Below are 72,089 nucleotides of genomic sequence, written 5' to 3' on the forward strand. Positions count from 1 at the left end.
ATTGTCATGAGCCCGTTGGGAGTTTTGTGTGACTGAGGTCAGGAATGTCTGGTCTGAGGTCGAGGTTTCTGAGGTTGGGGGGAGAGACAAGTATCGCAGGCTGCTCTGTGACCCCTGTGATTAAAGTGGATGAACTGGGAAGCTCCCTGAGGCAAGACTATTGTTGAGTGTACCTCCACAATCGGTACCTTCTGGAGACCGTCAGTCATCTTGCAGCCCAGTAGTTTGAAAAGTCAGACATTTAGTATAAAACACTTTGCAGAGTCCAGCTAACCACTTTATACACAGTTGAGACGTTTGATCCTCTTTGTAAGATTAAATTCCTAAATTCGGTTCTGTCTTTTTGTCTTCTTTTTATAGTTACATCACCATTAATACAAATGGAAAAACAAAAAATGGAAATTGAAACAAAGATATTTATTAGAATCACACATAACACAATCTCGAATGACAGTTTTGGCTCGTAAGCCTCGGTAATCAGGGGCAAATAAACATTGTGGCCAACACAGATCAATACTTAACTTTATCAGTCATTTCATTCAATACCCTCTTTGTTATTTTTTATTGTCTGCCCAAAAGCCAAATAATTGTATTTAGGGTCGGAAAGGATGGCGGGGGGGCTAACATTGGGAAAAGTCTATCATGGGGCTGACATGTAGAGACAGACAGGTAACCAGTCTATCACAGGGCCAACATGTAGAGACAGACAGGTAACCAGTCTATCACAGGGCCAACATGTAGAGACAGAGAGGTAACCAATCTATCACAGGACTGACATGTAGAGACAGACAGGTAACCAGTCTATCACGGGGCTGACATGTAGAGACAGACAGGTAACCAGTCTATCACAGGGCCAACATGTAGAGACAGACAGGTAACCAATCTATCACAGGACTGACATGTAGAGACAGACAGGTAACCAGTCTATCACAGGGCTGACATGTAGAGACAGACAGGTAACCAGTCTATCACAGGGCCAACATGTAGAGACAGACAGGTAACCAGTCTATCACAGGGCTGACATGTAGAGACAGACAGGTAACCAGTCTATCACAGGGCTGACATGTAGAGAGTGATGTAGAGTCTTTGGACTAAGCCGGAGAACCCGGAAAGAACCCACGCTAACAGGGAGAACATGCAAACTCTACACAGAAGGAACTCGAATGCGAACCGGGAATCAATGGAACCCTCTCCCTGTGAAGCAACAGTGCTACCCACTACACCACCGTGCAGGAAATGGCATTACTGCTTCTGATAACTAACAAAAAAGTTAGAGATCACACACCTTACGATACTCTCAAAATGCATGAAGGATAATCTACATATTATGTTTTCCATCAGGATTGTGTTGCCGCCCAAACAGAACAGATTTACATGATATACAAGGATGAGATGAATGACATGTCATTGCGTTGTGTGTGGCCTCTGAGAATGCATCATGGGATCTTTCCTTGCTTGGTAAGCAACAACTCTTTTCATTGGTGGATTTATTTGTTTCATTTAGTCTTTAAAAAACAGTGTACTCGATGTTGGATTACAAAACTTGTGAGAAGGACAAGGGGTCGCAGTGGAGCTACAGCGGTGACGGGGGCCTTTCAAAGTGAGTGATTCAAATAGTTAGAGTACTTTTCTGTCGTTAACAACATCGCCCTCGACCTCAGGAAGTTGTTTTTTTTTACTACTGGTGGGGGCAGAACAAGCTGCGAACGCAAGAGTATATGGGTGGCGATAGATCACAGCCTTGTGTGCATAGAGACCGAGCTGACTTGTGTGGACTTGGACTACAAAAATGGAGTTCAGAGGATGCAATTTAGAAGAGATTTAAAACAATTGCATGCCCTGAAGTCTGAGTGGAAGAGAAACAATGTAAAAGTTCAGCAGCACAATCAGACCTGTTCACCTTAAATATCACTTCTATTCTCTCCTTCTGTGTTTCAGGCGTTGGACGGTGTTCATGTTGAAGCTGCTGCAGACCCAGGTCAGGCTGAGCCGCTCCCTTCCTCCATCTGCTAGATAAGTGCTGCTGCTGGGCTGCAGTTTCCTCTGTCAGGTCTGAAGGTTACGCTCTCCCCCACATGTCCTTACAGAGAAATCCCCTCGTTGCCTCCTACTGACCTCTCAGCAGACATTATTGTGAGGCTTCTCCTTTTAATCAACTGTTGTTTGACTTGAGTGATGACAGAATAGGATGATCTGATTCATGTCTTAAATAACACACTATTTTAACTAATCTTTGATCCTAGTCCAGTTTATTTTCCAAGGGTATGATCACTGTGAGCAAAAGCTACTATATTGTGAAGACAGGCTGATTGTCTTGTTTGGGTTGATTTGTGTTTTGACTCCATTTCTATGCTGAACAGACTATAATTCTATGTTTTGTGAAGTGTAGTTGACGTCCCTTTCTTAGACTGCCATGGTGGTCCCTCACGTTAATTCTAACTTATCCTTTTATCAATGATAATTAAATTCATGTGCATAACAACTCCTCCATTCCCAGGAAAGGCAGACATAAAATGTATAACTTCAAATGATGATATGAATTACATAAATTTGAAGGTTCTCCCTACGATATGCAGAGCATTCATTTAGCAGCAAACAACTATTTGCTATGAAGATATAGTGGACTAATGTCTGCCTGAGAATGAGGTCGCTCTCCCTCTGTATGTTGTAATCCAACCTTCGCTGTGCTTTGTTTACATAGCCGGCCTGCTGCGCGTGTAACTGCATGTGGCTATCTTACAGCCGCGGCTCTGCGCTGCACTCATCCAGCAGTTACAGCTGTTAACGAAGCGTAGCACCAACCCTCGGTTTCCCCCTCAAGTAAACACTGTCAGCTCTGTCAGCACTACTTGTTTGCACTGTTAGCACCGTTAGCTGTAGGGAATGATTAGAATTGACCTTTCTCCTAAAAAAAAACAACACTAGTCAGTTTGTTTGTTAGTTAAAAAGACTAACAAACAGCAATGCTAGCTACTCTGTAAAGATGTACATTACGTTCTGCTAAATGCTAACGACAGTATAACATACTCACAATGCTAACATGGTGATATTTAGCAGGGGAAAAAAAGTTCATCATGTTCATCATCTTAGCTTAGCGTGCTAACATTTGCTAATTAGCACTAAACATAAAGTACAACTGAGGCTGGTGGGAAGTAGTTTTGCAAGTATTAGACGAATGAAAATGTTGACCTGATCATCAACAAAGGGATTCAGGCTGTAGCAAGGGACCATCGCTAGTATGCTCTCCTTAACTAGCTCTAACCATGAACATAATATTATCATGATTATTATTGTCAGTCTCTGACTAATATGGGCATCAGCTATCAGCAACATTAGTTCAAAGGAATCGGTGTCAGTGTCAAAAAACATGTCAGTCAAACCCTAATACACACTGAGCATGTACTAGTTTGGGGGTGAAGTCCACCGTCTGTGCGGAAACCATTAAGTTCCCGTCATCACACACTATCTGCTGCAAGCTAAGCCAAGTTAAACACACCTGAAAAAGGACACATTTTTAAGTCCATCGTCCTTGGCTCCAGTACATTTTTTTTCTTTTCCAGTAGGTCCATCACAGTTCGGTAATCTGCTCATTTAATCCTCCTTTTTTTCCTCGTCTTTTCCTCACGGCGATTGCCATCCTGAGGTCAAAAGCATGTCGCAGTGTGCTGCAACCTAGATAGTGGCATCGGTGAAGTCTCGTCTGGCAAATCCTTTCTGAAAAACATAAAAACACACATTGATGGACTTGACATTTACGCTTGTGCTGCCATCTCCCACTGGCTGCATTAAGTCACCTGTCTAACTTGATTTGTTGTAATGCACTTTTCACTAGCATATTTGAGCTTGTTCACGTTGCTCTGATTTTAATTACACTGGCTTCCAGTTTGTTTTACATTCCATTTAAAACTATTTTAATCACTTATGAGGGCCGATCACACCAAGATGCGTCACCAGAAACGCAAAACCATTGCTTTCTTTTAGCACGGCGCACGTTTCTTAGACACACATAAAAGTTGGAGTTGGTGCAGAGTCACACTGCTCGTCAGTGTCACGTTGGACCCAGGCAGCCAATCCAATCAAGAAAGAGGCAGGCTTTACTACTTTCCTGTTTTGATGCTGCTACATGTGGTAGGACCAGATATTCTTTCAGTCTGTCTTCCCTCCTCCTCATCCACATTTGATCGGCTGTTTGCACACACAACACCATGATGACTACGTCCACTTCTTACTGTATATAGGAGATATATGAGCGATAGCGGATCTTTAAAAGCCAATATAATGACATAGTTTGGAGCCGGAAAAGGCTGATAGCCGATACCTATCAAGAGTAGACAGTGTTATGTTATACTATATTTGAGCAATAACTTTTGTGGGGAGGAATATTCTGAAAATTGGCCAGATATGACATTAATACTATTTTAAAAAGTTTAATAGTTCAAACCCTCCTTTTATCGCCACATTGAAGGTTTCATCATGGAGAATTCATTTCTGAAAAAGATGTATCTCAAAATAATCTAAATATTATATGCCTAAAACAAAATTTAAAGTCTGCCATGCAATCTGTTGTAAAATCGTTTTAGCACTACCATTCAGTGGTGATAAAATGTCTTGTAAAACAGCCCACAACAGCTACCCTCTCTCTGGATAGCTCAGGACATTTTAGATGAGAAAATATTTTGCCAGGAATAGAAAGGATTCGCACTCTGAGGACCATGAATAGCCACACAAAGCAGCTAATTCCACAACCGTCTGTCCAGTACTTTTCCAGATATTTTAGTTTGTTTGCACTGAAACTTTAAAGACAGTCCACAGTGGGACGCAACTTTCATGTGAACTGCATGAGACTGGGTTGAGGACAGACCCACAACGGGTTATCTATCAAATGTAATAACTTCATCATGGCCACCCAGCAGCCAGATAAACAAGAGACTTTTGTTTGCTGTCCGGTTCACTTTGGCAGGGACTGCTGTGTGTGTGTGGAGGGGGGGTGGAGGGAAGGTGGAGGTATACAGGAGGAGCATAGCAGAGCTCAGGGTCTGCCAAGGCAAACTCTTCTTTTATTCATCCCAGAAGGCACACAATAGACAAACCCTAAATATCTCAGCCAGATTCTCTGCATTCCTGCTGAGAGTGGTCACTCAGAGACTCACACAATAAGAACACATAAACCCAGACCAGACACCGGTAGAGTTAGACACAAGTACAACATTTAGAGATAAGGCAGGGATCCGGACAACAATGTAGAGTGAAGTAGAGGCTCACTTTGACAAGAATAAAGGCCTCCAAATGAGTCAACTGTCGTTTTGCTGCTGCTTCTGTTATTGTGTTATTGCTACTTACAATGACAAACTCTTACCAGCAGTAATTAGAGGAATAAAGTGTTATCTAATATAACCAGTGTGGCATTCCACAGCAGATTGGTAAAACTTCCTTCTATAAAAGCTGCTGCTTCTCATGTTCGTGTCAAGGCTGCCCTAATCCTGTTAGCCGCTCACTTCGGATCTTTATCAACTTCTTAAACTGGTGAAAACCGGCTTGTTCTTAGTTGTAACACACTGTCTGATTCTCAAGTTCATTCTCAATTTCATTCATTTGCAAGCACTGACTTTACATCCTCCTGAACTAAACAGCTGATAGAATCATCTCTAAACTTCTCCTTTTCCTGTACATTTTGTTGGAATGATAACAAAAAAGTTTAACCATGTAGCAACTTTACAGCTTCTCTCATCAGTATTTTCGTGAATATGAATAACTTGGGTTAGGTAAACCTGTTCTCACTGCCCGGGTATCGGTGAATGCAGCCACATTTAGCGTGTCAGTGTGTGTTTTTGAAGCACCCGGCTGCATTACCTTCACATTAAGAGACGTAGTCCAAAGACAGAGATGGATATAGATATTTATAAACAATAAAGACTAGTTTGAAGCTCCGACAAGCTGCATTATGTGATGCATTGGAGTGATAATGTGAAGGTTGGGTTCAGGAAAAGATTGTGGTTTCATTTGTTACGTATTAAAGAAGGGGCGCACGCAATGGTGAGTTTATTCATCACATACAGTATACAGCATATTGTTCTGTGGGATTTGAGTTTGAGTGAATTTGATAAAATTTGATAAAATGAGAACACAGAACTGAATTTAAAGAGAAAGCAGAAACTGAATAGAAACTTAAAGGATTTTTTTTCTTGAGCTCAAAGGTAAACTCAACCCCAAGTGAGACAAAAGAGGGAGACGCATTTATTTTTGTCTGATCTTTGGGTTTATTTTGAATGTTTTCAAGGACTTAATCCAATTCTTTCAGTGTGTGTTTGTAATTTGGTGTTAATGTTTGTCTTTGTCTACAAAATGAAAAAAAAAAAAGACTGAAGACTGTCAAATCAATAAGATAACATCTTATCATTCCCAAGTAGCCTCTCTCCATTACTGTTTGCAAAACACATTCCACTACAAATCGTGGTTATCACTGAATACTCGTGTTTTTGCGTTTACAATGTGCAGTTAAATAGAAATAATAACCGGATGTTTGGAGTTTAAAAAGATCCATCACCGCTGATCTCCCAGTGTGTGGGAAGGCAGATCGAGAGACACCCCAACGCAGAGAAGAGCTGAAGCAACTCTACGATCTAATTGCTATCAGTCACAGAGAAAACATTTGCATGTGCAGTGCCAAGTATCCACAGATAAAGCATAACCAGAGGCTAAAAACAGACTTCCAGAACAGAGCAAAGGAGGGAAGAGGAGGACCAATGGGAAGACAGGAGCAGAGGTCAAATGGGATAAAGAACAGATGTGTGCAGACGTAGACTAGAAAACCATCTGGCGGAGACAAAAGTTTAGAGCACAATGTTGGCCAACGCCCACATATTCTACTCTCCATTTTAACTTCACCCTTATGTCTTTGTTCACACATGCAGCAGCGTAGAAGACCATAAAGACCAAATTCACATGTGGATTTGGGTTCTGCAAACAGAACACAGGAAATCTGTGGGGATGAGGGTTGTGGATCAATAACAATAACCATTTTACACAACAGCCATCATCCAGGAGATTTATCCATAGTATAAAATACCTGTAGTGAAATATAATATATTAACTTCAATATGTGACTTAAAGGTAGATCAACCTCACCAAATATAAGTGTTTTAGCAGGAGTTTAGCTGGGTTTAGATAGCAACTCATTTCTTTACAGGAACAAGTCGTCTGTTCAGTAAATTTATATTTTTTAGTGGGTTAATATAGTTTAGCTGTGGTTAACTCACACACAAAGATTTTGCCAGCTTCAATAGTCATGTGGTTATATACAAATTTGTCGTATTTTTATATGGAAATCATCTTTTCATTCTGTAAAACAAAATACGACATGTGCTTACCTACACTAGTACCAACTAATATCAGTGGTCCGATCAAATGTGAAGAATGTGATTTAAATGCCTCTTGAAACTGTTCACCCCACTTGTGTCTCGTTTCACAGGAGAAAACACCAAAGCTTTAGATGACCCAACTTCTGTTTCACTGGGACGTTAACGTTTAACGTTAACGGGAAAGAGGTGTTGTGGATAAACCAGGTAACAAGTCATCAATAGTGTTCCATCAAATTTTGCGATTCCAAAATATAGAAAATGTGTGAATGAAAACACATATATAATATCAACTACCAGCAGCCCAACAACTGTAGTTTCATAGTGTTCATATTTCCCACAATCACAATATGGTACGGCTGCATTTATTCCCTCATAGTAAGTGTCTATACCAATTGTTGAACTACAGATCTATTAAGAATGCATAAATAGCCTGTCTGGTATCAATTCATTGATGATTTAATTAAGGTTTCAGAGAGCAAGGAGAGTATATTTTTTAGGTTTTACACCACTCGTTTTTTGGAGAAAAACCTCTACTATCACACAATATCATGTCCTGTTTATCTTGTGTTGGCTGTGTTGATTGTTAATCAGGGCCTCTGCAGTCTAATGGAATGTGCTCATAAGGATGACATCCTTGTTCTTCCTCTGCATATATGAGACAACTGTGGTGTCATGGGTGAAAGCAAACAGGAGAAAAGACCTCTCTGCCCCTCGTTGTAATCAGCAGTAAGTCTTGCTGCCATAACCTCAGTCACTGAAAAGGCAGCTCAGGTAGCTTTATAGTCGTACGACCCCCCTAAACCCCCCTGTTTGACCTCTGTTTTGACCTCAGTTAGCTCAGAATAATTGGATTCTAATTTGTATTGTTTTAGATTATTTTGTTACATTGCAGGTAAACTTGAGCTTGAAGATACAGATCTCATGTCTGTGTCTGTGTCAGGAGGGCGTGGCTTAAGGAGGAGGGGCGGGAAGACGTGAGAGGAAGGAGAGCGGAGAGCTAGGATAGCACCAAGCAGAAGTAAACAGATAAACAGATTGCAAACTTTTGGAAGTATTCTCGTTAATTGGTAAAAGGACGTTTGAGTTCATGGACATTTTTATGGTCCGTCTGTCGGAGGTGAAGTGAATGTGATTGTATGTGGCTGACTTTTGCGTGCTTTCTGGAAAGTGAGAGAGTCGGCTACTACGGAGTCCCTTAAAGCAAAACAAATCTGCGGAGTCTAGAACTGTTTTTAAATCGTGATTTTGCGGTTCAGCCATTTCACAAACTGTTGGAAAGTAAAAATGCAAATGAATCAATTAAATCGAAAAAATCGGCCAGCCCTACAAAGAAGTAATCCATCTTTTTCATGATGAATGTACTTTAGAATGTGGTCCTACTTTCAAAACAGCGTAAAAAAGAAGACCACAGTGAACTCACTGGTGCGAGGAACCAGAAGCACTGAGAGGAATAACAGCCCTCTCTGCTGCTGCCCGACAGGAACTCTTCAGCTGTTACAGTTCACAAACTCTGGTGCATTTATGTGCTACCAAGTGAACTCTGGTGTGCTTCGTTCCTGTGGCGGCTCCACTGTCAGCAAGAGATAAAACACTTACTTTCAACACACAAAAATGTGCTGCAACGTGAACTTGCATGGATGCGGAGGTGCTCTCTGGCAAGGAGCCTTTTCAAAGCTCAGTGTCCAAGAAGGACACAACAAGCACCAAACATTGCAGCTCCAGGCAGCGTTTCAGCATCTTTTAGTCTATTTCACATATTTTCTGGCCCTCAAACTCTGCTCACAACCTTCCGACGCATCTAGCCTTGTTTTCATAAAAAAATAAATGCACTCTACACTACTTGCCCATTACCAAGTGGCAGACAATCTTATCAACTCACTAGCTGGAGAACATAGCAGGAGCGTTTAGCAGCTAAAGAGCCAGATATTTCTCTCGGGAGCTGGTGGAGACCAAAAGACAACATTATTGGGAATCCCCCCAGTGACCCAAAGGATCAATTGACGCACATTTAAAAAAGAAGACTGTTTTGTTTGAAGCAGCTACATTACCCTACTGTAGTCATTGCTTTCGTTGTTTTACAATTTTCAGTTTCAGTTGTAGTAGGGGGTATCACAGTTCTTTAGAATGGACCAGACTTAATTGGAGTTCTGTTCTGAGGTATAAACAAGCCTGTAAACCACCCATTTTGATCTTATCTATCATCGTGTATGTTGGGGGTGATGGATTGACTGAGAAAACTAGTAATTTGAAGACATGGCACTGGGCTAAATTATGGAGAGTATTTTATTGAAAAACAACATTGTTGCCGCCCTAATAATTTCCTGTGTTTTGCCCTGAATCAAGATGTCAAGATCCTGTTGTTGCTCACTAGCCATGTGCCTCTCCCTGACATGTTAGCAGCAAAGTACAATATTTGGATGATTTAGTACAATGTATCTTGGCATCAGCAGCAGTGGGTCTTACCATTTTGTAGTCTTTGTGCAGTTTGTTGTACTGGAACATGTTGCAGAGGACAGTTGAGGCCGCCCTGGCAGCTTTAAGACTCCCAGAACTAAACCCAGACACAGTGGCAGACGGTCAGAAACGGAAATCCCACCAAGGAAATACCACAGAAAGCCAATGGGATAAACACTCTGAAATGACCTGCAAATTAGCAAGGGGTTATATTTATGGCCAATGGCCAGAGGGGAGAGAAGCTCCAGAATGTGTAAAGTCATTGGCCTTACAAACGGAAACCATGGAAGGACCTAGAAAATATTAACCAATTAAAAGAAGAAGTTTTCATATATTTAACATTTATAGTGAGTTTCTAACTGTTTTTAAATAACTGTTTTCTCACTGGACCAGGCTGCTATTTGAGGATCCCAGTAGAAGTCATTCCTACCTGTTATCATGGGATGTCTTAATACCGACCAGCTTCGGCAGGCCGTTGAAGTACGAGATGTCGCGGGCTGCCAAGGAACTGCAGGTGACCAGGTTATTGAGGGCTCCACAGATGTTCACAACCACCTCGCTGGATGGCGATTTCTCAAGGCCATCATTGGGCAGCTTGGACACCAGAACGTTCACCACATTCTTAGCTGGATGGACAAAGAGCGAGGGTGGTTGATTAAGGCTCTGAAGACCTTTTAAAAAGTCCACCTCTGCTGGTTTGGTTCTGTCATACAGCACTTGTTTATATGAGGATAAAAGCGGGTTCTAAGGGTTGACTCCCCACTGGGTCCAAGTTGACCCTCACCAGGATCTAAGTTGACTCCCAGCAGGGTCTAAGTTGACTCTCACCAGGATCTAAGTGGACTCCCATCAGGGTATAAGTTGACTCCCACCAGGATCTAAGTGGACTCCCACCAGGGTCTAAGTGGACTCCCATCAGGGTCTATGTGGACTCCCACCAGGGTCTAAGTGGACTTCCAGCAGGGTCTACGTTGACTCCCTGTTGGGTCACACCCAAGCCAACTTCCTGTGTCCTGCTTGCCACCTGCTGATTATTGTGAAGGGGTTTAGCCCCGGAGTAGGAGACAACCTCGGCCCAGATCCACTTCAGGCATACTTTGCCCTGTGAAGTGGACCAGCTATTCTCATTTTAGTAACAATCTGCATACAGAACTTAAGTGTAACTATGTGCCCATCACACAAACATACACACACACCATTTCCAGCCCAAAGAGGACTGAAACACCTTCAGTGACCCCTGTTGTCTCTTACCCATGTGGTCTTTATTGGTGGAGTGTCTGGCCAGATTTCTCAGCAGGCCGGTCAGGGGCCTCATCTCCACATCGCTGTTGGTGTCCAACAGATCCAGCAGGATGGGCAGCATCCTCTCCTGCTCCATCACCACCCCACTCATCACGGATGACCACTGACAGATCACAGATCATGAGCCTCTGCAGACTTCTGTTCATTGGGTGATTTTCTTTGTTTTCTTGCAGTAGAAGACTGCTGAATAATGAATATACACTTCACATTTCTCTGGCGTGTGAGATCTTACCCTGGCCTCTCCTGCAGTGATATTTTGCAGGGCTCCTATGGCAGCCTCGCGGCTGGTGGAGCTGTTGTCACTGTTCTGCAGAACAAGCTTGTAGAGCACCACCACCTTAGGGTGCCACAGCCACTCAGCCCCCTTAGGTTGTCGGGACACCTCTGACAATATGGTGAGAATCTGGTTACGCTGTTGTGGAAAGAGAGAGAAACGGCCCGTTATTGTACAGTAACATATAGTACATGTTGTTGTAGCTACACAGCTGTGAGTTTGTTTCATTATATTTTATTCAAATCCATTTTCGGAAGTTTTGCTCTTGCACGATTTTTATCAGCTGTAGTTGACTAATAATCCATTTAAAAAAAGTTGCTGTGATGTCTTCAGAGGATAAGATTAAACATAAGATATCATACATCAATATTATTAAGTCTTTTAACCAACTCCAGTCTTGGTCATCAGTAAAGAGATTCATTCATTTTCGAATTTCAACCGTTTTAATGGCAGTTTGTTTACATAATGTCACTCTTGAAAAATCCAGACAAAAATGTAATTATTTTCTGTATACCAAATGTGAGTTTTTTTTTCACAGCCTGGGACATGTCAAAGATTCAATTACATTATTATTGTGTGTCTGGCATTGGATCAAAGCATATGACATACTTAATGTCCATGAAAAATATCCTTTATTGTTTTTTGTTGTGGCTCTTTTTCAATACTATTGCCTTTCAAAGTTTTTAACATTGTAATTATTATTACTGTCGCAGGGCTGCACGGTGGTGTAGTGGGTAGCACTCTCGCCTCACAGCAAGAGGGTCCTGGGTTCGATTCCCGGGTCGGCCCGGGTTCCTTCTGTGTGGAGTTTGCATGTTCTCCCCGTGTAAGCGTGGGTTCTCTCCGGGTTCTCCGGCTTCCTCCCACAGTCCAAAGACATGCAGGATGGGGATAGGTTAATTGGTGACTCTAAATTGCCCGTAGGTGTGAATGTGAGTGTGAATGGTTGTCTGTCTCTACATGTCTCCCTGTGATAGACTGGCGTCCTGTCCAGGGTGTACCCTGCCTTCGCCCAATGACAGCTGGGATCGGCTCCAGCCCCCCCGTGACCCTAAATACAGGATAAGCGGTAGAAAATGGATGGATGGATTACTGTCGCAGCCGTTTTAATGAGGCTATTGATTTTCTGTTCACATATGTCTGACATGTTTATTGTTTATGGAAATAGGAATGTTTTAAATGAAAGCTACATTTTGAATTAGTTTAGCATATAAATACTGTTTATGCCTAGGCTGATTTGTTTTGTGATTACCTGTAGAGGTCTGTGGGCGGGTCTTAGGCACCGCTCAGGTACTTAGGACAGGTGTGTGTGTTGTCTTGATGAGAAAAACTAAGTGTCATGGGAAAGAGGCGGCGGTGTAAAAAAGTCTTTCGACCGCTTATTTTAGTTCATTCGTAGCTTTCAGTGATTTATTCGTTTGCCAGCATATTTTCCTTTATTTAGATGAAAGTTGTGTTCTTTTTTGAGCTGTAAAAATAAATATAATCATTTTTTGAAATCGCGAGTGCTTTGAATTGTTTGGAAGCGAGTCGAGCTGATCCTCACCTTATACCCACGGCTGAACGAAGAACAGCCGAGACAATTACCCTTCAAAATGCTTGTATTCTAATAGCCTATGGCTTATTTTGCTCTAGAAATAAACCAAAAATACAAGATCACTTTCAGCAAGGACAAAATGTATTACTCGCTTACTTGAACATTAAAAAAGTGTGTCTGAAAGAGAGCAAGTTCAGTTCAGTTCATGTGCAGCCGGAGCTGCATGCAGGTGGGGGCAGTTCTTTCTGTTTTCCGGTACTTTTGTTGGTGCTGTCCTTCCTCTGGTTTGCCCCTGATTGCTGCCACCAGGGCAACGATGGCTGATGTGCAGTGCATGCATTGTCTGTTTTTTTGCGGGCACACCATAATTCTCCTCCGTGAAAAGCCTCCATTCAAAGGTCTCCATCCTTAATTCTTTTATATAAATGCAAGATTCATCCAATATAAACCTTATCCAGGTTCTCTTCAAGTCCTTTGCCTTGCATTCTCCTACTAAGAAGCTGAAGCCCCTCCATTATGTCCAGGACAACCCCCGCTCCCTGGTTCACTCCTCACATTTTTAAACCACGTTTCAATTCGAGCATCAGCAGATAAACAGAACAACACACTCTATTTTTTAAGCTTTTCCATGTGTTTTTGGTTATGGAACAGCCTAAAACGACACCACCATCCAAACACAGAGTATCACTCTTAGTACAGCCCCATGTACACTGCTTTAGCATGTGGGGGAATACAAAAGAGCTTGACAGGCCCGCAGCGTCGGTTACTATCACTAAGCTATGGTTGGATAATCACTGTCCAAGGGAGGGGCTTAGCACACAGTATATTTGGCCATAGGTTTTCAAGATATTCCGTCGGACAAGGAAACATGGAAAAGCAGGTAATATAGTTGAACAGGTCCTCCTCCAACTCGAGGGGTGACTATGAGAACATACATGTAACGGTGGGGCTCCACTGCTTTCCATTGAAACGAGTAACGTGACCTGCTGATTGTGTGTGTGTTGGAAACCGATCCTCCCTTTGGACCCGAGGCCACTTCTAGAGTTTCTTTCTGCTTGGCCACTTATTATGTTTACTGAGAGACCCGAGAGAGCTCCGACATGCTTGATGTCAATGGCTTAACCTAAAGGCTCGAGCACATTACAATGCGATGTTTGGAAATTCTTAATGTTTGATAATGATGGTGCATCTGAAAATGAGCTCTTGAGGCGAGGTATTGCACGAGTAGATCCAAAGTTGATCTGGATGTTTTCAGTATTCACTTTTGACAATTACCGTCCTCGTGAAGATGTATGAGCACTTCAGATGAAAAGTAAGAGACAGTGTACAGGAAACAGCAGGAACACAGTGACATCACCTAGAAGCAGGTGGTGGGTGTGGCTAACATAATAACCAACATGTTTCTTTCTGATTATATAAACTTTGGATCTAAAACGAGGAAATGGAGATGGGACAAACGTGCCTGCATTTAACGACTTTGTGTTAATATGACTGATCATTTCTACGAAAATGTATAGTTACATTAATTTCCATAACTCTGTATTTTAAGACCTAATATTTGAGTAATAAAGATTAAAGTTCTTACGCAAAACACGTGAGCAACAAGTTGTTTGTTCACCACAGCCTGTATAGGAGAAGTGGAGTCACCGTGAGGTCACCAGTTGGTTTGTGGACGACTGTGGACGACTTTTTGCAACCAATGAAGGAAGTGACCATATTTGGTCTGTGGAGGAGCAACATGTGGATCTGATGAACACAAGTGGCAGAGCAGCACCCTTACTGGATCTGGATCCACCTGGATTCTGGTGTGAAGCTGCTGACAGAGCGATGGTAGCAAGGGTAGCAAGGGTAGCGATGGTAGCGACACCGTGACAGGGACCTGTCAGTCACAAGCTAGCCACGCCCTGAAACATCCCCTGCTGTCTGGTCTATTTTACTCTAAATTTACCATAATTTACTAAATGCACATCCTGCTGTATTGAAGAAGACCTTGACACTAGAGATTGAGACCAGAGGGGTTGCCCCCTGATGGTCAGCAGAGAGAATGCAAGTTGAAGGCACTTCAGCGTTCACTTTTCCGGAGGTTGGCACATCTTGCAGACCCACACAGCATCATTAGCATTAGCTTGGAGTCATGTCCCTGGTGTGTCATTGAATGATGTGTGATTAATTTTACCTCTGTGCTCTTTTTGTTATACAGAGTAAAGCAGCCGATGGCCTCGCTGTCCCCAGAGGCAGAGGCTCTCGTTTGGCCCTCCAGACGGAGTCGGACGGAGGGAGGAAGCTCCGTGTACAGCTGGTAGGACAGATTCCTCATCACACACAAAGAATTCTCCAAACCCTAACCACAAAGAAAGACGGAGAGAGGAGACAAATAGGAGCTTGACATATATCCAAAGGAAATTAGATAAACCAATAATAAATGCGAAATGGAAAAATGGAAAAAAATGAATGCAAATATTTACATACTTTTCTTAAATGGGGTTAAAGTAAGAACCTTTTTCTTAGTTTCAGAGTTGAATGATCATATTTGGTCCATTTGTTTCACAATATCAAGACACATTTGTGAGAATAAGCAAACATTGTCAAGTGGATCTGGCTGGATTGAGTCATTTAGAAAACCATCTAAAAATGTGAAGTAAATCATCACCTAGAAGAAGGAAGGACTAAAGCAGATGGCAGTTAGTTGACAATTGTCACATAATGGTGCCGCTGATCAAATTGAATGTTTCCAGAACGCCCACCTTGTATCTTCAATTTTAAAACTGAGGACATCCCCCATGGCATGTTCGTCCAATCAGATGAAGCAAAGGCTTCATGTCCATGTCTAATGGAAGCAGTGTGTTTATTAATCATCTGCCAGTTGGTTAAAGGTTTGCAAAGGAATTGTGGGTCCGTTGCCTCTTGACAGTCAAAGCGTGGTGAAATGTGCCAAATGAAGAAGCATGTGAGAGCAGTCGATGACAAGTCATGCAGGTCCCTGGACCTCATACTGAGCCCCTGAAAGAATGAAGGACTGGACCAGGTAACAAGCTGACTGTCTTCAGTGCAACTCCACCAAACCATGCAACCTGCTTCTAACCGCAGTGCTTTAGAGGATAAGGCTGCTTATATTCTCATTGACAACAAATCTCACGAAGAAACAATACATTTATCTAACTAAGAATCAGCTTTACTGGCCAAGTACATCCTCTGTGTCCTCTGAGCCACAGAGCTCCATTGTCCTCCAAAAATGATTAAACAGATCAGTGAGTCACTCTGTTACACCGGTTGTGATGTTCCTTCATGACACTTTGCTACCACATATTGATTCATTTGTAGAAACTAGTCTGTTTTGAGGTTAAAGTGCTCTCTGAAGCTGGTGTCTGTACTTGGTCAAGGATTGTTTGTGAGATAAGACCCCCCTCTCAGACACACACACACACACACACACACACACACACACACACACACACACACACACACACACTATACAGTGAGAGTGAAGTAAGTGGACTTCTTCTCTCTTCCTGTCAGTTTCAGGAGTTGTACACTCCCAGTAAAAAGCATTTCATACATACAGTATCACATCAATGGATAAAGATGAAAGATGAGCTGTGTAGTTTTAAAACAGACACATATTGAATCAACATTGAAGTCAGAATTGGACACATCTGGTTGGCAACATCAAAGGACTTCAACCTGGAACCTGAGTATCCTACTCCTACCTACCCAATGGATGTTGGGCAGGAGTATTGAGAGCAGGACTAACGAGTCATTGGTCTTTGGTCATGTTGCCAATAAGAAAAATATAGAAAAACACAAGCCTTTTTCTTTGACTTAAATATGTAATTAAATGTCCTAAGATGCATTTTGTGTCATCTTGGCCTTTTGGTCTTTATAAAAATGTCCCAGCCTGTTCCAGTCAGACTTACCTTGTCGTCTGCCCTCTCCTCTTGTTCAATGTAGGACACCAGAGAGTCCACCAGGCCTCGCATGTCTCTCATCCTCTGCCTCGTCCTCTCATTCACCGAACTCAAGTTCCTGTGCACACAAACACAGAGACAGAACCTCAGGCTAGTCCATCACAACATAATGCAGTCATGCCGGTACTAGAATTCATCTTGAAGTGATTTCACTTGAGCAAAATCTACATTGAGACAACACAGTAAGGTTTCATGCATGAAAGCTACATTTTGTAAAGTCAGCATAAAGAGATTGTCTATTCAAAGGCACTTTAATGATTAAAGGACAGGTCCAATGAATAACGCTTGTGTTTTGTTTCTAGTAGAAGCAACAAGGCGCCGCCCCTATTCTCAACTGTGGTTCTTGCCATTGGCATCTCCATAACGATGTCAGCTAAGGTTCATGGGTACCGTAGTGTTTAATGCCATTCAGCAGACCAAATTCAAGGAAACAACATGGAGAGACATTAAAACATTGATTTTGGAGTATGATTGGTCAGTCCATGCTACCAGAAGGTCGCTACACATGGCAGTTGGTCCTTTGGTCCAGAATGAAACATCTCAACAAATATTGGGTGGATTGCCATGAAATACTGTACCAGCATTAGTGTCCTAAGAGGATGAATCCTATTTACTGGTTTACTACATCCTCGTTCATTCATTGTCGTTCGCTCATTCTTCTTCATTGTGAACGTTACAGACTGTGACTAGTCAGCGAGGCCGGTGTTGTTTTGATTCAGTGCAGCGGTGACTGTATTTCCTGTTTCCTGTCTTTGTGGCTTTCCCCTCCTGTTTCTGTGTCACCTGTGTCGTATTAGTCTCGTCAGCCCTACTCTGGTCCCTTTGTTTCCACCAATCAGTTTCCAGCCTGCCCACATCTGTCTGGTTATCTCATTAGGTTCTTGTATATTTATTCCATGTCTTTCCTCATATCTGTGTCAGGTCAGCTGCCTTGTTCCTGTGTTCATGGTCCTTCCTGGTTTCTACCTTTGTCTGTCCTCAGTTTTTTCCTTTGCACTTTGAATTTGCTTCATGCCACAAACATGTTTTTGTACATTGGCACCCGAGCAGTAGGCTGGTTGTTCACACCAAAAGTGGATTTCTCTGCAGCACTGGTCAACATGTGATTCTGCTCCCCTGCTGATTTATATAAAGCTAACCTGTCTGTCTGCGTGCGTGTGTGTGTGTGTCAATCACAAACAGCAGTGACACGAGGATATATCTAATAAAGGTAGTAGATGGATTTTGAAATTCGATCATGTGGAGGTGAAAAGGGTTTATTGAAACAGCAGGAGAACAGCAGGCAGGAAGGGGAGGAAGGGAGGCTTTAATAAACAAATGTGACAAATTCATATCTTTGGCATGAAAACCCTGTGGAACCTTTAGAACATGCTGCATCTAAGCAGCGTCGGGGTAACGGGGAGTCACCTCAGGCAGCCGCTGGTGTTGTAGAAGATGTCTCTCTCAGACGGGCTCAGCGGGACGCTGCTGCACAGAGGAATCAGTACTTTGTCCGTCAGCTCCGGCAAAGCTTCTTTGGACAGCTTCTCCTTCAGGTTGTCTCTGGAGGACAGATTCCACAGGACACCTGCAGCCACACCAAAAAAACAGCTTTTCATGCTATATTTCAAACCAGTAATATGGAAGTAAAGATGACTGGGTGATGACTGAATTACATTTACATGTCAATGAATGAACAGGAGCTCATACGCAGGGTTCAAACCGTTACTACCTGTGATGGTCTTGCGGAGCTCCTCGTCAGGTTTGCTCAGGATGCTGACAAGATGCATCACTCCACCGGCGTCGATGAGCGCCGCCTTGTTGTCGCTGTTCTCGTAGATGAGGTTCCGCGTGGCGCCAGTGGCGTAACGCTGCACTTCTTGGATGTCACTGGAGAAAAGCTGAACCAGAGCCGGAATGCCATGCAGAGCACGGACCTGAGAGAGAGACACAGAGAGAGAGAAAGACAGAGAGAGAGAGAGAGAGAGAGAGAGAGAGAGAGAGAGAGAGAGAGAGAGAGAGAGAGAGAGAGAGAGAGAGAGGATCAGCAACAACACATCAATAATTAGATGATGAACATAATGTATAATGGACAATTGATTAGAGAATTAGCAACACATGAGGGAAATATGATCAAACATGTCAAAGTGCAAGCACGTTACCTGGTTTTTGGCATCGTTGCTATGGTAACATTTGTGTTGTATGTATGCAGCTCCAAGAACTTGCAAGGAAGCATCTGACTCAGACAGATATCTGACAGCTGTAGCCATGTCCAGACCCTGCAAACTACACACACACACACACACACAGTTTATTATTTTTTCCATATATCAATGCATCATTTTGTCCAGTCGCGTGCAGCAAAAACATACAGTCTACAAGTGAGGCGGTCCACATGTTGACCCATGCAAATGAATGAATGATATGTCTCACTCTTCCAGTGGGTCGTTGCTGTGTATCGATGCTCCATCCAAGATATCCACCCCTTTCCCGACACTCCTCACACTGTGGATGGAGGCGGCCCGGTGGAGGGGGGCTTGGTACTGCCCCGATCCCATGACATGGCTGGCCCTGGACACATGCTGCTGCCACTGTGTCCCCCAGCCGTCCCCTGCCATGGGGACCCTGCCAGTCCCCACCCAGCCCTCGTGACCAAACCCAGAGCTCTGCTGCTGCTGCTGCTGCTGGTAGTGTTGCTGGCGATTGGCAATGCGGCTGATGGTACGGTGGGAGGGGCCTTTGTAGGTGTACTGACATGGCACCTCCTCCCCTTGCCAGTAGCCTCTGTCTTGGGCCAGTGTCCCGCTGAGACTACGCCTCATGGTGCCGGGGGGAGGCGCAGTGGTCGGATAGGAGGTGTTCTCTGGAGGAACCGACACAGAGAGAGGAATTGCCTCCTGCTCCGCTTGGCACAGCGACTTAGAGCGTCTGCTTCTGCTGTGGGACTGCTGGAAGGACTGGAAGCTGCTCTGGGCTGTGCTGATCTTTTTGTTGTTCATCCTGGAACTGGTTTCCACGGCGGAGCGAGACGAGAAACCAGAGGAGCGAAGAGGTGCTGTGGGCATCTGCAGGGTTGGCGATGTGGGCAGAAATAAACAGTTAGACAGACAGACCGCAGCAGGGAAAATAAATCCAATGTTTCTGTTAACAGTGCTGACTGAGCTAACACCTGGTGGGGAACCGGGGGCCGGGCACTACGCTTCCGCGGCGACGCCTTGAGTAGGGACGCCGTTATCAGCTGTACCCGCTGTATGAGAGCAGTTTAAAACAACAGCCATTAGCTAATTTGGAAGGACACACTGGGAGACGTACATGCACTAAAGCACGGCTATATAAACAAAGCACAGAGAAGCTCCGATAACAACACACACAGAGGGAGTGTAGACATTACTCCTCTTTATCTTTACATAACAAATGGTTGTTTCATGCTTTATTAAAGCTCTGATTATCAAACCGAAAGAAACCTTGCTTGAGGTTAGTGAAACTGTCCCGCACAGCACAGATGTTGTAAGAGGTTCCAAAGTGAACAATTCTTCCTTCGCTCCTTCAACAAAGCTACTGTACGCTGCAGGAAGCTCCCTGCTGCCGTTGCATTGTTACACTGGCCAGTTTAAAGCAAGAGACAAGCGTCCTGTTTATATTTTTCTTTACATTGTTTTGAATTTGCCCAGCAGTGTTTCCCGATTAGACCAGAGAGGAAACATTATTCATACACAATACTGGCTCATTGCTTTCCAGTGTGTGTGTGTGTGTGATGAACAATGCCACACTGCTTTACAACTTTGGTTTTACTGTTTTGCAAGGACGCCTTCGCCAATGACTATGAAATCTAGGTGAGGGAAAATGTTGGTGCTTTTTGTGCTGCGCTGCTGCCATTTTGGCCTGAAAATGCAAATAAACCTGTGGTCATAAATGTATAAGAGACATCTGTTAATCAGATTTTTCTTTTGAGGCAAATCAACTTCCTAGGATTAGTACAAAATATCCTTTATTTAAATGATTTTGTCTTAAAAGTTGTCAAATATATTGATAGCCGAGTCCAGGGTTGGAATTTGCGGCTGTAATAAAGGAAATACAGTAAATCAGTTGAGTCCCAATTCAGCGACTGCATCCTTCGGAGGACGCAACCGTCACGTTCTACGTCCGCCGCATCCTTTGAAGACCTTTCAGACCAACATGGCGGTGGCATGGCAATGCCATGTTGAACAACCAATTAACTTTCTTATCAATGAAGATTCTTTGCCATCGCTTGCTCCTGCACTCAGCACCACTCAAGACTGTGATTAGTTTAAAGAAATACCCAGAGCGTTTTTTTCCCCCTTAGTGTGGAATCATCATGCGTTGAAACAGAACTTTTTATCATCGCTGGTCTCGCCAAGCATTCAATACTACATTTTTGTATACTTAATGCTACAATCACATAATATTTATGCTGAGGAACTATTTCTAAAATGTTGGCGACAGACCAGATTTCAATTAACTCAGTCATTATAACCTCCAAACCAGATTGCTTGTGGACTGTATCTTTGGACTTTCCGTAAACTGAAGAAAACCATCAGTCAAACTGACAGGGTTCTGGCTGGGAGATTACAGTGAAAAACCAAAACCCAACCAGCCATTCTTGTAGTAATATCAAAGAACCAACCTTACGGGACACTGTAGAAGTTTTCATTTGTTTTATTTCCTGTTTTTGACCTAAGCTACACCAAACATATCCCAAACCTGCCCTTAGTTTGGCACTGATCATACGATATGATTTACTTTATTTTACTTAACTCAAGGACTGCACACATAAATGCCTCGACAGTTGCAGTAAAACAACCAACATACAAACAATACAGCATCAGTGCTCGTTTAAATGTTTTCTTGCATGTATTACAGTGTAATGCAGTACTGGCAGGCGGTACTCACAGCCATGACACGGCTGGGTGTGTGTATCATGGATCTGGAACTGAAACCATGGGTGTGGCTCTTTGTCTCAGGAAAGCTGTAGTCTGGACAAAGAGAAGAAAGATCAAATATTAGTGTTTTTTGATTATTACAACTGTGTCAAAAAAGATTCATATTCAGTATGCCACCTCATGCTATTGTGAGCTCCACTGATGGATAAGAGAGGACAGTCCACATGGAAAATGACTCATCAGAGACGTTTGGACTAAAACTTTAGCATGAAAGCGGGATTTTTCTAAAAATAAAATAGGTGAAGTGCAATATTTTTATGATGTTAATACCTGATTTTGAATGATTATCTCAGTAAACATGAGTTTATGGTCTCAATCTCTACTTTCAAGTCTTTTTCAATCCAGCATGATGTTCATTTAGTACATTATGGTCCATTTAGAGTCAAACAGACCAGAAAACAGGGGATGATTTAGGGCGGGGCTCCCTTGTGATTGACAGGTTGCCCTGTTTGGGAGTTGTCTGTGTGTTCGTTTTACACCTTTAATCCTCTGTGTTTTCAGTTCATGGGAGTTAATCGTCCGGTTGTACTTAGCTAATATACACAGGCATGAAAGGACTTAAAATACTCTCTCAGACTCAAGAGCACATTATGAGGTGAAACATTATGCACAAGTGAGTGAGTGAGTTACACTGAGAGAGGAAGGGGCAGTGTTATCTGGGGTGAATGGCTCAGAGAGGAACAACACACAACATCCAGTCCAGCAGGAAGGAGGGAGGAGGGAGGAGACGCTGCAGGGAGGGGACCTGGCATGCATGCCTGAACGTAAGCATCACCAGGTCAGGGGTGAAGGAAGCTCGTACACGACCACCACAATGAGGAGAACACATGGATCTCTTACGACACTGCAACACAACCACAGAAGTGACAAACGCCTTAACATATACGGCTTCATATCAGATGTAATAATCAGTTACTAGTACTGGTATATTTTGTATAATTCTCTAATCCTCCCTCCTTCCTGCTGGACTGCATGTTGTCTGTTGTTCCTCTCCGAACCATTCACTCCAGACAACGCTGCCCCTTCCTCTCTCTGTTCAAACCCACCTATTTAGATCAGCTTTGAACCTGTGATTAATGTTTTTAATATTCTGTTGTACATTGCTGCTATTGTTTTATATGTATGTTGTTTTTAGCCTGTAAAGTGTCTTTGAGTATCCTGAAAAGTGCTTTATGAATAGAATGTATTATTATTTATTTATTTATTATTATTATTATTATTATTATTATTATTATTATTATTATTATTATTATTATTATTATTATTATTATTATTATTATTATTAATAATTTACCATGACTGGAAGGATTGTAATTCGTTAATTTTGATGTAGTTAGTAGAGACAGCTGGGTCGACCCACAAGCCATCAGGACACTCAACTCACTCGGGACGCCGAACAACAAACCACACAAATGTGTGTTTAAATGCACACAGTTTTCATGTTTTTCTATATATCTGTATCAATATTGAAGCTTGCTAATTAATTTCACACAAAAGTCCAAGCAGGTTTCTCTCAAATATGTTTTTAGATGGATTTCTGACAGGTGTGACCTATTTATGTTCTGAAAGGGGCATTTATTCCCTTCCCCTCTTTCTCAAACACACACACACACACACACACATACACACTGTGGACAGCTCCCTCACAGTAACTGCTCCCAGCAGCAGGATCAGCACCAGCACCGCGGGGCTCAGTCCTCGTCTCAGTCCACCAACACCAGTAACCTGAGGTGGTCATGCTTTTATGGCCTGGTGTACACTGGTTACTGGTTATGAAGCGCACACACACTCCTCATGGCGTCTCTATCAGGATGGCTGGTGTCGTCTCCATTCCACCCTTCATGTCTGTTAGCTCTTAGCTGAAGGTCTGTGTATGTCTCAACTTTAAATTAGTGAGACATACGTAGGCTAATACTGCATACATAGTTCCTGTGTGAGAAATAAAAAACACACTCACATACCATGAAATCCAGAACATGGGAGTGTTGCTGACTGAATGTTTTTAATCAACTCCTCTCTCACAGTTTTATGACTGTAATTAAGCCCAGATGAGATATATCTGTTTCGCTCCAGCAAAACAAGAAGCCTCTCTGAGATTTATGTATTTATTGCGTATGGAATGTGTGCAGCTCCTCTCATTTACCGTTAATGGGCCTTATTGGTACCCAGCCAAGCTTTTCTCAATCCGTCCTTTGTCACTAACTCATCCTCCATCACGTCAGCCCTGGTCCCATCCATAAAAACAACCTGTTCTCCAACACCAGTCTAAACTCCATCCATGATAACTTCCATGACGCAAACATGTGGGATAAAGAAAGAAAACAACATATTGACCATCCTTGGATCTAAAAGGTCTTCAAGGTTTGCACTAAAAGAAGCTCATATGATCAAAATAGACCGACATGCAACTGGGAACTTTTAGTGGCCAAACCAGCTGCAGCATTATAATTAATGTTACAGACATGAGAGTGGTATAATCCTTCTCATCTGAGCCTCGGTAAGAAAGGGAATAAGCATGATTCACAAAAAGGTCGATGACAAAACTGTTGTTAACATTCTGACCTGAGTGTTGGAGAAAGACAAGAATGACAATTGTTCATCCTCTGGGATGCATAAATGTGGCATACATTTTATAGCAATCCAGTCAATAGTTTTGACGATAACATGTCTTGGACTTTTCAGGGGGGTGTTGTGATTTATCACCAGACAAATGGTAAAGGTTGCCGATTTTGTGTCAACCAATACTTGTGGAATATGTTGCTCTGGACAGACAGACCAACTGACAGATTATGAATGAATGAATATCGCCATCTTTATCATCTTCATCTAAAGGGTGTCACATGTTCAGTTTTCAGAATCGATATTCCAACAGTGACTCAGGTTCTCCAGATCTCAATAAAACCTCAGGGTGGTGGTGGTTGACGTTTCGTACATGACCACAGGGAACGTAGTTGGATACATGCATGTACCGTATGAGGCAACTCAGAGATCTTTGGTGATTAAAGCCCTCGCATACTTACATACTGCCGTTTCCAACACTAATGCTGTGTTAACCGACTGTCAGGGTCTACTGGGACTGGATTGTGTGTAGAACTGACTGCTGTCATTGCGTTGATAAAAGGTTGGACCTTGGCCTTGGTGGTTTGGATGGTTACATTCCTAAAGCCCTTTATTTCTTATCTCACTTAATTGCAAGCTGACTTTTTTTTTTTTTTACACACATTTGTGGATACGGATGTTTTCACAACGTTTCAAACATTTTTATTACCTAAGGTAGTGAAATAAAATCTCCTGAGATGTTTTTCTGCTATCACTTGAATGTAGTTAAAAGAAAGGACAAGGTTAAAAGATGAGGCTCTGGCAGTTTATCCAGCATGCTTTATTTTAGGTCTCGGGATACTAAAATATACAAATGTGAAAGGCCAGAAGCGCTATATTTTCGACTGTCAAATCTCATCAAATCTAGGTAATGTTCTATGTTTTCTCTAGCCCTGTAGTTTCATGAGCCAGTGAGAAATATCACACAATGACAACAGGCCTGACCCCGCTGGCCGAAGGACCCACCGGTCTAAAATAGACTCTGATAACTTGCTGTGAAGTGTCAACGAGCTCAGGAGGACAGTTGAACCAGACATCAGCTGGCTGGCATTTCCCTCCGTTTATTCACACTCACACCAGCATCTCTTATGACTGCACTCATTTCCTTCAAAGTGTTGCATTATTTTGCTCCACCCGTCCTCCATCTGTTTCCTTTGCTTTCATTTTTATTGTGGCTGGACTGCATACAGACTATATTGACTTCAGACCATAATGTGAGGACTTCAACTGATTTTTTGATGTCACACAAAACAAATTCCAAACGCGGGTCACAGCGGGTAATACATTGACTTTGATCTCCAGACTTACTTATGAAAAATAATAAGAGCCGTTTCAACCTAAATATTCTAACCTCATTCACCATATCAGTGTTTTTGCATGTAATAGCTTCTTTACTGAGTAGCATGTTCCTGGGACCGCATATCTACAACCTCTAGTGTTATGCAAAGCCTACTACCTTCAGTGGAAATGCTTGTTTAATAGGCTACTCATTGTTTTACCATTTTAATTCAGTTTAAATTATCTTTGTGATTAAACTGTGCGTCCCTGTAAGACCTCTCCCGGTGCTGTGGGGCCTTCGCCAGGCTCATTTCCTCTGGTCGGCTTTGTGGAAGCTTGAGTGCAAAGTGGAACCTTGGCCAGGACCTCGTCTGAGACCCGGTCCTGAGGGCCTTCTGATCCCCACACTACCTCCAATAGAAACACTGACCATGCTTTGTGGGTGTGACGTATCCAAAGTTATACAATGTGTTTATTAGGACATTAGAATAAAGGGCGTTGTCTTATTTTTGGTAAAAACACATACATGTATATTGCTTTCTCTGCAAAAACCTAAGTTAAATGTATTTGTTTCTACATTCCTAACCTTGTATTAATTTTCTTTCACATCTGTCACTCATGTAAATGTATTGGCAGACTTGAGCAGAAAATTGAAGCTTGAATTGTGTCATAAATCACAGTGAATCAATTCTGCTATAATTTACGGTTGTGGAGTAATTCAATTCCAGAAATGATCCACTGGATCTTTAGAGGGGAGTATTAACTACACCCTCGAAACATACTGCATGTCTTCAGTAACTGTCAACAAAAAATGTGTGTTAGAGATGTTTTGGAATAAAGGAGCTGGTACTGTCCTTTAACACCTTGTATGTGTAACATGTCATGTGTAACATACTGTATTGTATGTGTGCAGGCGACGGGCATCGGGGGCAGAGCTCCACCCGGCAGGGAAAAGTACTGTTTTGTGTTTCTATGTATGTTCTAGAATTTGGGATAAATGAAAGGCATCAAACATCCTGGTGGCTGTTATTTATCATTATTCACCAGATGAAGGTCAGTGGCTGGATGGAATAGCTTTAAAATGATGTGTCTACAATCATCGCCTGTGTCAAACTGTTTGGGAAATTTTAATCTTCTCTCAAATCGCTCAAACTGTGTCATTTTCTGGTTTTGCATCTGTGAAAAGTAGTTGTTGCTCCACCATTTCTCCGCGGTGTAATGGATCTTTCCGATGAAAAGGGATCAGATATATGCAGTTAGTCATTTTGCTGATGAAAGAAGATCTCATACGAGTTTACATGCAGCTTTCAAACAACATCCTGACTACCAGTTGTCTTATCAGTGTTTCTTCTTCCTCTCCTGTACTTTCCTTTTAGAAGACTAATGAGAGGTCACGACTCGATGAGACGGATGTGGATCATCTGAGCCTCCCAGGCAAACTGGCCAGAGTTATAAAGCTGCAGGTATCCAGAGACCACGAGGTGGATCTGTGTGCTTGATAATCACTTTTGGGTCGTGTTTCTTAATGAATGGAAAAGCAGTTCTAGTTCAGACCACCACCATCCAGACCAAAAGTTTCCATAGAGGGGGAAAAAACAGGAAATGACCAGGAAGTAACACACTCATGGTGTGTTTCCCAGTGCACAAAGACGAAGCTGTGCAGCAGGCGAACAATACACAAGAATATACAACTCATCGGACCTCATTTACATACAGTTTGGGTAAAATAATATAAATGTGTCGCCTCCTATCAAAAAACTGTGTCAAGGCTTTGTATAGCAAATTGACAAAGTAATTATTCCTGCGACATGAATCCTCTCAACAGCTTTGAGATTAACTGGAGCCCAAAACAAGCTTGTGCATGTTTAGCTTTAACACGGGGAAGCTGACAATGTTCCAGTTATTATCAGAGCAAAAGTTAGCACTCACAGGAAGTCTCTATTTAGTTGATCAGTCAGGTGACCACAAGAGCAGGGTTGTGTAAAAACAAGAAAACTATGAGGAATTTCAAAATCCCACATCATTGTGGGCTTGTGGCTGACTGCAGGAATACGAGTGTTATGACAGTGTTTTCACTGCAGACACTTTGGTACATAACAGATTGTGTCATATTGTGAAACAGTGTACATATTAGAAAATCTTATAATATCTGATAAGACATCTTATTAAATCTTAAAATATAAGAAAGTCAGGCTGAAATTTTTAAAAAGCCTTTTAAACCCTTTTAGGTCCTGTTGTGCACCTGTTAACAATATATGGTGGACGAAATGACGAAAAAATCAATTTCTTCGTATTTTTATGGCAAAATCCAATATATTTTTCTACCTGAAAAACAAAATATGACGCATCAGCTAGTTCCAGCCAATTTCAACCAATGATATCATCACATCCATCCATCCATCAATCTGATAAATTCAGCTCTACACAGAGCTGGCGGAGGTCTTGACTTAATCTTTTCAACCATTGATTCAAATTCCTCCCGCCTCTCTATTCTGTTTCACTCAGAAACACATCAGGGTACGGACGAGACATAAACACTGTTTCAGTGCCGAGCTGAGATACCGCCTGACTGTTGTTTCTTCAACGTTGGGAAACAGAGGGATGTTGGAGTCCTGTCGCAGTGGAGCATAATGAAACATGAGGGACTTTTTCTAACGGTCTTCGTTATTGGCCAGCTGCCAACATTTTAGTGAAATGGTAAGATTGAGCAACTGTTTAATGGTTAAAACCAAAACCAACTGAACCACAACCCCCAAAACCCATAAGCCCCCCCCTTGCGTTGAAACGGTTACAGTTTCATTATGAAAACGCTTAGCAAGATGAGCATAATATCATATATCACACCCTATCTGCCCTTTCAGGTATTAAACTGCATGAGTTTAATGTTTAATGAGCTGCTTGGTAAATGAATGCTTACGAGCCGGACTCTAAGAAAAGATGTTAGGTCGTGTTTCATGACATCATTATTAGCAACGAGGTGTAAATGGTGAGGATGAATAGACATTACACCATGATAAACATATATACACCATTGTATAGTCACACTACAAAGCTATAAAACCATTATTGATCACGTTTTAAACTCCCTGTAGAATGAAAGTAGTGCACAAAACATCATACAAGTATCTACTGTTACCATGCCACAGACACTACTATAATGTCAACTCCTACTGGAACAAATAGGCACAAAAGCAAGTATGGCATTTTAACAATCATCATCTATCATCTAATATGATAAGGTCGGAATAGACTGATGGTTAAGCAAGAAGTCCACTATGGGAATATTCAGGACTAAATAATTCACTGCTTTATGTTCGTTACACATTCCACACAGATAAAAATACTAGTCTGGTTTTCAGGTAAAAGTATTGTTTCTCATTGGAAATATTCTATTAACATATCATGTGACTATTTATTTCACACAGGAGTGTACAAAGATAGGCTCAACATGTGGTTATTACATATAGATTATTGAGCTAGCAGAAAACATGTTCTATTGTGGTATATTTACATTTATCGCGACCTATCGTGATAGAAGGTTTTGTTCATATCGTCCAACCTTCAGCAGCATATCTATTTTTATCTTCCATATGGTGATGTATTTCTGACGTAGCCGGATAGGGAGGCGGGACATAACCTTGGGGGAATTTGATTTGATAATTGAAAAGATTAGCTCACGACCTTCCTGATATTATTGGTTGTAATTGCTTGTTTGCTGGTGTAACTGTCATATTTAGTTTTCCAAGTTAAAAAAAAAATGTATTTTGAAAAATATAAAGAAATATTTACTTTTTTGTACATTTTCTCTGCATATATTGTTAAACAGAAGCACAATATGACTCAGGGATGTGATTTAAAAGGTTGTTTTTTTTTAAGGCATTTTTCATTTCAGATGGACTTTAAGCACAAAGCTCTGAAAACCGCACTAAACCAGCCTCAATGTAGCAGCTAGAGGGCCAGATGTTTCATCAGAGGACTCAAACAAGTTAGTTTGCCAACTTTATCAGGTGATAATAAGTCATGTTGTGTTTACAACCAAAGTGGTCAAACAGTAAATAAATGCAGCTGTAATCCTTCAGCGTTGATTCCCTCTGTGTGCGTGTTTATATTATATAGCCATAAAGAAATGTTGGTCTATAAATGTGAATAGAAACTCATCCCAACTCTGGCTGTAAGTCCTTATCAGTGTTTTCATGTTGTTGCATAATAGATCTATATTGGTTTAACGGTGTTCCAGTCAGTGTGTGCTTGCACCTGTACTTGATTCAACGCACAGCTTGATAACTTGAAGCCTCACCTGTTGATCCGAACAGCGAGTCGTCCAGTCTGGGCAGGGACGAGGACTTCTTCTCAGCCAGGCGCATCCGAACCTGTTCGCGGACCCTCCTGGCTCTCGCCTCCGGGTCCGGAGTCGGGCCGTCCGAGGGAACCACATAAGCGGTGCAGGAGTTGTTGGAGGGCTGCAGGGCGGACAGAAAGCAGCCCTCCACCACCGCTGCACTCATAGTCCCGGTGGGTGGGGGGGAGGACGACCGGCGAAGGAAGAAGAGTAGTCCGGGGGTCGGCTGCGCTGCGCGAGTGAGTCCGCTACGAAATGGAGATCGGTCAGCAGCGGCAGCCCGGCTGTGTGGAGGGGGGCGGGACCTTCGGGGTGGGGGGCAACCAACACCCACCTAGTTGTTGTCAGGACTAATATGTGACGTTTACAACTCATCGGGAATGTAACACAGACTGCTGAAGAATTGTTGTTATTTACCACATAGAGCAGGAATATGCGCTGGTGACGTAGTTGAATTGTTTTCCGACCTGGCAACCCGATATGTGCCCTTAGTGACTGCAGCATTGGCCAGCTGATTGTTTCAGGATCACGTGTTTTAATGAAGGGAAACATTCATGTGTCCAGCTGGAAGATTAGAGTTTAAAGGAAACAACATATTGTTAGTAACTTGTGTCTCCGCAGGGGAGAAAACGCCTCATGTCAACCGTGTGTGAAGTTGTTGGTGGAGTAGCTCACTCTCTGTTAAGTGCCACATAGCTGCTGCAGGAGAGCATGGTGGACTGATGAAACCCAGATGCCTGGAGGGGTACGGCCGCCTTATCTGCTGACCTTTGAGAGTGGTTGTGGTCCTGCTGCCTTCATGTGTACGATGTGTGGCGGCGGTGACTCCCAGTGGTCAACACACACACACACACACACTGGCAGACGATGCATTGATGTCATCATGAACTTGGAGTCCCAAACTATGTTGATGTAGGCAGATAATGAGATGTAGCAGCTGTTTCAGTGTGCAGCCTTTGTCTGCCACTACTGCTCTGATTACTTGTATATTTCCTGTCATGTGTATTGACTATGTAGTACTATGTAGTATTTTGTGTATTCATTCTGTGCACATGGCATCCTTATGGACTAACGTCCAACGTGCTCCCTCCCCTTTAGTTGCTCTTCCTGAGGCTTCTTTTTCTCTTTCTGCTTTGGAGGTTTTTTAGGGACTTTTTCCTTTTCTAATAGAGGGTCCCAGGACAGCGGATGTCACATGTTGTATCCTAGACTTTATAAATAACAGTTTGTGGTGTGGTTGCACACTTTTCACACAGATTTTTTTCAGATCTTTGACTTGAGCCCACTGAAGGAAGATGAAAGTCAGGGATCACCAAAGTCATTGGGAGTCCAAATGTAATGTGAAGTATATAGTAGCTATCCGGACCGTACCAACATGACCATCCACAGGGCCGTGCTGTTAACTCGGCTCTTAAAGTGCTGAGTAAATCCCACAACACTCCTCCATCCAAACCTCCGGGATGACTGGAGGGGAGGGACGGGGTGGAGTGAAGTTTAGCTGACGTAAGGTTGCAGTCATATATTTGACCACTGTTGAGTAACATGCTGTTGAATAAGTTCATTTAAAAAGCTATCTTTTAACAAGCTATTTGCAGTGTGTGTGTGTGTGTGTGTGTGTGTGTGTGTGTGTGTGCTAAAAACGATGCTACCAACTATGTTGGCTATTGCTGCTTACTGTGTATGAATTATATTTACAGTAATGTACGTGTATTTAAGAACACTGCACTGATTTTTATATTGTATTTGTATCTGTTTATTTACAGTACTCACAGCCTGTGTTTGAAGAAGTGTGACAGTAAAGGTACTCTGTCTTCATTGGCTACGGTTTAACCTGCTATTTAGTCAGAGTTACAACACTCCGTACATTACAGTCCAGAATGTGATAACATGATTCATCAGCCGTACATAACATTTCACCCGAAGCCCCAGAAAGATATTTTGCCTCGGAATTTTGTCATTTGACGCACATTGCAAATGAGAATAAATGAGAGCGTAGTATGGTATTGTGAAATACGCTGATGGGAGGGTTGTTTAAGGGCTCAGGAATGTGGAAATAACCTCACCACCTAAAGCTAACATGATAACTCTTGGGGGAGGTCTGGGAAAGTGAGTCTGAGTCCGGGGAGCAGTCAGAAGTCGGAGTCAGAGAGGCTGTGTGAGGGATTCCTGCAGAAACAGTCTTGCTGGTACGGAGACCCTCAGTCTGGGTGTGGATGTTAGGAAGACTTAGTAACAGCACACACTTACACACAGAGGTCATGACCTCTTACTTATACTGACATGAACCCAGGAATGTGTGTTGCTTTTTTTTTTGCTCGTATTATCAAAGATCTGTACAAGAATGTAAAGTCAATTCATTCCAGCTGAATCTTCCCTAATGGGATATTTTTTTTAACTTTTTGGGGTTAATTACAGGCTGTTCAGACTGTATTTTAATCATCAGTATCCCACAAATTACAGCTTTAATATATGAGTGTATGTACTTATGTTGTTTACTTTTTTTGTGACCAAGAAGGTTTGGAGTATTGCTGAGTAAATAGTTTTGAAACATTAGCCAAATGAGTGATTTTTTTTCTACCCAATAATTCATTATTCAAATTGCCCTCATTACCAAGGAAGCAAATGTATTTTCATGCAGAAAAATGGCACAGAGATTACTGTCCAACGTTTAAACAACAACAGCATAATAAGTTGTTAATTAATAAAGAATGAATAAAGTTTTCCAAAAATGTTCCCATATTGTTATGTCATACTTTCATTATTTTTGCGTGGCGTCAAACTCAAAGACACAGTCTATATGGAAAAGATCAATCTCGTATTAAAAGGAATTCAAACTAACAAAATTCAACTTACATCAACATTCTCATTATTATGTATAAAAGGACCCTGAATGTTTTCAAAGAATAACTGTTTTCTTTTAATAACGTAGGTGATCTTTTCCAGAGGAGGAGTTAAGGAGAGTAAACAACAATCCAAGGCAATAACATCTTTCTTATATGATGTTATCAGGATGTAAACATAGAATAAAAAGCTTTGGGTCAAATGTTGAATGTATGACCGATATATTCTCCAGAACAGTTTAATCTCCTCCTCTCCTCATCACACCACATTCCTGGACTTTCCCCTGTCTACACCTAACACGGCTCCTATTATAGACCTACTTGTTTTTCTCATCAGCATGCAGTCCTCACCCTTTTGCACGTTTTTGAGATTCCCTCAACTAAAAGATTATATCATTTGGAGATAATAAAGAAGCCATTTTGCGTTTCTGTTACCCAAATGCATGAGGAGAATTTAGGAGGCATTTCTGGTGCTGTATGTACAATAGTGTCCCCATTGGTCTACAGAAGGAGTCACCCTTATGCCTTGACTTTAATGTCAGTAGGAACTTTCACTCAGGTGACAGGTGTTTCTGGACGGAGGAGCATACGTAGGTGTCCGATAATTTGCATTCCTCACTGGCCTCATTCCAGATTCACCCTCAGGTATTAATGGTTCCATGAGCGTTTTTACACAAAGAAGACCCCTCAATATGTTGTGATTACATGTTGCTGTGCATCATAGACAACGATGGGTACAACAGCGGCCTCGGGCGAGCAAAGGGTCGGGTTCCTTCTGTGTGGAGTTTGCATGTTCTCCCCGTGTAAGCGTGGGTTCTCTCCGGGTTCTCCGGCTTCCTCCCACAGTCCAAAGACATGCAGGATGGGGATAGGTTCATTGATGACTCTAAATTGCCTGTAGGTGTGAGTGTAAATAAATGTATTAAATTATTTAAATAAAAAAATACATTGAAAGACATGATTTTTGAGTAAATAAAAAAAATTGAGGCATTTTTGAAAGGTCATCCTATTTGTTTTTAAACGTTGTTTGTTGTTTTCACTGCTGATGTGAGTTTTCATTTGGACAGAGAGTAGGTGTTGGAATTCAGACCATCCAGGACTATTACTGTCAGCTATTAATCACAAACTGGCAGTGATATAAACTAGCAGCATTCAGAGTGGGGGAGGGAGAGTGGGAAACATGACTTACACAGGCAGAATGGCAGCAGTATACATAACACTAACAAAGAGAGAGAAAAACCCCAGTGAAGTTGCAATCTGTAAAACTAAAACAATGAGCTCATCTCATCGCCAACCGCTTAATCCGGGGTCGGGTTGAGGGGGCAACAGCTCCAGCAGGGGACTCCAAACGTCCCTTTCCCAGGCCACATCAGCCAACTCTGACTGGGGGATCCCAAGGCGTTCCCAGGCCAGTGTGGAGATATAATCTCTCCACCCCTCACTCGCGAACAAGACCCCGAGGTACTTGAACTCCTTCAAGGACCCATTCCCTACCCGGAGCAGGCAGTCCATCGGTTTCCTGCTGAGAATCATGGCCTAAACAATGAGCTGAGGGTAATTGCAAATTCCGGTGATCATATCTGGGAGAATCCTTGAGCAGGTTTTTCATGTCCATGTTAACATGGTCAGCGTTAACCTGGGGGAGAGACGGAGGGTGGGTCCTACACTTTTGTGATGACGCCGTCGGTTGGCGGTAACCGCCGTATGAGCACACTGCAGAGCAGCAGTTGTGAGCTAGAACGCGCACATGCACTAAAACCACTCAACCATATTAACCAAACAAGGAGACGGTCTGATTACAACACACACAGAGGGAAAGAGACTTATTTCCCTGCTTGGATAGAGATTACTCCCCTATATCTTTGCTCACTGCTATATTAATGCTCTGATTATTGAATTTAGCACCTTTTTTGAAATTGTTATTTAATTTTTTTATATAACTTAGTGTAGCTTTAATGTAGCAGGCTAGCTACCAGGTATGCAGAAATAGCTGAAGTTAATTGCAGGACTCTTGTCTCGATAGTGTAAAATCATACAGTTAAGAATGGGAATATAGCATTACAGTAGCCTATATTTTGAATTTGAACAGCTATGTATTCAAAACAAGTATTGTGTGTGTGATGATGCAAACCCAAACTTACTTTGATTTTCACATTATTCATGTGTTTCTCTCAATCTGGTATGTACAACATTAACATTGTGCTGGTTCTGACCTCAGTCCCATCACACACAACATGTCTGTGAATACAACTTGATTTCATTGTCTGCCACATCATTTTTATGTCAATTTAAATGATAGCAGCATTCAGAGTTGTACTTGTGATTGACTGTTGGTGTGAACAGACGAATGGTTTCTAGGCGGTGTAGCCTCAAAGGCATTCCTGGCACCAGATGTGCTGCAGCAGCTCACCTGGATCCTATTGTTCACGGTTACAAATCCATTAGTTCACTTAATCCTCTATGATGGAGAAGAACACATAACTTCTGTTCCGTGATGTTAGGTGTAGTTACAGGAATAATTTGACACTTTGGATAAGAAGGTTGATACCATTGACATGTCATGTCGGCTAATACAGTTTGCTGAGTTTAGCAAAGTAAGATTGAAAGCAAGGGGAAACGGTTTGCATGGATCTGTCCAAAGATCAACAAATGAGATGTAACCAGAGACTGTATAAGAAGTGGACGTAGTCATGGTGACGTCACCCATTAGTTTGTGCCCAAATTCTGCATCTTGGCCGTCGCCATCTTGGAATTTTTACAACCAGTGAACAGAAGTGTGCATATTTGGATTGTGGAGGAGTGATGGGTGGATCTGATGAACATCAGAAGTGCGAAATTCATCTTAGCATAGTAGCTAATTGCATTGGGAGTGACGGTAGTGACCTGTCAATAAGAAGGTAGCCCCGCCCTAAAGCATCATGGTGTATTAAAGAAGACTTGAAACTAGAGATTGAGACCATAAACTCATGTTTACAATGTTTACTGAGATAATAAATCAAGAGAGAAGGGAGCAACAAGAGGAGTCGCCCCCTGATGGCCAGCAGAGAGAATGCAACTTTAGGGACGTTAACATTGGTTTGAAACATTTGTTTATCATAAAGTCATTGTCTGTTATACACAAAATCAGTTATGAATTTGCTATCAGAATAGATAATGAAATTTATGTGAAAAAGGATGAATAGTGTCACTGTTAAAAATGGTGGTAAGCATCCCTTGCACTCACATTGGTCATTAATTAAGGCTTAAATGGAAAAAGTTTTAAAATCCATAACTGATGCAGACAGAGAGAACAGAGAACAGAAACGCTTCTTCCTTGTTTTTTCCCACACATCTCTGTGCTTCCCTCTCCCTCTTCTACACCAGTCGACAAATACCACGCAAGCATGCAGCTCATTCCATAACTGTTTAGACGTATATTGAGGACAAAAGATTTGAGAGTAAATTCGGACCACTAGTCAGTCTCATAAGACTCAGAATTAGATTTGAGCGAGTGATCCCAATCATTCGCGTTTTCCTTTCTGACTCTGCTCGCTCAATTTTCTCAAGCAGTTTTGGAACTTGAGATCACAACAGGTCACTTTTGACCAGAAATCTGCAACAGGACACACCCACATCCAGACATCAGGTTCAAAGTTAAAGTCTGCACAAGGAAAGAAGTCAGCGTTTGTAAGGAATTATTAGTAACCATATGACTGCCTGGGATAACATATGGGATTTACATATTTTACCCCTTATTTCGCCTACAATTTCAATGAGCGTGGTCATGTGGATCTGCACTCTAAATTGAAGTTCCGTCAGATCAGAGACACCAAATACTGCTCTTTGTCTCCATCTGGTGGGTAAAAAGTGAAAGTAGAGGGTCTAAAAGGATGACCTTTCGCTCGCAGGTCAAATTGAACAGGTGACAGCCAGGGACCTTAAATGGTTGCGTTTGAGACCCAGCAAGGGCTTGAAATGGTTTAAAGGACAGCACTTGACATGACATCCTACACTGATGATACACATGATATCTAGAATTGTGGGTTTCTATTTTCTTCCATTCACCTTTCAGGCTCTTGTCATGCCAGATGAGATTTACTTGTTTTAGTTAAAACATCTTCAGTGTGTGATATAGTACATTCTTCTGATTGCATTAGGTTCCATATAAAATCCTTAATGCTAATGATTACATATAAAGTCAACATCGGGATTGGGCCTAAGTTTGTGCTCAGGAGACTTCCCAAAGTGAGCACGGCTGAGCAGCTTTGATCATTGTGAGCGTGAGAATCCCTACTGCCAGCTAAAATGGCGTGACACAGTTCCTCACGATGCTCAAATCATCTTTAATGCTCAAATTTGTGTCCTCGCCAGCACACAAATCCAATCTGGCCTGAGTAGTGCACAGACTTGTTTTGTGCTCTCTGGTGTCAGATGTCTCTTGTTTTTTTTAACTGCATCACAGATTATTTTTTGTAAAGACAAGGCCATATAAAACATATTGAAAAATAACATTTTAAAAATAGAAACTTTGTGTAATTCCTGGAGGCCTGTTTTTTAAATCAGTGAGCTAGAGAGCTTTTAAAATTCACGAGGGGACAACATTAACCATTATCCCATAATGGAAATTCACTACCATCAACTTATTGCGTTTTTCATCGCACTCCGTGATGAAATCCGATATCGATACCAAGGTTGTCCCTTGTCTCCGATCCTGTTCGTGATATTCACGGACAGGGTCTCAAGACACTGCCAAGGTGAGGAGAGTGTCCTGTTTGGGAACCTCAGGATCGCATCCCTGCTATTTGCAGACGATATAGTTCTGTTGGTTTACGAACGGTTTGCAGCGGCTGGGATGAGAGTCAGCACCTCCAAGTCTGAGGTCATGGTTCTCCACCGGAAAACGGGTTGGGGAGTGAGTTGCTTCCCCAAGTGAAGGAGTTCATGTATCTCAGAATCTTGTTCATGAGTGAGGGAAGAAGGGAGCGTGAGATTGACAGGTGGATTGGTGCTCTGAACTGGACCGTCGTAGAAGAGGGAGCTGAGCCAAAAGGCAAAGCTCTCAATTTACCAGTCGATCTATGTTCCAAACCTCACCTATGGTCATGAGCGACTATGGGTACTGACCAAAAGAACGAGATCGCGGCTGAGATGTGTTTCCTCCGTAGGGTGGCTGGGCTCAGCCTTAGAGATAGGGTGAGGAGCCCAGACATCAGGGAGGAGCTCGGGGTCGAGCCGCTACTCCTTCTCATCGAAAACAGCCAGCTGAGGTGGTTCTATAACTGATTTCCTCAGTGTAAGATGAATACATGTCATTCTATGAATAGGTTCACATTTAATCTGAGTTAAGTGTCTGCTTCTCCAGGCGAGGCAAGGCAGCAGCGTGTCTCTCAGGGCCGAACACAAAGTTCTTCCCTTTAACCTAGACATAATACAGACACTGTGGTCGCTTCCTCAAGATAACTTAGGCTTTTATGGTTTCCCAGGAGGGACAGGAGGCAGAATTGGGGTTGGCACTGTACCGCTGAGTTCGTAGCTGTTGTACCGCTCAAACCGTTATCCTCACAATGGTCATCAGGCATCAATAAATATTTCTGAATAACACATCTACCATCAACAGAGGTCTCCTTGCTACGACTCATACATACTTCCATAACAGCCTCTTGGACGCCTTCCTCGGGAGGATTTCTGGGCGCGTCCAACTGGGCGGAGACCTTGGGGGAAACCCAGGACTCGCTGGAGGGATTATATATTCCGGCTGGCTCTGATCCCAAGAGGAGCTGTTGAGTGTTGCTGGGGAGAGGGACGCCCTGCTTACTGCCACCAAGACACGACCCTCGGGGAAGTGGAAGATGATGGATGGAAGTGTAATCTTTAATATATACTATATAAATACCTGCCTTTGCCTCATTCTGTATAAATCTGCCACATCTGTCATTTGTAAAAAAAAATACCATAATTTGCCAAACACAGCAGTCCTGTGATATTAGACTAGATTAGTGTGATCTGCATCTCTGCAGAATTCTCTGTATTTGTACTGCTTCTTTCCTCTGGGATGTCATTAAGGGTTTTCACAACATTTCAGATGCAAATGTTTTTGTAATTATTATATAAACAAATGGGCCTATAGAATATATTATTAGAGTATGATATTTAATGTATATCTCATGTAGTATACTATTGTTTACATGTAAGTGGGTGTTAGGCAGAGTAGGGATAATGTCATTAAGCCCTTCAGCCCTCCTGTAGGTTTCCATTTCATCTGAAATAATCCTCGTCATTTCAGTCATGTCTTGTTATATCAGGATTCTCAAAGCAAAAGACAAGACCACCTGACTCTTTATTTGTAAAATACATTTAATCCCTTTATATTTGGGCAAACCGAAGTCTAGAAGAGTAGAGAGAGGCTGAGATTTCAGTGGCAGTGGGTCCCGAAAGTCAATTCCAGAATTACAAAGGCAGCAACATGGAAAGCACTGTCGCTGGGAATACCCAACTGATGGATGTTGTGTTTTTATTTTCAATGATTCCTGGACAGAAGCTAGCGGATGTGATAACATTTTGACTTCTTTTCAGTCGCCACTGCCACATAACCTTCCACCCTTTCTGTCTAGACTCCTTTGACGACGTACCGAACACTGATATCACAATACAAGAAATAAAAACAAAAAAAGGCATACATTGTATTTCTACAGCCTTCATGATTTTTGTTAGTACGTCAGAGCTGTAAATATTACAAGACACTTTATTTTGATTTTTTTTACTGTTTCTCGGCTTAAGTCGAGATGTTAACAAGACAAGGTTTTAGTCGGTTGAGTAAAGCTGTGACTATATGGAAGGTTACACAGGATGGAGGGTTTAACGCGTGTTTTAGGGTGCGTGAAAAGGCAGTGCAGTGTTGTAGCTGTGCGTTAGTGTCGGCGGCAGCAGGATGTAGTAGGAACTGACCTCAGGACAAAATGTTTCCAGGCCTATGTGGTAAAGTCAAAACTTAATAAACAGAGTGTTCATTTGCCAGGTTGGAGCTCTCTGATTGGCTGAACTTCAGCAGGGCAGTTGAGATTGATTTGTGGGCGACACCACGCTGCCCTGCACCAGTACAATATTACCACTGCAATCAGCCGGAGACCGTTACAAAAACATACTTGAAGGGAGCAGACACACAATCCTGACTTCTAAAATCCAAAACAACAGCCTTGAAATTAATTTGTGGCACAATATGGCGGTTTAATAGGACTTGATTATAAGACATCATAAGTTGTGGTTTTAAGAGACATGCTGGAACTATTTCTCCTCCGGGTCAACGACTCAACTGCACTGATGTGCATGGTATTGTGTCCACCCCTGCTGTTTGTGCACACACATACATTAGCTTACACTGGTTTTGGAGGGTGCATTCAGGCCCAAACATAAGCAACATAAGCAAGAGGGCAAAAAAAGCTGCGTGCAAACCACAGAGTGGCTCAGGACAGATGAGCTGCTTTTGCACAGTTTCTTGCGCTGCACTGGGAACAGTTATTACATGAATGGTGACAACGAGGAGGGTTAGTATCGGCTGTGGGGCCGGAGGGACAGGACAACGACACAGCCAGGTGGGATGACACAGGACTAGACTCAACCAGACAAGGCACACCAGATTCAGAACACCAAGCCAAGGCTCTTTCTGCTGTTGCCCTGGCTACAGGCGGGACCTCCACCACACCAAGTATTCAATAAAGATCCTACAGAGCTGAGCAACCAGGGACAGTTGGTTAAAAACTACATCACCTTGCTTTAATTTGATTCCTCTGATTTGAGGGATTATAGTGTTAAAGTAGCAAGTTGCCTCCACAAAGAAGAGCACAGTTGTTGAAAACATTTTAAAGTGTTTACTCTTTTAGTTATATTTAACTCACACAAAGATAAAAGTTGAGGGTTTCCAGAAATATTTTCAAAACCAATGTGTCAAAAATCCTTTGCTCTGTATTCAGACTGAGTGGCCTCACATGTAGGTGGAATCAGGCGGGGCCCAACAGGTGACATTCATACAACCGAGGGGAAACACTTGAATGTTTTAAGCAACTGACACAATATGAACAAACAGCCAAAAACAAATAACTCCACCGGGCCTAAACGACAGACAACAGGTCACTTTGGCTTTGGCTTCAACTTTCAAGATGAACTGAGATCCCCCTGACATCACACAGTGGCGCGGGTGTCAACCAAGACAATTATTGTCTTGTGGGACGGGGATGTGTGTTGTCTCTATGTGGCGATGGTGCATATGGCCGACACTAGTGAAGCACTAGTGTCGGCCATATGCACCATCGTCTGGTTCAGTCTAGAGCAAGACAAACGAGCAGAGAGCAGGAAGAATACAGAAGGATCTACTGTAATACAATGTCCATGCTTAGGCAGTCATAAAGCACTGTTAATATATATATTTATATACAGTTTATACATAAAACAGTGAAAAAACATCCATAAAACCAAGAATATAAGAGCACGTTCATAGGCAAGGAAGCAGTAAACAACTAATGCATCACTAAAGGATTAGAGCACCAGCATTGGTGGACGTCATTCATGTGTGACAGTGTGATATAATATCTACATATCAGGTTAGGATAGCACATAGCACGCATAACAGCATCCGTGACTAACAAAAAAAAAAAAAAAAAAAAAAGATTCAACAGTGTACTTAAAATGCTCAATGGAGGATAGTTTACGTCTCAAAAAAATGACTAAATCCAGCAAGCAATATATGCGACGTTTCCTGCTTAGAAAAGAAAAGGGAAGAATGAGACGGAGACAGCGAGGTCGTCCTTCCTTCATCGGCGAGCGGGCAGGCGGCCAGTCGCTTTAGTACACCGGGCTGTTGCGGATCCCGCAGCACAACACCATGCTGAAGATCATCTCAAAGATCTAGGACAATGAAGACCAAGCGTTGATTAGATATTCTTGTCTTCGATCTAACTGGGACGTCACAGAGTTCATATAGAAACAGGATCTGCAGTAGAAACCGTCATAGAAAGCTAGATGGACATATTCGAGGATACAGATATTTTCTCCAGCGGAGAGCAAAGTTCATTGTGACGATGATGTTGGACAATTTAAAAGATCATTTTGCACATCAACAGTTTCTCGGTTTGTCGTATGATTTAGTTTTGTGTGAATCTGCTCAGTGAAGTACATCTCTCATTTCGCACAATGTACGGCACCGACACGGCCGTTAGCTAGGCATGCTAGCTAGCTAGCTAACTCTTTTCATCAGCTGGCACAGACGTGTCAAATGAAGACGTTCTCTACTCAAGTAAAAGTGCAGATACTTGTTCAAAAAGACAAGAACCATCGAAGGCCGCTAATGTTCAGTTTCTTCAAGCCAATCTTGAGTGACACTACGTCTTGAACACAGCACTCGTATTCTATGAAATAAGTTGGACGTCTTCCTGAGAACATGGGAACCTTTTATGAACCTCTGAGTGTATGTGTGTACGTACAAATATATATGTATGAGTATGTATACATATGTGTATATACTTTTACTGTTGTTTTTCTTTCCTATATACTATTATTATTATTTGTTTTTATCTGTTAAAAATGTCTGGATTTGTTGTTTGTTAAATGAAAAGTGAAAAATAATAAAGAAATAATTGAAAAACAAATGACAAAAAAAAGCGAGAAAGTACAGGCTCTGAAATGTACTCGAACTGTTGCAAGGCGAAAATTAATCTTGCGTCATATTAATAAGAAAAATAGTCGATAATTCCCCTCAAATGCAAGGAAACTAAAGTAACCATCTTCTTTTGAAAATGTAAGGCGTAAACAACAAATGTGTATTTTGTATTTTTTTGTATTTCGGCCAAACGAAAGGAATGTGCTCCGTAGCAGGGTGGGAATCACAAAGTACTGAGAGGTGGACTGACGCGTGTCGGTTCTGCCGTTTTTGTAAAGAGGTTTGATGTCTGCTTCTTGTCCTCACCATAATGACTGCAACCACCAGAGCAGCGATACCAATCAGGTAGATCTTATCTGTGAACAATTCCTCGATCCTCTTATGGCAATTCTGAAAAAAAAAGAAAAAGAAAAAATCAATTATATCTGCTTCAAGACAGCAATCTATCTTTTGAGTGTTCAATGTACTGATTTTACTATTACCATGACCACATTCTTTCCCTCTCATAACCAATGAGTTGTTCTTGTTGCCTTAACTAAAACCAAATGTAAGAATGATTCAACGTGAGGACGCTGTCAATGAGAGGGAGACAGAACAAAGGCTGCACAGGTCAAAGAATGGGAGAGTTGATGCATACTTTTAGAACATACTGCATCATAGTCCTTACAAAGAACGCACTGTTGCATGCAGTATGCATTCAATTGGGACATACTACTTCCTCACTACATTGCACCTTGAACTTTCCCTTTTATACATCCGCTGCACAGAGGAGTGTAGGTCCGAATAGCATCATCGTTTGGTTGGGTGATATAATATATATGTATATGTATATATACATACATATACATATATATATATACATATATACATCCATTTATTGCACTGTATAATTATATTTATAAGCACTCCTAAATATTCATTTTGATTTGCAACACATCATAAAGCATTTTCTTATGTCTTTATAGTGTACTACTAAGATGTTTACATTGTAACAGTGTATTATATTTCACAGTTTTAATACATTATCTTTTTTAATAATGCATTATAATGTGATTATAAGTTACTCTAAGAAATGACAAACATACAAAATGTAACATAACAGTTCACTTTACTGAAGTCAACCAAATAATAATCACTTTATAATGCATTACAACATTGATTATAATGCATTTTACAAAAATAATGAAGATAATGTTTTACAACTATGTGAATTATGATATAATCCCTTTGCAATTAGGAAGCACTACAGTATGATACTTGACTTTTAAGTCAAAATGCTTTACAATGCGTTATGATTATTGTTATAAAGCATTATGTATAACTACCAGTATACAGTGCTATAAGAAGACTATAACACATTGTTAGTGTGTTTATAATATATTATGCACATGGGACATGTAGAACCTTATGAATACTGATTCATGTAAACATGGGCGCTAAGACTTGATTTGAAAGGTGACCTGCTCAGAGCGTGTGAACACAAGCTCAGTGTGGCCAAGCTGCTGATGCATGAGCGTGGCAATGTGACTTACAACCGACGTTCCAGCGCTGGGGCAGATTTCAGTCAGGCCAAATTTGTCTGTAATGAGTGTCAGGAAGGTAGTCCCCTGGCCTTTACCACAGCAGTTCAGCTGAAACCCAAAACACATAAACACACTTCCATTACTTTCCTTTTCAAGAGTTCCTCAGCAGGGGAAGCTGGGTTCAAGTAGGCCACATTTCAAATGTTTCCTGTTGGATATAATGAAGTCTCAAAGATAATCATAGATGTGCCCCTATTTAACAACATATTCCTAAATAATCTATTTCTTCATAACAAAAAGGTTTCTTGGAAAACAAAATATGACGGGTTACATCAGCTCGTACCAACCAATCTCAACCAATAATATCATCACATCCATCCCTCAATCACTCAGTCATTTTCAGCAGTAAAGCGCTTTGATCTTTTCAATGATCAAATAAATTCCTCCCTGTTTAGCTGGGAAATAAGTCACAGTACTAAAGATACATACTCTTGAATACCATTTCTGCTCGACTTTAATGAGATCAGCCGTAGCGTTTCATTAGTTGAGCTTTGTTTAGGAGTCATGTGTGGAACTGTCGACTGGAATAACACACCACCAAGTCGTATCAAAACGTCTCCAGTCAAGCATTACATGCATGTGATGCGTTTTGTACCCAGATATATACATATATACAGTTGCACTCAAAATGATTCAACCCCCTTTGCAATTTAGGTTTATTGGCAAAATGTTCAGAAGTTTGTATTAAACAGACAAGAGCAAGTCAAATAGCTCAACACAACTAACATTACAAGTGGTTTCTTCATATTCCAACAAAATGCCACTTTACTTACTTACTGCTGTTTCAAAATGACTCAACCCCTAAACACAATTCCTAATAAAAACAATTAAAAGGGGTTTCAAACACACCTGATGCAACTAATCAACGGCTTCATTAGTTGTACCAGGTGTCCTTAATATAGAACACATTGAATAACTGTTGATGGTGACATTTGTTTTAGAAACATGGCTAAGTCAAGAGAGTTATCCATTAAGCTCAGAGGGGAGATTATTTACTTGCACAGACAAGGAAAAGGATAACAAAAAATAGCAAAGGCTCTGAATGTCCCAAAGGATACAGTAGGTAGCACAGTTCGGAAGTCAAAGGAACTGTGGCTACACTACCTGGACGTGGGAGGAAGGAGAAGACATCAGAGGCTACTATCAGATTCCAGAGGAGACAGGTGGTCAAAAACCCTTGTGAAACTGCAAAAGACTTCCTGGCAGCAGTTTCTACAGTGAGGCACATACTAAACCCAGAGGGCTTCCATACCCGAACCCCAAGACGCACACCACTGCTGACCCAAAGGCCCCAAAAAAAGTTGGCTCCAGTTTGCAGAAAAATATGTAGATAAGGGATTCTGTTCTGTTCTGGACTGATGAGACAAACCTAGAACTTTTTGGGCCTATGTATCAGTGGTATGTCTGGAGGAGGAAGAATGAGGCATATGCTGAAAAGAACACCCTGCCTACTGTGAAGCATGGCGGTGGGTCGGTGATGCTTTGGGGCGGCTTTGCCTCCTCTGGAACTGGAAATGTGTACTGTGTGAATGGCAAGATGGATTCAAGAAAGTATCAAGAAATCCTAGACAAAAAATGTTGTGCCATCTGTGAGGAAGCTGAAGCTTGGACGTCATTGGACCTTCCAACAGGACAATGATCCAAAGCATACATCGAAGTCCACCAGAGTGGCAATCACAGTCACCTGACTTGAATCCAATTGATTGATTTGATTTGAAAAAGGCGGTTGCCAAGTGCAAACCAAAGAACACTGTAGAACTTGAGGACTTTGCTCATGAGGAATGGGCTAAGATTCCTCAGGAGCGCTGCCAGAAGCTGGTGTCTGGCTATTAATGCTCTACTAAGTAGTAAACATGTCTCTCATGAAGGGGTTGAATAATTTTGAAAATGCAGTAGGCAGGAAAAGTGACATTATTCGTTTAATTTAGACAAACTGTTTGTAACAGTTGTGTTGAGCAATTTAACTTGTTTGCTTTTTTTTATTTCAAACTCCTGAAAATCTGTTAATTTTGCTAATAAACCTAATTTAAAATAGGGTTGAATCTTTTGAGCTTTTTGGTTACTTTGAAAAGTTGAATGCTGAACACTAAATAATATCAAAGCTTAGAAAAACATCTTAGACACACTCCAATTACATCTTCTTTTTTTTAGTATTCTAAACAAATAAAGACATTTTTAACGCAAATGAGATTAATACAAATGAAACATTTGATAGTGAACGTTCATACCGTCTCATGGAAGACCTTGAGCACAGAGGCGGTAGCCTTTTTTTTGTCCACGTCAGTGAGGGATTGTGTCATGGCCTTTTCATACACAGAGTCGTAGAAGTTGATCATCTCCTTTGACACCTAAAACAGGAACAAAGAGCTGTTAATGGGCTCAGCCTCAGACTTCCAACTAAGTGCTGTTACCTGAATTCAACCTCAACCCATTTGTAGTAAACATTGTAAACAGGGTTTATGGTCTCAATCTCTAGTTTAAAGTCCAGTTCAATCCAGCATGATGTTCATTAAGTACATTATGGTCCATTTAGAGTCAAACAGACCAGAAAGCAGGGGATGATTTAAGGGCGGGGCTACCTGCTGATTGACAGGTGGCTACCACGGCGTTGTCCAGTCTGAAGGTTGTCTATGTTTTCATCTTACAACAAGTTTTCAGCTCATGAAAGTTAATTGCAACATTTTGGTTATTCGGAATCGGGTTGTGCTAAGCTCCGCCCTCTTGTGTCACTTCTGGTTGCAAAAAGCCAAAATGGCCACAGCCAAAATGCCGATCCACAAACCAATGGGTGACGTCACCGTGACTATGTCCACTTATACACACATTCTATAATCTATAAATATATATATTAAAAAAATGGATGAAGTTGTATTGTGTGGCATATTGTTTCAGCAAAGCCAGTTTGAGTAATTAATAAGGTGCATCACTTCCTTTGTGTGGCATCCTGAACCAATATGAGATCTGCCCAGCTTCTTCCATTTGCTTGTCTAGTCTGTCTGTTAAAAGCCAGACGATTTCTGCACAGTTTGAAATAAAGATGCTACACTAATATAATGAGCATAACACTATTTGTAAAATTAGATTCCAGTGGTGGCAGCAGAGGATTATTTAGGACTCGTTTGATCCAAACATTTCCAAGTACTCAGAGTGTTGCAAAAAAACTGCTTGCTCTCCTGCTCGCCGCACACAAAGGGACGAGTTCCCCCCCACTTTACTCAGATGAGCTCTTACTTTATCGGCAATAATACGTTGTGGTTTCTTTGTTTCCTTCTTTTGACAAATGTACTTATTGTAAGTCGCTTTGGACAAAAGTGTCTGCTAAATGACCTAAATGTAAATGTAAATAAAAAAGGTAATTTAATCCAATTAATGGCTTGATTCAAAATGAGGATTTGTTTTTTTTCCCACTTCATTAGAAAAAAAAACAATAGAAGCTTCAGATGTGGTAAAAAGACATCCGGTCGAACATATTTGTGAAGTCTTACAGTGTCTTTGTGCATGAAGCCCCAGATTCCAGCTGCAACTTCACAGGCGAACAGGATAACCAGGCAGGCGAAGAACTGCAACAGAAGAGAAACATCAGTTGCTGCTCCATTTCAGGATTTACTTTTCAATAAGAAAATCCGGTTTTAAAAAGTTAAAAGGGGCCCCATGGAGTTTGTCTCACAACACAAACAAAAGCTTACAAGCAGTGTTACTCACCAAAACACAGTGTGAATCCTTCAGTTCTAACAAAACAAGTTGAGAGCATTTCCTTCCTCATTGAACATTCAGACAGAGGATTTTTTAAATGATTTTAAATCCAGCAATGATAACATTCATGTTTACTAGCTCGCAGTCTTCTTCTTCCCTGCTTTTGCCGACACACTGCAGCATATGTCGGCGAGTTACCGCCACCTGTTGATCAGTGAATAGTGGGAAACAATCGGTAGGACTGAGTATTGTGCCAACCACATGCGTACATGCATGTCCTCGTGCATGTGCACGAGAAACAAAACGGGGATACACTCAGGAAAAAAAAGTCTGTTTTTATTTAGATTTAGACACTTTTCATATAGAGCAGGCCAAGACTGTGAAGAAAACAGCACCATGGCGTTACTAGAGGTCTAAACTCCACAGGGAACCTTTTAAACATCACTCACAGTTCCCAATAGACACTGGGACTCCTGGATGGCGCCGTAGCACCCAAGGAAGCCGACCACCATCATCACGGCGCCGACGGCGATCAGGATGTGGACACCTGGACACACAGAGAGATGGTAGAGTTTGAGCGGTTGGCAACACCCCTACAGTAACAGGTAGAAATTCGAGGGCTAGCAGGAACGCTGCAGGGATACTTGACAGCAGACTTGACATGCTTTTCAAAGTCATTCTGCTTCTTAGAGACAAACAAGTGAATCCTAACAGCTCTTACAAGGATGAAAACCACTAAAAGCCTTTAAACCCACTGTGGCTTTGAAGCTGTGGATGTATCTGCCACCCCATTTTAATGTGTGCATGCAACAGCATTTGATGGACAGCAGAGGGCGCAATCTTGTTCATGCGAGTAGAATCAAATTATGTTCACAGGAAGTTGTTTATCCCTTCTCCATAATTCAACACATGACAGACATAAAACAGGTGTTGCGCTTGATTTCTGTCTCCTCAGAGAGCTCCATGTGTTTCCTGTCACTGAGAAAAGGAATAAAGGTTCAGGTGTATGTAGGGGGAGCAAGGCAGGCTAAAAGCTGGGTGGAGAGATGGAACATGGTTATGTTAGAGATGTTTGAATTGTGATTTTCAATATAAATTCAGTTAAACACATTCAATTATGTGAGAAAAACATCACTTCAATGTGACGAAAATCACTTCCTTCTTGTTTTTCCCCTGAAAGACCAATCTGTTGTTTTTCCAGGTTTCACTTCTATAAAAAGAAATTATGTGTGGTGGATTGTTAAATGTGCTTTTTCCGTTCAGTCTTTCAGTTTCCATTCACTGCAGTAAACATTGAAAAATCCACGAGGTTGCAGAAATTAGTTTTGGGTGAGGTCATTTATCACAGTCATTACATGGCTTTTAACTGACGCCGTTAGCGCCGACACCTTTCAGATGTTCACTAAGCATTAATACATTCTGTTAAATATATCAACAAACTAATAATGTGTCAAAATGTATTTTTATGGAATATTTCACTGCTCTCATTTTCATCAAACCAATCTATTTCCTGAATTTTTATTTAACATCTCAACTACACTTTAATTTCATGTCACTTTTCGTGACAGTGGTGACACGAGTCCAAATGTATCCCGTTAACTCCTAATTAACTCAGAGCCAATCGGCTAGAGGCTGCTGCTGGCAACAGCGTACACACGTAATAACTCGCCTCTCATTTTAGTTCACGTAACGCGGCGGCACATGCCAGGTTGGCTTGTGAACTTGGATAATTACTCGACCTCAAACTGGAGAGCTGATGCTAAATAGCAGCGACTTGCAGGTTGATCCTAGAGTTCACTCTCTGATCTTCAAAGAAAGATGCACAACAGCAGCAGCAAAAGCCCCGCCCCTTTTTCAGTCTGTAACAACCTCATGACATCATGACAAAAATAATTAGAAATTAAAAGGCCGTGATAAAAATGACATTAGAACGTTATAATTATAAGTCATAAGTTATTCATATAACATTTCATAATAAACACAAATGTATTTAAATATTTGACACTTTCTCACATTATGACTTTTTAATGTAATTAATATTGAGAACTTTGGGGCTCAATAAATAACACAACCCCCTCCTTGACTTCATCCAACTAAATACATTTTTTTCCACCAACACACACACGTACTGATGTGGGTGAGCATTTTGAGCCTATTGTGCTCGTATCAGGGAGTGCAGCTCTCCGTGTTCAGCCCCAGCATCATTACTCCTGCTTGTCAGCTCAGACATAATTTGATTTTGCACCACTAACTGGTCCCGTACCACATAACCCCCATCCCCCACTTCTTTTCTACCCACAGAGCCACACACACACACACACACACACACACACAGACAAATTTGTAAATCGATACGCTGGAGCCGGACCAAGTGCTCCCTCCATCTCTTGTACAGTTGCTCTCCAGTAGACAGTCCCTCCCCTCCTTCCATGCCGTTCTGCCGTCTCAATCTCTCCCTCTCTTCACCGCCACCCATCTGTCCCGTTTAATGCATCTGCTCATTTGAAATTATGCTCTCAATAATTCCATTTACTTAAAAGTCTTTTTCCTGTCCGTCTTGATTTAATCTCCCGATGGATCCTCTTCCATTATGCTCTCTATCTGCTCACATTCAGCAGGCCCCTCCACATCTGCCTTGTGCAGTCGGAAGACGAGCTGGTGGATTACGTGACTCTCAACATCGTGGCATTACCGTGAGACGTGTTAAGATCATCTCGACTTTCAAGGCTACACATAAAAAGAAGACCACATGATGTGCGAACAAGTCATAAAAAGTGGCAAGGAGAAATGTTTGCAAAAGGTGAATGCTCAAAGAAGTGCACAAATCCTCATCATGCTTTAAAAACGATCTGGTCGGGTTTGAATTAGCCCATCGCTCCCGCCTTTTCTCAAACTAAACTGGCAAGAGTACATCCTAATGTGTGCCTTGTTTGTGAGAGGTGCATGGTGTCTGCCTGTGTCAAGCCTTTGTGCTTTCTGGGAGGGAGTGTTTGGGTCTCTGAGGCCCTGGTGCCCACATGGCATCAGAAAAACAACCGCAGGGCACTGGGGGTCTATGACGATAATAACTTCACCATCACCACCCGAGCCACGGTTGTATGATATATTTGGGCTACTAGATGTTTGTTTGGTATTCTTTTCTTTTCACCATGAGGAGGGTATTGCTTCAGACTGTAGGCTATAGAGACAAGATGTGCTTGTCACCAACCAATCTGACAGCAAGAAGACGATCTGCTCCCGCAAATCAGCCTTTCGGTCTTTGTTATGATAGTATTTGTTTCTCCTCAATTTTGTACAGTGACCAGCACTTTTCTGAAAAGTTCAGAGAGCACTCAGAACACAGTCGTTAGTCAGCTTTTTTTCCATCTTTAGCTTCTCATTGGAGTACATGCATTTCTATTACTCAGTTTAACAGTTTAACTGTAACAAGTCTTAGAAACATGTTTTTATCAACAGGAAACAGAACAGACCAGCAGTGAGTTGTGGAATCGGGATGTTCTGCAGGATGAGCCAGTGGACAGGAGGAGTGACTACTCTCACACTGCAACAGCTCATTCAGGGAAGTACATATTGCCGTTATTGGGTAATTGGGGTCATTTTTAAAATGTGGCTACCTGCTGACGGCTTCGTTTTGGGGGTGGCTGATCCTCATCCCACTTTTATAACTCACTGTCAGTCTCTGAATGGTCAGAAATGTGATACTCAAATTCTGAAATATCGTCCTCTTCACTATCTTCCCAATCTTCTCTCTCTTCTAAAATCAGTTCTGAGGCTCTCTGTGGAGATATTATTTTGGCCATCTTAATGGATTGTGATAAGAAGCCAGACATGGATAAAGCTTTTATTAGGTTGTGTCCCGCCTCCAGTCTTCCACTGTTTTGGCCCCATGGATCCAGTGGATCCGAACACCAGATACTGTAAATGCGTAGTCGGATAAAACCCGACCCAGAAGTGATCAAACTTTTCCGGTCCGCCCGTCCAGCCTAGGACGCAACTCCAGTGTTTTGAAATGAAAACGTTTTGAAACGTCAGTGTTGTAGGCGTTCTAACGCAACTCACAAGTTGTGAAACATTTTGGCAACTTGAGGGTAACTAGTGTGGACGCTGGGCATAAATATAGCAAAAGTTATGAGTTTTGAATTAAAAACGTATGAGTGTGACGTAGCCCAAGTGAAGCATATTACTATTGATGTGCAGCCCATTACTGCCTTGTTTGGTGTCAATCTAAATTGGTCACATTATGTAGCCTCTGACTCCAAATTCCATGTGGTGAGCTTCTTTAAATGATTTTGATAACTCGAAGGATTTAATGGACTGGGAAGACCAATCCTAGAAAATAGGTGTTACCTCTGGTTTAGTAGTTTTAGGATTATTAGCACAGGTGCATCTCTGTCTGAATAAGGTTGACTGTGTAATGTTGTAATGTCTATTTGTTTAATCGTCTCCAAATGTCTTCTATATCACTCCAAGAGGATGTCGGGGAGAATTTCACTCTAATCTCTATTAATTAATCTTATGGCTAATGCAGTCTATGGTGTTAGTCATCCGACTATTGTTTATTATACAATGAAAGCTTTCCTTCCTGCTGCTTCCGGTTCCGTTTTATATTGTGGTACTCTATAAATAATACTGCCATCCAACCATTTAAGGGCAAATTCTCCAGGTTGACATCAAAACAGTGAAAAGGACATTCTCAACCAGCAGACAGGGTGTCAACACTGTAGACTAGGCATGGGACAGTATGTTATGTAATGTTAAGAAGTATCCTCGCCAAAATAATTGTGATTCACAATATTGTTGAGATAATCATCAAAATATGCTTAAAATAAAAAGTTTATTGCATCACAAATAAGTGGCATATTTTTGGGATCTTTAATTGAAAAATCAAATAAGCTCAAATAAGATGGTCATAAATCATAAGCAAAAATACAAACCATGTTTGACCATTTTAAATCATGCTCTATTTTTACGTCTCTACCATGATATTAAGCTAAACAGCTTTTTCAAGTCACTCCATACGATATTTGCGATTATCTCGATAATGGAGACTCACCATGGAAAAAAGTATTTATCCTGTATTTATGCAGGGAGATCTTAAGATGTATGCTAATTTTATTTTATTTTTGATTATTTTAATGTTTTTCACTGAAAAAAAGATGTCTTATCTGTGACGCAATAAAATGTAAAGTGATTTCAGTATGTTTTGCTGCCATTTTTCAGAGTTTTAAGCTTATTGATTATCAGGATGATATCGTGAATCATTTTGACCGGAATAACCGTGACATGAAATGTCATATTGTCTCATGCTGACACGTAAAAAAAAAAAAAAAATAGCTAATTCAGTTAATTAGTTTTAATCAATTTGAACACAACCACATAGCCTAGTCCAATATCTATTGACGTTTCATTTGCGGCATCTTTGCTGCCTGAAGCTGCCTTAACTGTAAACTGTGTGAAGTATTGGCGTGTGTTTTCAGACACATAACTGAGAGTCAACGGTCTGATAAAGACGGAAGTATTTCTCACAAAGATCAGCATTAGTATCCTCTCAGCCCAGCCAGCAACCTCATGACCGTTTCTAACTTCGCCACAAAAGCCACAATGATTACGTAACCTGGAAGGAACTGACCCTCAACTTCATTTTTACTAAGAAACTGTATGTGACTGGAAAACAACACGACTTAATGTGAACCGAGACGCTTTCAGCTGATCATTCGGATGTAGTTGAGTTCATTTCAGATAAACTGCGATAGTTTAGAGAACAGACTAAAAGTAAAAAGTGATCCGTCTGTTAACCGACAACCCCACTGGAGAAAGGCGAGAGGCGGAGTGCCACTGGGGTAATTGTGTCTGTGAGCGGGTCGGGGTGAGAGAAGCAGATGTAGGACTCCATATTGAAATGTTCCTGGCAGCAGGGGATGGAGACGGGAGGGGAGGGGAGGGGAAAAAAGGGCAGACAGAGATAGAGGGAGGGAGGGAAGGACGAAAGGAAAAATAAGGAGAAGTGAGACAGCGTGACTCGAACACTAACCACAACCAGATGGGCTTGTAAGGGAGAGCGACAGTGGAAAGAAACCAGGCGGAGGGAAGGAGAGGAAAACTTTCACAGGAGGAGGGAGGAAGAGGGAGGAAGAGGGTGGAGCTGGTGAGGAGGAGGAAGAAGAGGAGGAGGAGGAGCGAGGAGGAGGAAGGACTAGTGAGGAATTTTTTCCTTAACCGACGAGGCCTTTTCTCCCCTCCTCCGGAATGAGAGGGAGGCTTTATGTAATGCGTAGGATGCAATCAAGAGAAAGTCCCTAAGTAGTTCCTCTCTGAATGATGAGCCTTTTTTTATTGAACGACCACAGCTATGTCGCCACAGACGACGGAGGAAACAACGACCCAAACACACCCTCCATTAGTTGTCCTGTAGCTGCATTTTAGATCTCACATGTATTTGGTGATCATGCCGTTCTCCTGTCATCTTCCCTTTCATGTCTCTTCTTACTCGGGAGGCGGATGACTCACAGGAGGAACTGAGTCGCTAACGTGGATGCAGATTTGTGTGGGAGAGCAGGCTTTTACAGTCATGTGACGAGCTGTGTGCCCTCTGTTAGTCCTGGTCACAAGTGGCTGGCGATCTGGGCGTGGCAGCGCCGCTCCTCTTTGTCCCAACACATTTCACACCAGTTTAATAATGAGAGAGACCTGTGTGTACTGTACTGTATGTGCAAGTGATTAACTGGACTCCGTTCGGCAGACTAGTAGGAAGTTGAATCATCAATGACTTCTCAAATGTCAAAATGTGCTGCTTTTCTCTATTTTACATCACAGAAAATTCCATTTTGAAATGTTGGTCAGAAAAAACAAGCAATTTGAAAGGTTCTGGGAAATTCTGACACGCCCTTTTCACTGTTGATTAATATAAAAAAAAAACGGTTGATGGATAATTTTCTGGATAACATGCTGTTCAGCTCAGACGGATCAATTTTTATTAAATTGGTGATCCTACATGTTGTGGATCAGAACAACTGATTGTAACTTATATGGCAAACAAACCTCAGCAGCGCCGCACATTAAGAACATTACAAGTACAATAAAAACATTGAGCTCATTGTGTTTCAATTATGTATGTTGTCTATGTTGATTCTTCTCCTACACAAAGTCAATGTGATTTTCCCAAACCAATCAGTGGACCCACTTGAATCTAATAAGCCACCAGGTGATGTGTTGCCATGACAAAATACTTTTTTGCCAAGTGTTTCATTACGTTTTGTGCTGCATTAAAAAATGGCATAGTTAAATTAAATGGTCCATTTGATTTTTTGGAGGAAAATCAATCATTCATGTACTAATCAGCAAAATATTAGATGGATTAATTGATAGAAAGTTAGTCGTTAGTGGCAGCCCTATTAATTTTTATTTAAAAGTCCTGCACTTCTTCTTTATGAATAATGAATATGACATTCATCTTAATCATAGGGCCCTAAAGGAGATCTGCTTATTCTGGCCATTAATAGATAATGTGGACATATCACATTATATACTGACTGTTTATGTGTGTGTGTGTGTGTGTGTATATGTATATATATATATATATATATATATATATATATATATATATTACTTCTTCATTATCAAAGAAATGCTATAATGTACTCATTAACAGATACTGGGTTCATAATATGGCTGTATTATAGCTTTTATTGATTACGTTGAGCATTATAGTGAAAGGGAAAACTACTGATCAAATAACCTGCCACGATAAATTCAATGTTAACTTGTATTTCGAAACTCAGCCCAATGTCACTTCCTGTGGTCTGAACCAGCTCAAATGGGTGTGTTTTGTAGTTTGTGCAATTTTGAGCTACAGATGATTTTACCTCATCAGTGACGTAGAATGACGCAGACATAGAATATGTTGTAAAATATGAGTTTTTCACATGACTTACTGTTTCCAGGCAACTTCTTTTCTTTCAACAGATTGGATGATGCAAACTTTAAGGCTTTTTATTTAAACCTGTCTTTCTACAATCTGAACAAAATTAGTCAAATTCATTTAAAGACTAAATAACATTGGAGTATTTCCATTTTAATAAATGCAGTGAGTAACATTTAACTGGGCCCTGTTAGTGGATAAAGGGCAGCGTTGTGTGGAAATAACATAAATGAGCTCAGACACCAAAGCTTGAGTGCATCAATAGAAGATTGAGCAAGAGATTTTTCATCAGACAAAGGGCGGAGACAGACTGTAGTAGAGATGGTAGGGATGAGAAACGTACTGATGTAGAAGGTGCTGGGAGCGTGGGCTCCATCCAATTCAAGCTCCAGCAGGTTGCTGGTCTTCGGGTCATGTCTCAGCCACAGGGCCACGCCCAGAATTACACCTCCCGCAAGCTGCAACACACAACACATGCACTTCCATCAGTTCAGTACATTACAAGTACAAGGTTCTATAAAGAAAAAGAAAAAAGGTAACATAATGGAATTTCACCACGATCAACTTATTGTGAGAGTAATAATGATCTGCAATAAAGTACTATAAAAATACTTTCAGTTCCAATGTTCCTGGAAAGAAAAAGTCACCATGGAGGTACGCCACACTGGTAAAAGCTCATTAAAGAGAGTGAAGATGGGCTGAATGCAGTTGGTGAAAAACTAAACTCCAGGTTCATTACGACATCTAATAAGCGAGTCTTTGTTTCTATAACCAGGAAACTGAAAAAGTATTTTTTTCTCTGATTAGCAATAAAAACAACGCCTGCATCTTATTCACCGCTGTCCACAGACTGACAAACCCTTTACCGTCAGTTCCTCCTGAATTACTGTCCAACAAGTCATGCAGTGACTTTGCAGCTTTATTCACTGATACAATTCTGATGATAAGACACACAGTATACAGCTCCACCTCAGGCAACATGGTTATGTCACTTGTACCTCAAAGTCTTTATTTTATCTCAAAAATGTCCAACTCCTAGATTATGCAGGTGTGACAGAAACTGTTCAACACTTAAAGTCCACGAGCTGCTGCCTATAAGCCTTTTAAAACATGTTTTTTATTGCATTGCAAAAGAAGTTTTGCAAGTAGTACTAATACTTCTCTTTAATCAGAGCATTTTCCTGAGACCTTGAAAACTTCAGAAATCAAACCTCTTTTATAAAAAGTCTAATCTGGATGCCTCAGTAACAAGTAACTACAGGCCAATATCAAACCTAACATTTTTGGGGAAGACCCTTGAAAATGTTTATTTGCAAATTCCCACTTTCTTGAGCCAAAACAATCTCTTCAATGCTTTCCAGTGGGTGTCAACCACACCGCAGCACTAAGACTGCACTTATTTAGGTTTTGAATGACATACATCTTAACAGTGATGCATCAATAACTTCAGTTCCTCAGGGCTCCATTCCCAGACTGATATACATGCTCCTCCTAGCTCATTATGAAGTATTACAACATCTCTTACCACACCTATGCCGGTGACACAACTCTACGTTACAGTTTCCCCACATGACTACAGTCCCTTATGTTCACTGAGTGTATTCAACATATCAATGAGTGGATGAGCCAGAATTTCTTCCAGCTCAATGCAAACTACAGACTAAGTCATACATTTTGGTATAGTTAATGATTATGAATGAATTATTACCATCTTAAAAACATAACAAATTGAGGGATTTCTGTCATGAACAAGAAAAACATGTTCATGCATTTATTTTCAGTAGGTTATATTATTGTAATGGTGTCTTTTAGGGCTGTTGGAATGAACTTGAATATAATTTGAATAGTAAAAAAAAATCAATAGTATTCAAATGCTGAAATTAGTATTACATTTTTTTTCCGCCTGGCCTACTCGCATAAACGGATGCTTTTGACACATGAAGTCTGATGAACAATAAAGTTTTCTGAAACCTCACTATCAGAAATAGCAGACAGCGGCGCGTACGCAGAAATAACCGCCGCAGCACTCGGTGAAATGAAAACAAAGATATTGATGGACCTCTAGAAGCGATGCAGTCATGACAAAGATGCATTCATGCTGCTTACTGCTAGCTAGATGGACACGAGTCTCAATTGTCTTATTCATTTGGAACGAGACGAACAGCAGGATGTACGTGAGAAACTGAAAGTAGAGCCGACGGTGAGACGAGAGGGCGTAGCCATAGCAACGGAGACGCAGCACAATATTCAAATATAATTTGAATATTGAAAAAAATATGGAATGAAATTTGAATAGTATTATAGAGGAAAATAGACAGCTCTAGTGTCTTTACAGGTCTCAGTAAAAAAATCAGAGTCCGCCCAGAGTCCTGACCAACACCAGGAAAATGGACCATATCACTGTCCTTAAATCATTGCACTGGCTTCCTGTGTGTAAAAGGATAGATTTTAAAATCATGTTACTGTTCCGCAAGGCACTTAATGGTCTCTGGCCTTAATACATCTCAGAGTTACTTGTTCGTTACGAAGCATCCAGACCCCTCAGGTCATCTGAGACAGGTTTACTGAGAAGGATCAGGATCAAGCAGGGTAAAGCAGCATTTAGTTTCTATACTCCCCACCTGTGGAACAAACTCCCTGACCACCTGAGGGCCCATTTAAATCAGGGCTGAAACCATTATTGTTTAATGCAGCGCTCACACATTTATCTACCGGTATTTCTTTTATCGTTTTAAAATGGCACTTTTCCCGTTTTTATTCTGTCTTAATTCTATACTTAACTATTCTTACTGTAAATTTGAATATCTTTGCAATTGATGTATTTATCTGCCTCTGTAATGCACTTTGAATTGCCTTGTGTATAAATGGTGCTATACAAATAAACTTGGCTAGCCTCTGCGTGAACGCTCACCTCCAAGTTACCTTCTCTCTAAACGGCTGCCTTTGGAGGCTGATGTCTCAGTGCATCTCATCACACACCTCACATCCTGCAGCCTCTGGATGCTTCCACTCAGCCCTTTGTGCGTTGTTGTTGTGTGTGTGTGGCTGTGATGATGTAAAAACATCATGCAACATATGTGTAAACAATCAGCTGACCACCGGTGGCCTATCAATTGGTGCAGCTCTCATTCATGCACGTGAACTTTTAACAAGCATACTCAGAAAATTGGCTGGTGAACCCTGGGAAAACTATTTTTTTTTTTTCATACTTCTTTGTCTAACCAATTTCCTTGGGGAAGCCCTGCACAAACTGCAATATGTAACTTTGTAACTGAAATGTATTGTTCTTCAGGCTGGTTTAAATAGACATACGCCTTCCTGAGTCATTTTGTTTGGCCCAAGACAAAGACATCCTAAATATAGCTAGAGTTAGCATGTATCTCAGTAACAAGCATCACCACACAGACCGGCGGTAAAATAAACCAGTAACGGACACAGCAGACGCTGGATATCTTAGAAAACTCATACGTCAATTCATTCAAAATAAGAGAATGTGATCAAAGAGAATATCTAAATTAAAGTAGCTAACACTAGTTTCTGTGAACCAAAACAGGCTCAGGAGCCTCCCCCCTACTCCCTCTTCATCCTCCTCCTCCTCCTCCCTTAGCAAGGTTCATTCCAGAGCTGCGGCCAGCTGCTGCCCAGCAACCAGATCAACACCATAACTGGCAAGAGTGCAGAGATTCCACACACACACAACACACACACACACACACACACACACACACACACACACACACACACACACACACACACACACACACACACACACACACACACACACACACACACACACACACACACACACACACACACACACACACACACACACACACACACACACACACACACACACACACACACACACACACACACACACACACACACACACACACACACACACACACACACAGAATGAGTCACTAACTTTAAGTGAACTCCCCACCTCCTTAGAGAATTACTCATCACTGAAATGCATAAAGATTTAAAGCATTTTCTGAAAGGCTTTACTTTACGGCCTATATATATATATCAGAGGGAGAACCCAGACAGACCCTATTTGTAATCTATGATTATTATGCTTTGCCTGGGCTGTGGCCGATACCAGAGCAGCGCAGCTACACCTCCCACTAATGAGGTCAGGAACAGTCCTGGTCCCAGGTTGTCTCAAAAGGCTAAAGGACACACAAAGGGGTTTGACGAACAAACACATCTATGAGCTGCTGGTTTATGATGAACCAAAACTAAATATATGGTATCAGGAATGTTTGAGTCAGAGGGACTGGCAGCTTTTCAAAAGCTATCAAGCGCAGATCTAAAACTGTTTCAGGCTGCTTCATTTTAGAGAATCACTGAAACATGAGTGAAATTAAGTGGGAGTAGCAAGAGTCATGACTCATGCGTCAACCATTTCCAACCAGTAGCTAAAAAGGTCTACTGGCAACTTATTTGTGGAGTGGTTAAGTAAAAGTGAAACCATTTCATGAAAGAATGGTGCTTGGTTCAATATCAGGAGCAGAAGGATTTCAACATTCAACATGTTCACGGCCGAGCTAGCAGCTCACAGCAAAAGGTGATAACAGCGCAAAACAACGGCAACAGTGCGGAGCGAGATTAAGAGAAATTAATTAATGGTTGAAAAGTCAAGACCGTCTCTAGCTCTTCACCTCCAAACGTTCAGATTGATGGATGGATGTCATAATATTATTGGTTGAAATTGGTTGGTGCTAGCTGATGTAAGCATATGACTCATGTAAGCATGAGTCATATTTTGATTTCCAGGAAGAAAAAAATATTGGATTTTGAGTTTGGTCTGCCAGCACCATGTCTCTTGCTATGTTGTGCATATTTACATGACTCTTCAAGCTCAAGCGAAGTTGCTGTGCATCATATACATCATGTTGATGCATACAATGAGGGCCTGGCGCAAGCAACTACTGGCTTTCTATCTTCTTCCGATCAACGCTCTGAGCCTGTTATATGGTGGCGGGTCCTGCACGCAACACTTTTCAAAGCGTCTTCAAAATGCCACCTTCTGTTCCGGCTCTCTCCATTCACTGAGGCATCGCTTCTCTGTTACGGCTCTGAGACTACCTTCGTTGCCGACTCAGAGGTGGAACGATTCTGACGACACGTTCTGTCTCTGTACCTTTTACAATAATGAAGGTGTGGAAAAAAGGAGTGATACCCACATTGTAAAGGAAGTGTAAAACGGGCTACAGAGAGCGCCCCCACTGGTGAATGACTGGGTCGGCATATCAGCTTCCTTCTGCGTAAAACCCAAGACTTATATGACACAAGTTTTATTTTCAGGGAAAAGTCATAACAGCGTCTTCATCGGCATGCTCAATGACTAAACCCGAAAGGGAAACTCTGAAATTGCTTCAAATATCATGTAGTGTGAGATCAGCCAGCCTTCCCTCCAGTGTCTATTTCTGCCTGTTGCCCAGAGTACAGGGGGGGTTGTAGAATGCTGGGCACTCTGGGGGACCAGAAGTGGGGGGTTGGGGTGTTGCCTGCAGTTCCCATAAGACTCCCATACCACCAAACAGTGCCCCCCCCCCCCTCCCTTGTAGCCTCTTCACCCTCTGAGTGTCCAGTGTGATATATGGAAACAGGAGGTCTCTCTTTTTAAAGAGCCAGTGTCGGCGGTTGGCTGCTCAACGACCGCACATTGCAGTCAGAGTGTTCTGACGGATCCTTTCCCAGAGGGTTTTAGAGCAGCCAATAAAACTAAAAGGGTTAAAGTGGAATACGTGTTAAAAAGAGAGGAGAGTGGTGCACCATGTCTCTTGCTATGTTGTGCATATTTACATGACTCTTCAAGCTCAAGCGAAGTTGCTGTGCATCATATACATCATGTTGATGCATACAATGAGGGCCTGGCGCAAGCAACTACTGGCTTTCTATCAGCCAATAAAACTAAAAGGGTTAAAGTGGAATACGTGTTAAAAAGAGAGGAGAGTGGTGCTGTACTGCATAACAATCAAGTTAAGTTATTTTTCAGGACTGGCAGGACATTATCTTCCCGTTTTCGCATTTTTGCATCATAACAGTTGATTATAAGTACAACTTTATCCGTTGGCAGCGTCTTATATTATATTATATAATATTACATTATATTATATTAACCAGGGAGCTACACCCAGGACTGAGAAGTGAAGCTAACGCGGAAGTCCAACTGTGTAGACATTTTTGAAAAAATGCCACAAACCCTTGGGAGATATTACGGGGGCCATGTGCACTTCTTTCATAGTCTATGATATTAACTCACGTGGTCAACACATAACTCCCGGACAGAGGAGAGGGGGAACGCCACGCTGTTGGCAGAAGAGCTGTGATTATTCTGAGCAGCAGCATGTGAATGAATTACAATACGTGTCTGATTAAGTTAGTATTTCCAGATGTTTTGTTCCCCCACAAGTTTTTTTGGACTTGTGAGTGTTAACTGCAAGAATAGTGCTTTACATCTGTGTGGGAGTGTGTGTGGCTGCACTGTGTGCCGCAGCTGCCGCTGTGTCTCCCATTTGCATGTGACTGTAATATTACTGTGTGTGACGGACGACCAGCATGGTCCCGTTTGTGTACGTTGGTGTCGACTGATGGGTGAAGCTGGGCTGCAGGTGTGTGATCGAGCGGCAGGTAAACATTCGGCAGCTCCAGTTCAAATGGCTAAACATTATGAAAAATGTTTCTTTTGACCGCTGATCGTTATTGGCCAATCTTCATTCTAAACAGTTTGATTGGTTTTTAAAAGCCGACCAGCTGATCGAATGACAGACTCTAAGGACATCATTTCAATAATTCAACCTTATATCAGATTTAATCGTGGTCTCATTTCAACCAAGGGTTAACACACCAACATAAACCAGTGGTGACCACTTGTGTCACTTACAAGTGTCACTGGCACAGATTCTGACATTGAAACAAGTCCAAAGAGGACAATGTTCTTCAGGAATACGACACCTGTATGTGGCGCTGAAGCTGCTGCTTGGGAATGCTGACTCTCTGGCTGTTATCTCTGTTAGATAGTGTTGGAACTGTGGCTCAATTATTAACTCTCTGGTCCCAAACGGTCAGACCGAGAAAAGTGCGGCGATGGGAAAGAAAGAGCGTATTGTTGACACCAGCACTTTCGTTGACATTCATAATTGATGATGGTGGTCAGAGGTGGATGGTCATCAGGAGGAAGAGCATTTCCTTTTGTGGTTCCTGGGGTCAAACTGTAATGCCAGGTGAGAGTTCACCAACAACTGGTCCACATCGTTCCAGCTAGAGGTTTAAACCCATCACCTCACATTTTTGCCAAACAGAGCTGATCATGACATTAAATTGTCACCTGGTAGGGCTAAGATTTTTTGCCTTCAGGTGTCTGAAAATACCATAATTACAGGGTTAATATTTAAACATAAACACTGCAAATATCAGTTTTGTGGTGATTTCTGTTATTAATGATAATGTTGTGTATAAAAAAAGTAGAGATTGTAGAAAAACAACATGTAAAATGGAGACTAGGTCTGCAGCTATCGAATCTTTTTGTAATCGAGTAATCTACCGATTATTCCATTGATTAATCGAGTGATCGGATAAAAAAATGTACATTGTATATAGTTCACATATACACTGTTAATTCCTTAACACATTCAGTCAATGACTAGAAACAGGAATAACGATAAGAAAAAAAGAAAGGGAAAGAAATGCTAAAGATAAATGTTTTTTTTATTTATTTATTTTCTTTATTTAAATCTCAACAAATTTTGTTGCTGGTGCTTTTTAACGATTCTAGACGACACCCGCCCGCGGCGAACAAATAAAACAACCTGTTCTTAAGACTACGCCCGACCAGACCGCCCGATTCGCGACACCGGCTCAGACGGAGACATGAAAAACAAATGATACATTCTACAAAAACCAACAATGACGATATCTGCTGAAACTCTGATATCCTTCAATTTGATAATGTGGAGAAAATAAATTAAGGCAAACACTTATATCCGATTAATTGATTAGTGAACCAAATATTAATCTGCAACAATTTTGCCAACCCATTAATCGGCAGTGTTTTTCCACAAGCAAATGTAACAAATATGATTTGCTACTTTTCTGTTTTCTATACAAGTCTATTATATGTTGCAAACCCAAACAATACAAATAATACCGCAGACTGACATACAATGACACAGCAAATGTTCAGCATGTCTAACTGGACACCTGGAGATATTTCTTAACAACGTTGCCTGCAACACTTTAAAACTCTCACCCACTAGCTTGCAGATCTGCTGATGAAGCTGCTTCTAAAATGAGGGAGCTGTCTGCAACGCGTCAGCCTGTACTGCACTTAAACTACTAACAACCTCTAATGTGTCTAGATTGTCTCTGCAAAGAGGCTGGAAGTGTTTGAAAGTTAATACGGAAGAGTGTACATTTTAAATGAATAGAAGTGATCAATAAAAGACCCTGTTGGCCCCTATAATCACCCTCTCTTAAGCCACCTATTTCCGCTCGTCTAAAAATACTGATCATCTTCTCTTTTCCTCCCCGAATCTCATCATCTTAGGGCTAGAATACGGACATATTTTCTACAGTTTGTAAACAACGATGACGTCATTTAGTGTGCGCACGCGATTTGGCAATGGAAAAGTGTATCAAGCTATGTAAGGGCACTAAGAGTGGGCCAGTGTTTAGTGGCCATGTATACATGCATTTGGTGGAGAAACACAGCATGTTACACCGGAGACAAATTACGAGTATGTGTTACTGGATGCTTACAGCTACAAGCACAAAACACTAACTGACAAAACCATACCTCCATTGCAAACGTGCACACATTTTTTGATGACGCCAACAACCAAAGCGTTTCTCAACAGAAACTATGTTTTCAAGGCAACTTGGATGTTGTTTGTAGGGTGTTTTGACATATAGCTGTAACGCTTGCCCCTGGGTGATGTTGGGAATTTTAAATGGTGTTGACTCTTGAAATTTTGAGCGTATTCTAGTCCTGCTCAATGTGTTAAGTGTCCTGAGATGACTTCTGTTGTGATTTGACACTATAAATAAAATTGAATTGAAATTGAATTGAATTGAATATAGTCCTCTTTAAATGAACCAAACTCAGTCGCCTTAGAGTGGACCAACAGAAAAGGGACTCAGTTCTATATGTGTTGGTTAATTTAAAAGAGGACTCAGTCATTGCGTCCACATGGGCGAGCTTTATACGATCTTAAACCCATCAAAACCGTATCAAATTCATGTGGACAGGATAAGAAACGAGTAGGGATAGGATTTCTGAAGCCGATTGCAACCCCTGGCTTGAGTCGTTGTTTGACTTGTGCCAACTTGTGAACGAGATCGAATCGTGTTCGCGTCCTGCGCATGCGTGAGAATTTTCGCCGGGGATTTCACCCGGAGGTGGAAGGAAGCACCGACGCCATCATAAATAGTAATGTTGTTGCCGGAACAGTCAAACGATACCAAGGCTTTGAAGAAATCCGCGTTTTCCGCGATAGCTTGTAATATCAACCGCCGACAGCACAGTTTGTGTCGTATCACCGAAATCAAAAACTCTGTGTGTTTGTTCATATGGTCTTCCAAACACTGCAAAATGCCCAACATGTACGCCAACACTACTCTGTCTAACTCCTCGAACGCCATCTTTGTCTGTATGCCGCCAGATAATTTGTTATTGTTTTTAAGTAGCCGTGTACCGAAGTAGTTCTAACACCGTCTTGTAGAAAGGGCTACAGCGCCATCTAACAAGGCGGAGTCAGCCAGGTCACTGACCATTATCGGAATTATTCAACAGCATGTGAACAGGGATTTTAGAGAGACCCCCCCCCTCCGTCGAGTGGCAACGTATTTCTTGGAAAAACCAATACAATTCTACCATGTGACCGCACTGAGTGATTCTGGTCTACCTCAGCTCTGATGGGGCCTCAGTCCTGTTCCTGTTCACACTACTAGTTCATTAAAGTCTATGCTTTCCTCTTCAATGATGTGATGTTGAGTGTCGCTTCCACACAGAAAGTGTGAAAAACTCTGAGCTTTTTCCTAATTAATTCCCTCTGAAATATCTATTTCATATTCATGTGAAAACATCTCCTTCAAACAACTGGGTTTATCTTCAAACTTCATTTTACAAGATTACATTTGAACACATCATGATAGCGTTAAAGATATCGCCCAATGCTATTAGTTACTGAATAATCAATCAATGCATCCTCCGTTAGCATGGTTAACTGTTAACGTTAACTGATACTTAGCAAATCAGGACGACTTCAACACATATTTGCTGTTCAGGACATGGATCGACGGCTAGAAAGCGTTGAAGCCGGAATTCAGATTTCATATTTTTTGACTGATCTGACAGTGTGTCGCTAACGGAAAGCCTCTAGAACGCTAAAATACAATGGCAAAGGCCTCCCTGAGGAGGTCCGAGCACGGTTTGCTTCAGAGGGGTCTCTTGGAGTGTGAAATGGACCAAGTGTGAAAACACCCTTGGGGTCCGTTTCAGCCCAACACACTAAAATATGATATGTTCTCCAGTCATTTAGTGGCCCAAATTCCTGGTGGATGAATGTGAACAGTGTATTGTTGGGGGGTTTCTTGCAGCCGGCGAGACAACAAATAAATAGTTGTAACCTGTTGCGCAGTATTTTGGAATGTTAACCAACAACACCAAAAGCATCCCCACCAATGGAGCCCTCTGTACTGTATACTGGGCTGTTTTCCATCAACCCTTAACATTGTTTTCAGCTCGGCAGGATTTAGGCCACTGCTGGGTTTTAGAGAAACAAAGTACTGGAGAAGATGTGGATCAATTGAAGGAGCTGATGAGAACAAACTCTACAGCAGCTCTTACACAAGAAAAACTAAACACCCACAAATGTTTCCATTATCCATCACCCAACACTGGGCCTTGACTCACCAAATGGAAACCACCACGAGTCCCCCCCACCACGCACACGCTCACATACACGCGCGCACACACACACACACACGGTGGGCGGAGGATGTAATGCAAACAAAGCCGTTCTCCAAACGCCAGCGAGGCGGTCTCCAAAGCCGCCCAACATCCACAGCTTCCCAGAAACTTATGATTTTGCCATTTTCAATGAGCCAATGCCATATACGGTCCTCTCTTGGTGATTCAAATAGACGGAACTGAGTTTTATATCCCAGCAAAGTAAAACTATCGAGTGAACTGGTCATTTTGGGTCTGAAGACGCTGTTTTCTCCATGTGTTTTTATGCTAATGTGACACACGAGGCGACTCCACTCCGGCTCGTCTGCTCCGTTATCAGCCCATAAACCAACGCCACACGCGTTTCGACTGATTTGTTAGGTTGCTATCATTTCACCATAATCTCCCCTAGTGGTGAGAAGGCTTGGCGCGGTTTTCCGAGAGGAGTAGCGGCAGTAATGTGCTAATTCTGCGGGTAAAAGCTGGACTTTGCCCGCCTGGACGGACGAGACCGTTAATCAGAGGGGAGGCGCGCTGCGCACTCCCGTCAACACAGGACGCGTTAAAGAAACAACAAGGCTGCTTACCCAGAAGATGAAGTTGAAGAAGAAAAGCATGTATTTGATGCATTTGGTGCAACCTTCGACTCCCATGGTGGTCCGTTAGTCAAACGTAGTGGGCGCAGATATCTCGGGAGCAGCAGGCCAGGTGTCGCGGCGTGTAACGGGACTGAGTCTCGACTGGGAATCCTGACTACAGCTCGGAGACCGAGGCAACACCCAACTCCTCCCTCCCTCACGGTCTGAACATCCCCCTCCCTACCCCACATTTTCCACTCCCGACTAACGACACAGCGGATTTCCGGCCAACACCTTCAAAATAAATCCCCCAGTGGGCTAACGTGCTTTGTGAGACATTTTTAGGAGGGGTCTGCTTTGCTTTTCTCAGGAGGATATTAAAGGCTGCTCTCCAAATCACATGCTCTTTCCTTTAACTGTAAGTATATGTTGCAGCTGACTTCACACAGTAGGCTGCTGTTGCAGGCAGTATGCATTCACTGCTACTTCATCATTACATTGCACCTTGAACTTTGACCCTCTTGCACTTGTGGGTCAGAATAGACAGGAATGTGTGGTATTATGGATTTTATTTCATTTTTGCTTATTGATGCTATTGACTACAACAAGTAAATAGAATATCTGACAATTACGTCTTCATCTGACATGACAAGAGCCTGGAAGACATTCAAACCAGGCAGTAAAAAATGTAAAATACAAACCAACAATTGTAGATATCATGATTTTGAGTCATCAATATAACGTAACATGTCACGTGCTGTCCCATTTGTATTTATGCCAAGTCCTTGCAGCCTCTCATACTCAACCATTTACCAGTTCAATTCCATTTTTCAATTCAATTTTATTTAAGGTGTCATATCCCAACAGAAGTTATCTCAGGACACTTTACACATTGAGCAGGACTAGAATACGCTCAGGATTTTCAGAGTCAATACATTTTCAAGTCCCAATATCACCCAGGAGCGTTACAGCGACAGTGGTGAGAAAAAAACTGCCTTAACAGGCTTTCAGGCAGAAATCTTGAGCAGACCAGGATCTTGGGTTCCATCTGTGTTTGGTGTTGGTAGTAGTAGTGGTGGTATTAATAGTAGTAGTAGTATCAACAGAAGTAGTCCATGGTGGCAGGCACAGCTGCCCCGAGATGGATCCATCCCAACCATGTCGCCTTAGACCAAAATGCAGTCGTTGTTGAGCAGCCACACAGTGGGCCAGTTAGCAGTCTGCGTCGGTCAGGACCTCAGCGGACTCTGCTGGACCAGAAAGCACAGCCAAACTCGAGAGAGAGAGAGAGAGAGAGAGAGAGAGAGAGAGAGAGAGAGAGAGAGAGAGAGAGAGAGAGAGAGGCTCAGTGTATCATTATAAATCCCCCGGTAGGCCTATAGCAGCATAACTAACTAAGAGTTGGTTCAAGGCAAACCTGAGTCAGCCCTAACTATACCGTTGTCAAAGAGGAAAGTTTTACAGTTCTTTTTATTGCTAAATGACTGCAGCTGCATGTGTAAAACTCTAACTACAGTCTGCATCACCAACACTTACCTGAGCTAAACTGTTCACATCAGCTGCAAAACAGGCTCAGTGCAGGGAACACTGTGAACCATCGCCATGGAGATAACACACTGTCACTCAGAACACACTGAGAGGAAAAACACTAACACACATACACACACTCCATGTAGCACTCCACCAACCTGTCTCACTGCCACTCTTCTCCCTCCACCAACCTGTCTCACTGCCACTCTTCTCCCCCCCACCAACCTGTCTCACTGCCACTCTTCTCCCTCCACCAACCTGTCTCCCTGCCACTCTTCTCCCTCCACCAACCTGTCTCCCTGCCACTCTTCTCCCTCCACCAACCTGTCTCACTGCCACTCTTCTCCCTCCACCAACCTGTCTCCCTGCCACTCTTCTCCCTCCACCAACCTGTCTCACTGCCACTCTTCTCCCTCCACCAACCTGTCTCCCTGCCACTCTTCTTCCTCCACCAACCTGTCTATCTGCCACTCTTCTCCCTCCACCAACCTGTCTATCTGCCACTCTTCTCCCTCCACCATCCTGTCTCCCTGCCACTCTTCTCCCTCCACCAACCTGTCTCACTGCCACTCTTCTCCCTCCACCAACCTGTCTCACTGCCACTCTTCTCCTTCCATTTCCAAAATAAAAGTCTTTCTTCTCTTTCCCTATAGCTATACGTGTTCACTACCAAGTATAAACAAGACACCTGCTGAGGCTTTCATCTAAAATCATCAGTGTTTGAAAGTCACCAGGCTGAAATCATCCTGGTTTACAGTTTTGACAGCGGTGTGTTTAACATTTAAACAAAGTGCTGTAAATCCACAGTGTTGTGCAGGTTGAGAGTCAGGAGAGAAGTGTGGAGAATTTTGAAAACTGGTCCAACAATGAAAAAGGAGCTAGAGTTTGGTCCACATGAAGTGCTGCTGTGCAGACTGTGTTAGAGTTTTACACATGTGGCTCCAGTTGGACCCACTGTCGTTTAGAAATCGGAAAAAACTGTAAGTCACATGGATTCATGTATATTCATCCTTTTTAAAGACGCCGCCTGCTCCGTTCCATGTTGTTGGCTGTTCCCAGCCCACTTAAAAACTGTGGTGTTAGCTTACCTGCTTAATACACATTCAATGTGCCTTCTTTCCATTTCCATCATGTTTAAGCTACCATGTTGTATTGCTGCATTCACATTTTGTTAATAGTTAGTAGTATAGTAGTAATAGTGGACAGTCATGTCTGTTTGATACAAATAGCACAGAATATGGATCTTCATTGTAAGTTGCTGCCCACTTTGATAAATGAGTGGTTGCTCTGCTCTCAAAGCTGTCACTGGGATGATTGCGTGTTGGTGGTTGGCACCATGGTGGTATCACGGTTCCACCTTGTGGCAAAACTGTGCTATAGCAGCAAATTAACGAGATGAGATAATGGAAAACAGTTATAAGACATTTAATGTTCCCCCCCCCCCATTTTTAAAATCTGCTTTTCATTTAGGTTTTATTTGTTTCATTAATTTAGTTGACTATGTTGTTCTATAGATAATTGTGGTTCACTCTTCATGTCTGATGTTATTAATACTTATTGATTCACTGGGATTACTGAAAGTTTACTAGCATTTTATCCCGTATTTCCAAATGCATCCTTTGTAGAATTTGAAGAATCCTCGACAATGGAACGATCCTTCAATGGCAGCAGTGAAATTCAACGTTTAAAGATCCTCCCTTGACTTTGATCAATAAATATATATAAATAAATTAATGACTCTAACTGATCCAGTGCATGCAGCAAGCTAAGAATGGTGATTCTCCTAGCTGCAGACTTGACAGTGACATATGTCCGTAAAAAGTTGTTTCACGCATACAAATAAATACAATGTACTTGGATGCAACTTAAGTTGCAGCTTTCATTTTTATTGGACGGATACTCACAACTCAATGCCTTTTGCATCCCCATTTAACAAATGTATGGTAATCTATTGCTGTCTACAACACCTCACAGTGCTCCATTAACACAGGGGAGGCACAAACAAACCAGCAGCAGCCAGCAGAAACATTAAATACAAGGATCCATCTTTACAGTTCATTAAACATTAACATTTACATTGTGGCAACAAGTTAGGATTTTGGTATTACAATTATATTTAAAAAATGTATATTTGTAAATGTTTTATACATTTATTCAAAATCTATCATGTAAATTTACAGATTACTACCGTAATTAGTTACCCATTAAGACATACTCACACCACATTTCGTAAATTGTTATTCAAAGAAGAAGAAATCACAGAATTATGCACTCTCAAATAAGTTGTAGCATTTATTATCATGTACATCCAAGTAGCCAACTAGTCTCAACTTGAACAAGTCTCAGGCCACGTGTCAAGGAAAAAAAGACGTGGAGATTCTGATGCACAAGACACAAGAATGGTGGTAACTCTGGGACAATATATGATTTTATCACAGATAGCGATACAAATCACTCACTAATCAGGATACACATTTTTTTATTATTATTTATATATCCTTGAAAGGAGACATTTAATATTTTTTTCACTAAAAAAAGATGTGTTTTATCTGTGATGCAATAAAAATATTCAAGTATGTCTAGTGTGCAATTTTTAAGAATTTAAGCATATTTTAATGATAGAATATTGTGAATTGCAATTATTTTGGTCAGGATCATCGCACAGGAAATGATCGTAGCTCCCCATGCCTCGTGGTAACGGCCACAGCACATAGACTAAACCAATGCTGAGTTTTCAGGCTCTCAAGGTGTGCTGTTTTTTAAGGTGGACCATGCTATTCTGATTTTAACGACAAGCCACTCCTCAGATTGCCGTGTATATCTCTCCCTCACTCTTTTTGTTTAGTGCTGCTTTGCTGTAAATTTCAACATTGGTGAGGAGCCACACACATTTGTGCCATTGACCATTTCCAAACATTCCTGACTGTGCTGACCTTTGAGATGTGTCAGCTGTCCCGTCATCGCATTTGGATATAACACCTGTCACCGCTCTCTGTAGCAATGAAATGTAGGCTACTCTGGTGTGGCTGACTTTCAGTGACTGACTTCGGCTGCTTTTGGGTTGGTTTTCGGATCAATTGGAGCTTTCAGAAAAAGTTTCCCAGTCATAATTACGTGGAGGTTAGTGATTTCAGCAAGCTTATAGCACGGCTCCACCCAAATCTAAATGCACTTTGCCACTGTACACAACACTAGCAGGCCTATAAAGCAGGCACTAAGTACTGTGTGATTATAACTTCATTCAAGATGATCAAATTACTACAGCTTAACCTAACCACCATCTTGGATTCAGGTCAGTACCCTGGTAATCCATT

The 72,089-nt window shown here is 41.7% G+C and overlaps 2 protein-coding genes across 3 annotated transcripts; both read right to left on the minus strand.

Moving 5' to 3' along the window:
• Positions 1 to 402: 402 nt before the first annotated feature.
• LOC311015842 (plakophilin-3-like) lies at positions 403 to 30,287 on the minus strand. Of its 2 annotated transcripts, XM_084013282.1 has the most exons (14): positions 30,004 to 30,287; positions 21,781 to 21,863; positions 20,039 to 20,116; positions 19,303 to 19,934; positions 19,032 to 19,155; positions 18,602 to 18,806; positions 18,298 to 18,457; positions 16,840 to 16,948; positions 15,102 to 15,266; positions 11,347 to 11,526; positions 11,064 to 11,217; positions 10,243 to 10,438; positions 9,822 to 9,909; positions 403 to 3,714 (listed from the first exon to the last, which is right to left on the minus strand). In XM_084013282.1, exons 1-14 carry the CDS (start codon positions 30,209 to 30,211, stop codon positions 3,673 to 3,675), a joined length of 2,424 nt encoding a protein of 807 aa, XP_083869408.1. In that variant the 5' UTR covers positions 30,212 to 30,287; the 3' UTR covers positions 403 to 3,672. The 2 variants fall into 2 exon arrangements, with proteins under 2 accessions (XP_083869408.1, XP_083869409.1); XM_084013283.1 differs by lacking the exon at positions 20,039 to 20,116 and having other exon boundaries at positions 30,004 to 30,286.
• An 8,895-nt stretch (positions 30,288 to 39,182) lies between these two features.
• On the minus strand, positions 39,183 to 67,429 carry LOC311013328 (CD81 antigen-like). The gene is made up of 8 exons (XM_084009358.1): positions 67,255 to 67,429; positions 56,051 to 56,165; positions 48,239 to 48,336; positions 47,582 to 47,656; positions 46,325 to 46,444; positions 44,046 to 44,144; positions 42,820 to 42,903; positions 39,183 to 41,762 (listed from the first exon to the last, which is right to left on the minus strand). The coding sequence occupies exons 1-8, from the start codon at positions 67,318 to 67,320 to the stop codon at positions 41,700 to 41,702; spliced, it is 720 nt and encodes a 239-aa protein (XP_083865484.1). The 5' UTR covers positions 67,321 to 67,429; the 3' UTR covers positions 39,183 to 41,699.
• Between the last annotated feature and the right edge of the window lie 4,660 nt (positions 67,430 to 72,089).

Source organism: Eutrigla gurnardus (assembly GCF_963514095.1).
Source record: "Eutrigla gurnardus genome assembly, chromosome: 1".
NCBI lineage: Eukaryota > Metazoa > Chordata > Actinopteri > Perciformes > Triglidae > Eutrigla > Eutrigla gurnardus.

Excerpts from the sequence above, each read along its gene's own strand:
- LOC311015842 (XM_084013282.1), bottom strand. The coding sequence starts at position 30,211 with ATGAGTGCAGCGGTGGTGGAGGGCTGCTTTCTGTCCGCCCTGCAGCCC. Across the intron at positions 11,527-15,101 it reads ATAACAAAAAGAGCACAGAG|CGTAACCAGATTCTCACCAT; the intron begins GTAAAATTAATC and ends TTTCCACAACAG. Across the intron at positions 10,439-11,063 it reads CACCAATAAAGACCACATGG|CTAAGAATGTGGTGAACGTT; the intron begins GTAAGAGACAAC and ends TTGTCCATCCAG.
- LOC311013328 (XM_084009358.1), bottom strand. The coding sequence starts at position 67,320 with ATGGGAGTCGAAGGTTGCACCAAATGCATCAAATACATGCTTTTCTTC. Across the intron at positions 46,445-47,581 it reads GCTTCATGCACAAAGACACT|GTGTCAAAGGAGATGATCAA; the intron begins GTAAGACTTCAC and ends TTCCTGTTTTAG. Across the intron at positions 41,763-42,819 it reads TGGTGGTTGCAGTCATTATG|ATCTTTGAGATGATCTTCAG; the intron begins GTGAGGACAAGA and ends TCATTGTCCTAG.